Below are 60,948 nucleotides of genomic sequence, written 5' to 3'. Positions count from 1 at the left end.
TGATGGTGTCCCCTGAATAGATATGTGGACACAGTTGACAACGGGCTTTGTTGCAAGGATAGGTTCCTAGGTTAATGGTTCTGTTGTGTGGTGTGTGGTTGCTAGTGAGTATTTGCTTCAGATTGGGGGGCTGTCTGTAAGCAAGGACTGGCCTGTCTCCCAAGATCTGAGAGAGTGATGGGTCGTCCTTCAGGATGGGTTGTAGATCCTTGATGATGCGTTGGAGAGGTTTTAGTTGGGGGCTGAAGGTGATGGCTAGTGGCGTTCTGTTATTTTCTTTGTTGGGCCTGTCCTGTAGTAGGTGACTTCTGGGTACTCTTCTGGCTCTGTCAATCTGTTTCTTCACTTCAGCAGGTGGGTATTGTAGTTGTAGGAATGCATGATAGAGATCTTGTAGGTGTTTGTCTCTGTCTGAGGGGTTGGAGCAAATGCGGTTATATCATAGAGCTTGGCTGTAGACAATGGATCGTGTGGTATGATCTGGATGAAAGCTAGAGGCATGTAGGTAGGAATAGCGGTCAGTAGGTTTCTGATATAGGGTGGTGTTTATGTGAGCATCGCTTATTAGCACTGTAGTGTCCAGGAAGTGGATCTCTTGTGTGGACTGGTCCAGGCTGAGGTTGATGATGGGATGGAAATTGTTGAAATCATGATGGAATTCCTCAAGGGCTTCTTTTCCATGAGTCCAGATGATGAAGATGTCATCAATGTAGCACAAGTAGAGTAGGTGCATTAGGGGACGAGAGCTGAGGAAGCGTTGTTCTAAGTCAGCCATAAAAATGTTGGCATACTGTGGAGCCATGCGGGTACCCATCGCAGTGCCGCTGATTTGAAGGTATACATTGTCCCCAAATGTGAAATAGTTATGGATGAGGACAAAGTCAAAAAGTTCAGCCACGAGGTTTCCAGTGACATTATCGGGGATACTGTTCCTGACGGCTTGTAGTCCATCTTTGTGTGGAATGTTGGTGTAGAGGCTTCTACATCCATAGTGGCTAGGATGGTGTTTTTAGGAAGATCACCAATGGATTGTAGTTTCCTCAGGAAGTCAGTGGTGTCTCGAAGATAGCTGGGAGTGCTGGTAACATAGGTCCTGAGGAGGGAGTCTACATAGACAGACAAATCCTGCTGTCAGGGTGCCAATGCCTGAGATGATGGGGCGTCCAGGATTTCCAACTTTATGGATCTTGGATAGCAGATAGAATACCCCAGGTCGGGGTTCTAGGGGTGTGTCTGTGTGGATTTGTTCTTGTGCTTTTTCAGGGAGTTTCTTGAGCAAATGCTGTAGTTTCTTTTGGTAACTCTTAGTGGGATCAGAGGGTAATGGCTTGTAGAAAGTGGTGTTGGAGAGCTGCCTAGTAGCCTCTTGTTCATACTCCGACCTATTCATGATGATGACAGCACCTCCTTTGTCAGCCTTTTTGATTATGAATAGTGACTGTAATCTCTGAGGGCCAGAAACAGGTTACTCTGCTCTGAGAGCGTAATTCTGCCACCTTGTTTACAATGAGTAGTACTGTACTCTGTGAGTAGTCCCACCTAACGGTATGTCTACACTTAAACCGCTATAGCAGCACAGCTGCACCGCTGTAGCACATCAGTGTAGGCACTCCCTACACTGACAGAATGGGTTCTCCAATCAGCATAGTTAATCCACCTCCCCGAGAGGTGGTAGGTAGGTTGATGGAAGAATTCAGGGGCTGTGGATTTTTCATCCCCTGAGAGACGTAGCTATGCTGAGGTAAGTTTCCAGTGTAGATCAGCCCTTGGTCAATGGGACTAATTGCTCAGAGTAAGGTCTGGTGTACACTACAGACCTATATGGGTATAACCACCTTGCACAGAGGTGTGAAAAATCCATACCCCTGAGTAACATAGTTATACTGACCTAACCTCCCCTCACCCATATAGACAAAGCTATGTCAGCGGGAGAGCTTCTCCCATCGTCATAGCTACCGCCTCTTGGGGAGGTGGATTAACTACACTGACGGGAGAGCTCTCTCTTGTTTGCTTAGATCATGTCTACACTACCACTTATGTCGGCAAAACCTATGTTGCTCAGCGGAGTGACTACCCCCCCAGTGACATAAGTTTCACCGACAGAAGCACCGGTGTGGGTGGGAGAGCTTCTCCCTCCGACGTGGCTACTGCCGCTCCTGGATCTGGTTTTATGATGTCGACAGGAGAGCTCTCTCCTGCCCGCATAGAGCAGCTACACGACAGACCTTACAGCGGCACAGTTGCATCAGAACAGCTGTGCTGCTGTAAGCTCTCTAGTGTAGACCTCACCTTGGAGCATCTTCATTAAAGCACTCTAGCGGCGCTTTAAGTGTAGACTTGCCCCGAGATACTGTAGCCCCACCTAAATCAATGGGACTAATTCAGTGGTGCGCAAACCTTTCCAGTCACGCCCCCCCCTTTACCGTCATGGAATTTGTCCTGCTCACCCGCCCCCATAGCGCTGTCCACACTGGTGTTGTTGTCACTTATGTCTGTTGGGGGGGTGGTTTTTTTACTTGTAATCCAGAGGTTCCCAAACTTTTTTTGCTGAGTCCCACTTCAGAGCTTCATGTCCCAATCACACCCCTCTTTTTGACAGGGTTATGTACTCACAGGGAACAAGGGTGGGGTGCCCAGTACCCCAGAGGGTGGAGGGTACTAATCATGGGGCAGTTGAGGAAACCTTCCACTCCCTGCAGCAGTCAGGCAGTCTTGGGTGCTTGGACCTAGCTCCCTATTCATCTCGCTCCCCATATGAACAGGGCATCACTGAAGGGCCAGGGTCTGCAGGGGAGTGAAAAGATGCACTCTTGAGTATTGGCCTCCTGCTGGACAGGGCCCCCTGTTGATTCCAGCCTTTCAGCATGGTCCCATCAGGGCTATGTGCCCCCCATAACCTTATCACACCTTCCCAGGGGGCTGTGCCCCAGAGTTTGGGAACCTCTGGACTAATTACTCAGAGTAAGGTGCTATTCAGCATGAGTAAGCATGGTCTAAAAGTTTCAATGCTCAGGAATAGAAACCGAAAGAGGAAAAGTATCTTAATAAAAGAAGGCAGCCCCAGATGCTGGAAGTATAACAAGAAGAAGCTATGGCTGATGGCCCAGAGAAAGGTAAACAGACAAGATTAGTTTGTGTATATTTCTATGCACATATTATTATATGTGTGTGTAGCTGTGTATATATGCATGTATCTTTGTGTGGGTATAGCTGTGTGCATTTCTGTGGGGCTTTTCGTTATCTATCAGTTAATATATTTTGAGATTTCCCATATGGTTTTTAACTTATGATATTAAATTAAAAAATGGTAGGTAATGGCTTTCGGGAGGGTGAGGGAGTTTCATTTTGTTAAACATTATTTAGAAATATTCAGGACACATTCAGCTTCCCAAGATCTTCTCAGAGATTTGTATAAAAGCAGAACAAGGATTTGATTTATTTTTGATCCATCAAGAAATCTAAATGTGTTTTATTTAATTTGTTAATTTGAGAGGATGAAGGGGTAGGTGGCTGTCTGGCTGACTTCTGGTGGAACAGCTGATTTCGCAGCTGCTGAAATGTATTTTAATTATATGTATGGTATAATTCATTATGTTAGGATGCCTAGGACCTTGGACAGCCAGTTTTCTAATTTTAATTCTAAATAAATAAATAGAATTTTCCTCTGTGAAGTGAATTGGGGAATGTCAGACAACTCCTGTCTCAACCATAAAGGTTGGCCCCCCAAGTCAGGGTTAAGGCCTATTGATGGAGTAATTTGGGGGGTCTGCCCAATGTGAACCTGTCAGTCATTAAAGGGCCATGAGTCTGGAGCTTTTTGTCAGCACTAAATTGATACCAACAATTTTTAAAAAGTTGTGAATGGTCAAACTCGGTTGAAAAAAAAAACAAAAAATCAATGGAGAAAACAAAAGGCTTGATTCTCAAATCTACTTCTGTCTGTCTCCTTATTACTGCGACCAAGGAAAAGACAGACCAATCCCTAGCTACCATTTGTCTCTTCGACTATAAACAGGGGTTGAAGACCAGATTCTGCTCTCCAATATGCTAGTGTAAATCAGAAATAATGCCACTGAAGTCAATGAAGGTCCATAGATACAAAACTGCTCTTAGATCAAAACCATGTCAATGAGTATAAATAGCTGAGATTAAACTCACACATAGTTAAACTGATAATCAAATTTAAACTCAGCAAGGCATTTCTCCTCCAGGGATTCTAAGTATTAACAGGGACCTGGAAGCTCCATTCTTTCCAAGCCTGAGCAAGGATCATCTGTTAGGACCATGTGGATGATAGATAAATAGATTTGGTGTGATGCGCTCCTGAGATCAAAAGGGTTAAAAATGAGAAATAGGTGGGTTTCTGTCTTGTTCTGAGTTTCTGGCTCCACCAGATGACAGGTGACTATCTCATCTTTTCCCAACAGGTGACTCAGCCAGAGGCACCAACCCAGGGTGAGAATGACGGTTCCATAACCCCGCACTGGCTAACCTCCCAATGATTTCCAGAGACAGCTCCAAAGGAGCTGGGAGGTTTTGAAGCTCCTTTCCCTTTCAGCATTTCTACCCTAGATCTGTCTCTCTCCCTTTCTCTGTTTCCCAGTTTCATTGCTTTAATCAGTACTGACCTCAGCGCCCCAACATGGTGCCGGGGACACTGTGCTACAGAGAGTGGGGTGGGTGACTCAGTGGGAGGGACTCTCTTCTCTGAGTCAGTGCTGACCCCTAATGCCGTAGTGTGGTGCTAGGACAGGGGCGGGAAAACTTTTTGGCCTAAGGGCCACATTGGGTTTCCGAAATTGTATGGAGGGCAGGTTAGGGGAGGCTGTGCCTCCCCAAACAGCCAGGTGTGGCCCGGCCCCCACCCCCTATCCGACCCTCCCCTGCTTCTTGCCCCCTGACGGCCCCTCTGGGGCCCCATCCACCCCTCCCTGTCCCCTGATCCCCCCAGACCTCCCACCCCTGACTGCCCCCTGCCATGCCATCCAACCCATCCTCTCACTCCTGACTGGCCCCCAGGACCTCTGCCCCATCCAACCACCCCTTCTCCCTGTCCCCTGACTGCCCCTGGAACCCCTGCCCCTCATTGCCCCCCGCTGCCCCATCCAACCCCCCTCTCCTTCCTGACTGCCCCCCCAGAACCCCTGCCCCCATTCAACCCCCTGTTCCCCGCCCTCTGACTGCCCTGACCCCTAACCATACCCTGCCCCCTGACCACCACCCTGAACTCCTCTGCCTTCTATCCAACCCCCCCTGCTCCCTGCCCCCTTACTGCGCTGCCTGGAGCACCGGTGGCTGGCAGCACTACAGTTGCACCGCCCAGAGCATTGCACCGGTGGCGCAGTGAGCTGAGGCTGCGGGGGTGGGGGAATAGTGGGGGAGACGGTGGGACCTAGCCTCCCTGGCCAGTAGCTCAGGGGTCGGGCAGGAGGGTCCCGTGGGCCGGATGTGGCCCACGGGCCATAGTTTGCCCACCTCTGTGCTAGGGAATGCTGTGCTGGAGGGATGGGTGACTCATTAAGGAGTGTGGTGTTCAGCAGTCACTGAGCCCAACATACTTGAGGGAGATCCACTGAATTCAGGCTCCTCTGCATGACAGGTCATGGACTTCTGCAACACCCCTCTTCCAGACTACCTGTCTGGGAAGCTAAAACTCTTCTAGGTACAATTCCCAATAGCACGTCTTCTTTTCTCAGACTAATTTAATAATAATACAACAACAACAACACTTAACAAACCACATTGCAATAACACACAACTCCAAAAACTTATAATCAACCTACTAACTGAACTTAAAAAGTGTTCACTCCATTATTTCAGTGCCGTTTTCCACCAACCCATTGGATAAGGCCTGGCTTGACAAAGCCCTGGCTGGGATGATTTAGTTGGGGTTGCTCCTGCTTTGAGCAGGGGGTTGGACTAGATGACCTCCTGATTCTATGATTTGGGATAATAGGAGTTGACGGTTACATGTCTCAACCCAAATCCCACTGCAACCTGCTTAAACTCATGCTTAATAAACTGTGGCCCATTGTCAGACATTACTATGGCAGGTACACCGTGCCTAGCAAAAATAGATTTGATACACACAATCAGCTGTTTAGCAGTAGTATTTTCTAGTAAGGCTATCTCAGGGAAGTTAGAGTACACAGTTTTTTCCAGACAATGTAAACATTGCTCCCCGGGGGGGAGGGGAGGGGGCAATTTTTCCTGTGCCACCAACATGGGCTCTTTTGCTTGACTTGATCTGTATTCTTAAATATGTGTCAAGACTTGACAGCTTCCTCAATATTGTTGTTCATTTGAGGTCAGTATGAAACATGTCTAGACCTTCTCTTAGATTTTTCAATCCCTAAATTACCATCATGTATTCTTTTAAACATATTTTTCTGTAACAGCTTAGGGTTCACCATCCTGGTGCCTTTAAACTAAATCCCATCTACGACTCAGATCTTCCTGCTGAATTGGTATTAGAGGGTGGGAACATGCTGTCCCAGCCACCCTGTGCTAAGAGCCTTCATAGCTTGTTACAGAGTCTCATCCTGAACCCCAACTCTGACGATCACAGTCCCATTTTGACTGAGATTGGACAAGGTTTTTTTAATCAGGTTGACATGTTCAATGCCTAGCTCTGGACTTTGCACCACTGCACGATTGTCAAATGCTCTAAAGGGTGTGTCTTCAACCACCAAATCTCTCCCAGGTTTGGACTTTGCATATCTTACATTTGTACTAGAGCTGTTGATTAATCACAGTTAACTCACGTGATTAACTCAAAAAAATTAATTGCAATTAATCACAGTTTTAATCACACTGTTAAACATTAGCAAACCAATTGAAATGTATTAAATATTTTGGATGTTTTTCTACATTTTCATATATATTGTATTCTGTGTTGTAATTAAAATCAAAGTATATATTATTTTTATTACAAATATTTGCACTGTAAAAATGATAAACAAAAGAAATAGTATTTTTCAATTCACCTCATACAAGTACTGTAGTGCAATCTTTTTGTTGTGAAAGTGCAATGTAAATGTACATTTGTGCAATGTAAATGTACATTACAAATGTAGATTTTTTTTTGTTACATAACTACACTCAAAAACAAAACAATGCAAAACTTCAGCGCCTACACATCCACTCAGGCCTATTCTTGTTCAGTCAATCACTAAGACAAACAAGTTTGTTTACATTTATAGGAGATAATAGGGCCCGCTTCTTATTTAAAAGGTCACCAGAAAGTGAGAACAGGCATTTGCATGGCACTTTTGTAGCCGACATTGCAAGGTATTTACGTGCCAGGTATGCTAAACATTCGTATGCCCCTTCATGCTTTGGCCACCATTCCAAAGGACATGCTTCCATGCTGATGATACTAGTTAAAAAATAATGCATTAATTAAATTTGTGACTGAACTTCTTGAGGGAGAATTGTATGTCTCTGGCTCTGTTTTATTCACATTCTGCCATATATTTCATGTTATAGCAGTCTTGGATGATGACCCAGCACATGCTGTTCATTTTATGAACATTTTTACTGCAGATTTCACAAAACGCAAAGAAGGTACCGATGTGAGATTTCTAAAGTTAGCTACAGCACTCAACCCAAGGTTTAAGAATCTGAAGTGCCTTCCAAAATCTGAGAGGGACAAGGTGTGAAGCATGCTTTCAGAAGTCTTAAAAGAGCAACACTCTGATGAGAAACTACAGAACCCAAATCACCAAAAAAGAAAATCAACCTTCAGCTGGTGGCATCTGACTCAAATAATAAAAAGAACATGTGTCGTTCTGCACTGCTTTGGATTGTTATCAAGCAGAACCCATTATCAGCATAGATGCATGTCTCCTGGAATGGTGGTTGAAGCATGAAGGGACATATGAATCTTTAGAGCATCTGGCATGTAAATATCTTGCAACGCCAACAGGGCCATGAGAACACCTGTTCTCACTTTCAAATGACATTTTGAACAAGAAGCGGGCAGCATTATCTCCTGGAAATGTAAACAAACTTGTTTGTCTGAGCAAGTGGCTGAACAAGAAGTAGGACTGAGTAGACTTGTAGGTGCTAGAGTTTTACATTGTTTTATTTTTGAATGCAGGGGTTTTTTTTAACATAATTCTACATTTGTAAGTTCAACTTTCATGATAAAAAGATTGCATCAAAGTACTTATATTAGGTGAATTGAAAAATATTATTTCTTTTGTTTTTTTGCAGTGCAAATACTTGTAATCAAAAATAAATATAAAGTGAGCACTGTACACTTTGTTTTCTGTGTTGTAATTGAAATCAATATATTTGAAAATGTAGAAAAACCCAAAAATATTTAAATAAATGGTATACTATTATTAACAGTGCAATTAATTGTGCAATTAATATTTTAAATCGTGTGATTAATCACAATTAATTTTTTTAATCGCTTGACAGCCCTAATTTGGAGCTAAAAAAAGTATCTCTGTATTCTCAGATGTGTAGGGTGTGAGGAAGGGCGTTTCCCAGGCCATGCTGGCAGTGATGATGAGTGGTTTATGGTCACTTTCAGCTAACACAGGTCTCCTATAAATAAAGACACAATACTTTTTGCACCTGTGTGCTAAGGCCAAAGCCACCCCCTTTGTTTGGGCATCTTGAAACTCAGATTTTGCAAGTGCCTATGATGTGTAAGCCACTGGTCTCCAGTTTTGACCTTGCTGCTGTAAAATGCCTGCCCCAATACCCTCCTTGGAGGTGTCTCAAGGATAACTTTGTTTTGCGCTTACTGTCTAGTACCTCTGGACTGGGGCCTCTTTAATTAACTTCTCCAGTTTCTCAAACCCTTTATCAAGTGTGGCATCCTGTGTCCATTGGGCATCATTGCAGAGTAGCACGCTCAGGTTGCTGGTTTGGGAAGCTAGATTAGGCACATGTGCTCTGCTTTTCTAAGGGAACCTGCCCTAACGCTGCTGGCACATCCAATGTAGAAAAAGAGTTCACATCCCCATCAGCCCCACAGCCCCACAAATGTCTCCTCTTTTGAGGTTGTGGGAAATGTTCCCTTTTTACATATTGATTTAACTCTTTTGGGTCCATACAGAAGTGAAGGGTTCTCTCCTTTTTTTCCAAAATGATCAGTAAGTGGACCCCTCTGTTGGTTTCTCTATTTGCTCTATGATTCCCAGAGCAAAGTGCCTATCCAGCTCCTCTTTTAGTCTTTTCCTTAAGACGAGGGTAACTTTCCTAGGGGCATGAGCTGTGGGGAGGTTGGGGTCTTTCAGCTTTGTTCTGTATTCTGTTGAGAATTTCCCTATCCCCTGGAAGAAATCCTCAAACTCTTTCTCAATTATTTTGGTCCCCTGCCCTCCAATGAGTGCACCACTTGATGAAACCCAGGACTAGACATGGTTTTGACCCAATAACAGGGGCTCTTTATTACAAAATGTACCTTTCCCCATGTATTATTTACCCGTACATCTAGTTCACATATGCCTTTAGTGGGGATAAGCTCACCATTGTAAGCCATGAATTGCACCTGTTTATTTTTCAGTACTTGTGCTGTTTCTTATTGTGTTAATATCACTGGAGTTTTTTGGCACCGCATTGGCTTATGCACCTATGTCCACTTTAAAAATAACATATGTCCCATTTGCTTGCAGGCTGACAGGCCAATCATCTTCTGCTGCAATGCTGCCCATTGCTCCTATGAAGAAGTCAGCGCAGCTAGTTAGTCTGTGGTCATTCTCTTTGTCTATGCCTGTGGTTCTCAACCCATTTAACATTGTGGGCTGCATAAGCCCATATGTGTTATCTGGGCACAGGTTGAGAAACATAGCTGCCCCCCCACCCCCCAAATCATCCTCACAGACCCCTATGCCCAGCGCCTCCCACCCAGAGACCCCTCCACAGAGTGGGGCCAGGAGTGGAGCTAGCTGGCAGGGAACCTGGACCCTGCTGTGCGGGACCAGGTGGCAGCCCTGACCCTGGACCTGGCTGCATGGGGCTGGGTGGCAGGGCAGCTGGGGGCAGGCTGGACCCCGACCTCACGGGGCTGGCCTGCAGCCCCAACACCAATCCTGGACCCTGACCCAGTGGGGCAGCCCCCGGATCCCATGGGGCCAGCCGGCAGCCCCAGACCCCCACCATGTAGGGCTGTTTGGTGACCCCGAACCCGCCGCGCTGGGCTGGGCAGGCTGCACCTCACTGCACTGGGCAGCCAGGAACCCAGACTGCAGACAGCCCGGTGGTCTTTAGCACACAACTGGGCCGCATGTGGCCTGTGGGCTGCGAGTTGAGAAGTGCTGTGCACATTCTGCTACTGCTTGCAAACTCCTGCAGAGTGATGTAATTCATTACAGTTCCTGCATCTTTTCCCATATGCCAGGCATTGTTCTGCTTTGTGCTGGCTCTCACAGCATGTGCAGCTCCATGTGCTGTTCTTGCTTGACTCTGACTTGATTCTCTATCATGTCTACAATGGCAGAGCACTGTCCACCCTCTGTAAGCTTCATTCTAGACTGGGTGTCTTCTGTTCCTTGGCAACTTCTAACTGTCTTGACAAGGGTTAATTCCGGGTCTCCCAGTAGCTTTTCTGAGTTTTTTTTATTCCGATTCCAATCATAATCTTGCCTCTTACCAGGGGCTCAGTTAGCCCCCCCAAAACTGCAAGGCTGGTTCTTCAGACTTAGATCAATCACAAACTCCCTTCTATAGATTTACTTTCTCTTTGTACCCTTTGTACATCTCACCCTTATGTCTCATTTTTACATGGCATGCAGAACTCCTCAACTTTCTGTACTGCACCTTCATAGCTGGTCCTCTCTGCCTGGGATAAGTGAACATGGTTGAACACATCAAGTGCTTCAGAACTTGCTATCATCAGAAATAAGGCTGCCTTCTGAGGGGATTCCTTTTCATGGTTCTCGCTGCTTGCAGATACAGCATGAGGCACTGTTCAAATCTCTTCCAGTTGTCTTCTGCCTTTCCAGAGACTTTCAGCTCTGGTGGAGCTTTCAGCTGTTCCATTCTTCCACCAGGTTCTTTTCTGTAATTTCTATTTACTCCTGATACCATGTGGTGTTCACTAATCACTCGAGGCCCAAGGTGCTTGAAAGAGATCCTCTTTATTCAGTGACACAGCTCCTCAGCTGTGACTACGTAACAGAGCATTCACTTCTGCCACTCCCACGTCACCCCTGAATTCCTGTCCGGAAAGTTAAACACAATTAAAGGTACAGTTCCCAGTACCACAGTGGGTGCTCTCCGCTCTGAACCAGCACTGACTCCAAAGCCCCAGGTTGATCCTAGGGTGCTATGCTGCAGGAGCGGTGTGGGTGACTCAGTAGGAGGCACTACAGAAGGATCGTAATGGAAGGCTAAACCGTATTATACTATTCAGTCACTAGGTGGCACTGTGTGTGAAAATGCCTTATTTAAATGAACCTCCCTGGCAGAGCATTAAAGGATCCTATGGATGATCACACCTGGTGTGTATAAGCGAGCTCTGCAGCCAGTCCATAGCTGGTACAGAAGTACATGACAAGGATCCCTCAGGTGTCTTTGTTTAATTCCAGATTGAGCTCATTAGATTCCAACTCTGCTAAAATTCCTTCCACAGTTTCAACTGGATTTTGTACCTATTATTTCTTTCCAGAGAGTGATACCTGTATATGCAGCCTGGAGAGTGTTTTGGGTTCCTCTGGGATGAAAAGCACTTGTGAATTGTAAGGGCTTTGCATATGATACACAGGATGAAAAGGGGGAAGTAAAAGGAGTCTGTGCACATCATGACATTTGTGTTTCGGGTGGAAGACACAACCAAATGATTTTAAGCTGAATTACATCCCAGGTATATGTCCAAGAGTGACATACCTGCTCTACGAAATCAGGTGGGGCAGAAGTACCAAGTTCTGGAGGCACTGGTGTCGAAACACCCCAACCCAGCACGCCCGAAATCGCCTGCCTGGAACATGACTTCAAAAAGATAAACTTCAGGCCATCAGTGCGCTGCTCCATCACCTGGTTCCTGTCCTGGAGCCCCTGTGGGAAATGTTGCCAGCGTATAGTGGAATTCCTGAGGGCATACCCCAGTGTGACTCTGAAAATAAAAGCAGCGTGGCTCTTTAGGCATATGGATGAACACATCCGACAAGGCCTCAGGGACCTGATGGAGAATGGAGTAGCCCTATACATCATGAACCTGCTAGGTATCCTAACCACTCTTTGGCCCTGCCTAGGCTAGAATCAAAGGTGTGATGCTAGAATAGGTTAGCTGATGGGTGCTAACACATTTGAAAAGCCTAATGCAGAAAAGACAAGCCTTTAACATGTGCTAATCTGGTCCAGATGAGGTCTAGGAGGGAGCCAAGGCATTAACTTGACTAGTTTTCCATGTGTTAAAGTGTACATTGCTGTGGCTACACTAGATTTTAGAACATGTTACTGAGCACATATTAGCAGAGACATTCCATCGTCATGACTTTTATCCCAGTCTAGACAAGTAGGGTTGCCAGGTGTCCAGTTTTTAACCAGAACACCTGGTCAAAAAGGGACCTGGCAGCAGTGCCAATTGGGCCATTAAAAGTCCAGTTGGCTGCACAGCAGGGGCCTGGGGCTAAGGCAGGCTCCTTACCTGCCCTGGTTCCGCATAGTTCCCAGAAACGGATGCCAGGTCCCTGTCGCTCCTACGTGCATGGGCGGCCAGGGAGGCTCCTTGTGCTGCCCCCGCCCGAGTAGCGGCTCCACAGCTTCTATTGGCTGGGAACCGTGATCAATGGGAGCTGCGCAGGCAGTGCCTGCGGGCACAAGGGCAGCATACCCCACATCCTGAACCCCCTCCTCTATCCCAACCTCCTACCCCAGCCCAGTGAAAGGGTGGGGGTGGGGGAGAGCAAGCGACAGAGGGAGTGGGGATGGAGCAAGTGGGGTTGGGGCCTCGGAGAAGGGGTGGGGCAGGGGTGTTCAGTTTTGTGCGATTAGAAAGTTGGCAACCCTATAGACAAGGCCTTTGCTATAGCTGAGGACTACATGGCTCAGGGGTGTCAGAGAACGGCATATGCAGCCTGTAACTTATAGGGCACGATTTCCAAACTAATTCCAGGCCAGGGAGCCTGGCTGAGTGGAGGGAATCAGGGAATGGAACATGGAGCCTTTAATCTATAGGGCAGCAGTTCCAGTTCAATTCCTGGGCTGTAGTGACCAAAAGTTCAGGTCAGCAAGGAGCCAATCAGAACAGTTCTATGAAATGGGTTGAAAAACCAGCAAGTCAGCAGCAGCCACTTGTTAATAGAACTGAAAACTAACTCATCACAGACACTGCTGAGTTCCTAGTGTTACCAGCAATAGCCACTCTCTGTGGGTGGGTTGTGTGACCTGAGCTGGTGGTTGGGTGTGGACAGGACAAGCACCCAGTGTCACGCCCTTGTTGGCAATCTGAGTGAAGAGGCCTAAGTTTGGCAGGAGCACAGAGAATCTCTCCCCCCTTGCCCAAGATGCCAGATGTAGCAGCATGGCACAGTGCCAGGCTGACAGCCTCTGCAACTTTCTACTGTATCCCCTGCTGCGTCAAGCTGCATAACTGCAGGGGGCAAGCAAGTAAACTGGCCAACACCAGTGTGGTGGATACCTGGCCTACCACATTCCTGAGGGAGGGTGAGGTGTGCAGTGAAGGCCTGGGGAGTGACCATGTTAGACCCACAAGCAACCCCCTCCCTGCAGCAGAAGGGCTCCTTGGCAAGCTGATAGCAGGGAGTGGGGAGGCATTGGGAGGTGCACCAGCAAAGCTCCCCTCTGCCTGCTTTCCTTTCCTCCTGCTAACCGAGCTACAAGAGCAGCACAGCTGCCTATCATCCCAGCTCCTTCTGTCCACTCTGCAGGGCAGTGGGGCAGCATGTGCACAGAGGAGCAACCTCTCTCTAAAGCCGGGCCCCTCCCATCTACATGTAAGTGGGGAAATGGTCCCGCTATTGTGGGGAACTTTCCTGGCTTATACACTACCCTGGTGAAAGGGGCTCATGAAAGGATCTGAGTCCTCGCTCCCACTTCCTTTACCCAGAGGCCTGCCTGACCTCAAGGGCTCCCCTTCCACTCTCCTGTGTGGCAGAGTCCTCATAACCCCGACAAGGCTGGATTCCTGGGGGGCTTGACCCCCCACCCTGCTGTCGTCACCTAGGACAGGGGCTAAGGTGTCCCCACTCTGGGGTGCTCTCTCTGCACTGGATGTTTCCCTGACTCACTGATCATTACATACAGTTCAAAGCAAATACAATTTATTAAACAGCAATCAATTCAAAAAAAAATAAGGGAAAAACAGGAAAGGTTAAAGGAAAATACATCACCCACTCTGTGGCACGGGGACATCACAACCAGCGTCTCTGGACTGTAAGGGAAGTTCAGTCTGTTCCTCACAAGTCCCAGGCCACTTCTCAGGTCCTGGTTGTGCTGTAGGGATGCTGCAGGTTGGCCACTTGCTCTGGAGGTGGCCACACGCTCTCAGGCTTTAGGTGGCAGGACCCATTTTCCCAGTGTCGCCCCCGCCCCGTTGAGGTTACGATCCCCCTCCAACTCTGGCCTGCAACACGTCTTGGCTGGGGATGTTTCCCTGCACTGGGCCTGCTGCCCAGGATCCCCCTCGCTCTCCAGATTGGTCCAGCTCCAGCTCCACCACTCTGCCTCAGCTCCAGCTCCTCTCTGCCTCACACTGCTGCTGCTGCTCTGCCTCCAGCTCCCTGGGCTGCTTCTTTGGCCCCTCTGGCTCTGGTTGCTACAGCTCTGCTCCCAGGACAGGTCTGCTCTGCAGGCTGCTTCTGTGACTCTGCTCCCAGCACTGACCTGCTTCCTGGGCTGCTTTTCTTGCCCCTCTGGCTGGCACAGCTCTGCTCCCCAGCTCAGCTTGGGCCCCTGCTTTCTCCTTAGCTCGCATGGAGGACGGGACCCCGCTGGCCTCCTGACTCCCTGATAAGCCTGCCCATCCTGTCATTCAGGTTGACCTGGAGCATTGGCCTCTCCCCATTGTTCCTGGGGACTGTCAGTCTCAGGGTCCTGATTTATCATCAGACCTTCCCCTTTTAGTACTGGGAACTAGCCAACCAAAACACACCCACTGAGTGTTAATAAGGGGACAATAGTCCCCTTACATACATCCTCTTTGGCTCCAGCAAAAAACCCCAAGCATATCCGTCCTCTCCCCATTCCCTCCCCATCTTGTAAGTGGCAGAATGACGGAGGAGTAAGTGGAACAACCCAAACTGGGCCTTTCCCAGGATGTAACTGCTATTCTCTCAGGCTGATGATGAATGAGGGGCTTGCCCAGTTCTTTGCTGAAACTAGCCTTTCCTTCAGACAGAGTGCAGAACCCTGATGCATCAATTCCACTCTTCTTGTATGGTGGTTGCGCCTTCCAGGAGACATGTGAGCTTAGAAAATATCATAGCTTACATGAACAATGTGACTGATTACTAATGGACAACTTGGACCCTTTGGCCAACACTGAGTTCAGTGTAAAACTCAGACTCTGCCTCGATCTTTACTGACCTCTGACTGAGCAAGGAGGGGCTCATTGATCCCCTGGACGTGTCCCTCAACAGGCATGACGGGATATTTATTTCATCAGATTACAGATACTGCTGGAGAACATTTGTTGCCCATCGAGATGAAGAAGAAGATGACTATTGCCCCTTGTTGTGCTCTCTGTGGATCATTTTCGATTGTCTAGAACTCCAGCGTGTCCTTTGGGTGAGTAGACATTTTGGAGAAAATGTTGGATCCAAGAACAATCCTAAATCATATGAGAGTTAGGTTTCGAGTGACCCAGCTGTGCCATCTCCACTTAGCCTATGGCTACACTACAGAGCTTACAGCAATGCAGCTGCGCCTCTGTGGCACTGCTAGTGCATACAGTTTAAGCTGATGGGAGAGACCTCTCCTGTCAATTTAATTACTCCAGTCCCTGTGAGCGGCAGTAGCTATGTTAGCAGCAGAAACTCTCCCGCAGACTTAACGCTGTCCACAGCGGCACTTAGGTCAATATAATGTCGCGGGGGGTGAGCTATTCATACTCCTGGGTGACATAACTTATACTGACGTAAGCTGTAGTGTGCACATAGCCTGATATTAGCAGCAGTACCAGGCAGGGCTCCAGTCAGGATTGGGCTCCAGTCAGGCTCCATTGTACAAGGTCAGTTCCGAAACAGGAGAGGCAGGGCAGTCCAGTAGAACTGGAATGTCCCACTCTGCTCTGAGCAGTGCAGGGGCAGCCCAGAGAATTAATTGCAGTCCCACCTCACTCTAGGGAGGGGGTAAGTTATTTCATCAGTTCTCATGGAAGAGCTTAGTGCCCCATGTGCCCAGCCTGCCACTCTATCCAATCACCCTGCCTCTGTCTCCTTGCCCCCTGGTCTCTCTCCACCCACTTGCTGGCAGGAGGGAGTATCAGGAGTGAGCTCTCCCCCTATGCCATATAGCTGGAGACACAATCTGAGCAGGGGAGTACAGACTGTGATAATCTACATCCGCTGTGGATGTGGCACATGGTCTGTACACAACCAAAGAACCGAGAAAGTGCAGAGTTAAAGGAGATACTGTCACTTAGCATCCCCTGATCATGCCATAGTCACAGCAAACTTCACCCCATCCCCTAGGTTAAAGTCTCCCTCTAGACCATTCATTCTATTATTATTCTGTTCACTTATTTGCTCCTAGTCGCACCCCCAGCGTGCTAGGCACTGCACAAAATGTAAGAAGGCAGGGTTCTTGTCCCACAGACAAGCAAAAGAGACTAGACAAGCACACCGGTGAAAGGTAGGAGAAAGAAGTACAGTGTAAAAGAGGTCAGGGTGGTGACTGACCATGTCTAGGTAAAACAATAGTTGAGAATGCAACTGGGGATAACGTTTTAGGGTTTCTGTTAAGTAATATAAGTAATATAATTCTGATTTACACCTGAATAACTCTACTGGCTTCAGTGGAACAAAACCAATTTTCAGCAACGTATGTGCATGTGCGTGTGTGTGAGAGAGATGCTTTTGGTTCCTGCTCCCTGAGCTCAGTGTTCCAGTTCCTCTGTGTTTTTGTGTATGTGTGCACAGTGTTGGATGTGCGTAGTTAATCAGGGCCTGCTGCTACATACCTGCCATTTGGACTGTTATGTTTTGTTTGGACTGTTCCTGACTTAATCGTTCCATGGTTATTACATGCTTTGATTGACCACCTATCTGCGTGGCCTGCTTCAGTTTCCTTGTGTTTTGGGACTGCTGTTCCGGGGCGCATCAAAGTATAACAAGGTATCAAGGTAGAGTTGGGTGTTCAGGAGCACACTTAATGCAGAGGAGACAGTGGCATTGTGGAGCAGCTCAGGAAGGGCATTCCTGGCATGGGGGGCAGCCTGGAAGAAGGCACAGCATCTAGGATAGCATCATTGTTGTAGCATGTTCGTATAATTCAAGCTGAATATATTTATGGGCAGTCTCAAATGGGTCAAAGGATAAGCCCCCCAGCCTTATCTTCCAATGATTTATTACAGTCTGTATGGCCACTTATGAATGCGGCACTAAGAAATGGCTGTCCTCTGCACACATTTGAAATCATTACCTGACAAGCCTATCCTGTAGAATGGTGAAACCCAGTAGCTGATTTGTTACCTATTCATTTTTTCCTACTTATTATATCTTTGTCAAGAATATTTGTAACAGTCACTGCTTAACCCCCCAAAACTCAGGGTGCCACTGTGGATAACTTAATAAATATTGAGTGAAATCCTGGTCCGATGGAAGTCAATGGCCAAGTTTTCCCATTGACTTTGATGCGAGCTAGGATTTCACACATTGTAAATCTATTGCTTCTGTTGGTAACGTAAATATTTGTTAGGTAGAAACACTGGGCAAATCATAAGGTATTTATCAAGTCAATGGTAATTTTGCCTGACTAAGGACTGAGTGAAAGCCTCAAGATCTGGCTCAGTTTTGTTATGAATGATCAAGGACAAACTCCATTCGGGCTATTCATATGAACAAAGGTCACAGGATTCAGCTGCATATGTTTTACAGAGTGATGATGACAATGATGACGACCAAAACTTTTGATTTGTGTTTCTGAAATGTTCACAACAATACCGAAAATGTAGGGTCTACAGAAAGTTCATGGATTTTCCCACTTTATTGACTACATTTCATAAAATGCACAAGACCTGGTAAGATCAGGTAGTTTAAATGTACATTTCAATGGATTCATTACGTATATCATGTATATCTATATATTTCACTGCTCTGCTATCCCACTGATATGTTGTAGAGGGTGATACCCACAGAGAATATTTATTTTGTCTAGATAAAGAGATGCCTTTCTAATCACTGAATTGTGCATTTTTTGCCAATCGTACGCTACTCCATAAGATTTTCTAATGGAGTTTCAAAAGAACACTATGGGTAAAATGTAAGCAGAGTAGCTTTTTAATTTCCTTTTGCACAAGAAGTGCTATAAATGGCAATTTACTCCCATCAGGAGTCTGTTCCAATGTTTCCTCTTCTTTCTATGATTTTGTGTTCAGTATACTTTTGGCTGGCTGAATTCTGCTTTATTCCATATCGGTACTTATGCTGTGCTCATCACTGTAACATGTAAGCTGCTCCCAGCTACTTGCAACCAAATGACACTAGCCAATATCTCTGGTCCCACACAACCCTGGGAACCTCCGTCTTGCAGTGTCAAGTTATGCCTGCTGGATGCTGCAAACTTATATAAATTCGTCAATTTAACAAAGAAATTGATATGCACCAGGCTTGCTCTCCGAAGGGGAGTCTCTGACACAGCTTCAAACCAAACACACTGCTTCAGGTAGAATGAACAAACAGATTTAATAACTATAAAGATAGATTTTAAGTGATTATAAGTCAAAACATAACAAGTCAGATTTGGTCAAATGAAATAAAAGTAAAATGCATTGTAAGCTGATCTTAACACTTTCACTGCCCTTACAAACTTAGATGCTTCTCACCACAGGCTGGCTGGTTGCTCTTCAGCCAGGCTCTCTCCTTTGATCAGCACTTCAGTCGCTTGGTGTGGTGTCTATAGATGTAGGTGGAAGAGAGAGGAAGAACCTTTGCCCCCCACCCTTCAGAGTCAGGTGAGCATTACTGAGTCTCTCCAAGCAAAGTTGAGCAATTCCCCTGGTGTGGCCTCATGCAGGTGAGTCATTGCATTGTAGCTCCCTTGCTGGACAATGGCAGTTGATGGGTTGTTTGACATCCCGTGTGGTCGCTGGTTACTTTCCTTGCAGTTGCCTCTGAGGAGCTAATATCTGGCTGATGCCCCCAACTTACAGCATGTTTTAGTGACAACCATACTACACAATTGTCATAACTTCATATGCATTAACGATACACATATGTGAATAGAGAAATGACTTTCAGCCGATCATAACCTTTCCCCTGATACCTTACATGGCATGCTTTATACATAAGATCATGATTATATGAAAATGAGGAATATGGGGGTTACAGCACACTCCCCCAAGACATAGAATATCACACCTCCCCCCTTAGTTTACTGCAAGAGGGTTAGTCACTGATTAGAATCATAGAATCATAGAATCATAGAATATCAGGGTTGGAAGGGACCCCAGAAGGTCATCTAGTCCAACCCCCTGCTCAAAGCAGGACCAAGTCCCAGTTAAATCATCCCAGCCAGGGCTTTGTCAAGCCTGACCTTAAAAACCTCTAAGGAAGGAGATTCTACCACCTCCCTAGGTAACGCATTCCAGTGTTTCACCACCCTCTTAGTGAAAAAGTTTTTCCTAATATCCAATCTAAACCTCCCCCATTGCAACTTGAGACCATTACTCCTCGTTCTGTCATCTGCTACCATTGAGAACAGTCTAGAGCCATCCTCTTTGAAACCCCCTTTCAGGTAGTTGAAAGCATCTATCAAATCCCCCCTCATTCTTCTCTTCTGCAGACTAAACAATCCCAGCTCCCTCAGCCTCTCCTCATAAGTCATGTGCTCTAGACCCCTAATCATTTTCGTTGCCCTTCGTTGTACTCTTTCCAATTTATCCACATCCTTCCTGTAGTGTGGGGCCCAAAACTGGACACAGTACTCCAGATGAGGCCTCACCAGTGTCGAATAGAGGGGAACGATCACGTCCCTCGATTAGCTCGAAGGCAATTTCCGTTATAGTTCTCTTGGCATCCAGCCATTAAGGTCATGAGGCAGCGTGCCTCAGTTTCCCCATCCACACACAGCAAAGCAAGTTTTTATGGTTTCTCTGCTGTGATAAGCTTTAAACCTGTTTACAGGTTTTAATTAAAACATAGCATTATCATAAGGTTTAAAATCCATGTCAAAATTCTTATCCCCAAAACTTCACATTAATACCAAAATTTGTATCACAGATGTGCATTTACAAGTATCTTTATGATACCATGCCCTCTGTTCAGATAGTGTAGTTTGAAGTTAGTTTGTTCATTACCCATGGTGTCCTTTGACTCTATCCCATGTAATCAGTCACTGGCTTTTCTTTCCCTCCAGTGTTGCCTTTTGTGTGGGCTCTTAATTTAATCATGTTTCTGTCAATAAAAGGGTCCAGGGGGATCCTGCACATTGGCTGGCCCTTTTGGGGAGCGGTTTCCCAACCCCAGGACTGTACATTTGTAGAAAATCCAGCTCCCCTTTTGGAATTACCCGGTGTTTCCCACTCCCAGCACTGAGTCCTTCCCTGCTCCCTAGAGAGCTGTGATCTGTGCTCTCTGGGCTACCTGTGTTTACCCTTTAATCAGATGCACCTTTTCCCAGCAGCTTTCCCATACCTGCTCTCTGTGTCTCAGCAGCCTGGGAGAAAACACCCACCTCTCTATCAGCTGGGGCATTTGTATTCTCGCAAACTACCACCTGGCAATTTCCTGCTGTCCCAGGCGTTGGAGCTGCATCTTGATGTAAAGAGAAACAGTTACTTTCCAAAAACTTTTCAGAAGTAGCATCCTGAAAAACCGGGACCTGGATTGTGATACCCTCCACCACCCCCTTCTCTCTCCCTGAGATGTCAGCTGTGTGATGGCTCCCCTGCAGGAGGTCAGTTACACAGTTCCTTCTCAAAATCTGGGTCACAGGCTGAGTGCCTGGGTGCACAGATGCTGACCCAGCCACCCTCCTAGTGTCCTGGGCATCCTGCCCCAAGTGACTAGTGAGGAGACATTCCTGTATACCCACTATTCCTTCACCAGTTTCCTCCTCTGGGCCCCCTCCTAAGCAGTGGTGCAAGTAAAAATAATTTCTTGCCGGTACTGCATTCATGGGAGGGACACAAGGAAGGGCACGTGACCTCCCAACATGACCCTCCATGTGACTCCTCCCTGCCCCGCCCTCAGCCCAGGGCCCCCATGCTCTCCCCATCCCTTCCAACACGCCGCTTACCTGTCTAAAATTTTACAACCACATCTATTAAACAGATGCAGTTGTAAAATGATGCTTTGGACTCCTGGTGCCACCTGTACTTCCAGGTGTCATTGAGGATGCAGCAGCACCCCAAATTGAAAACTTCTTCAATGAAAGAAAGATAGGAAGGACAATCACCCCACTTTCCCTTAACATACTATCAGTGCCTCCCTTATGTCCAAACTAAGCGTTTGCCAGCTTGCCTATATCTAAGTATTGCTCTCCACCAGGCACTAGGAAAGCAAAGATGTTGCACCATCTGGGTTTGATGGAAAAGAGGCATAGAACTGTGTATGCCATGTGCATCTTGATAGAAGTGCAGCACAGATTGCTTTATTATTTTCCTCAGCATGACATACAGGAGGGGCAATCAAAATCAGCCTGGCAGAACATGCATGAGAACTGTCTCTGGACAAATAAGCAATTGATCAAAATCACATTCTCTGATCTCTTGTGGCCAAATCCTGTTCCCATTGAGATCAAAAGGAGTTTTGCTATTGAGTTCAATGGGAACAGGCTTTGGCATTTGGAGAGGGAAGAACAAAACCACTCAAGCAAGGGCTATGTTGCTTATACCACATGTATCAAAGGCTGCTGACTCATGTGAGGAAGTCAGCAGACATCTGATTTTTGTCCATTGCAAGGGAGAAATCAGCAATCAATGAGGCTAGAACAGTCTCTGTACCATATCCAACTCATAAGTCCATCTGCAAAGGATCAAGGAAATATGAAGGCTCCAGATTACCTTAAAGTCCTCAGTCCCTTGGTTAGAATGCTCCCATTAGTATATGTTCATAGTCCAGAGGCTGGAGCAGGAAAGAGGCCAGAGCAGGACAGTGGCAAAATGGAGATGTTTCCAGGCCAGGGCCTTTTAGCTTCTGCCAAGTGCCAAGTAAAGGGAAATCTGTTCTTACTGTGAAAGATGGTGTTTGGAGTCACATGGGCATGTTACATGTCCATCACCCCCACCCGTATTCTAATTAGAACATTCACAAAAAGTCCATTAAGTGTATACAGGTGTTTTCCAGGGTCCATTGTGAACTAAGTGTTCCTTAATGGGCCATTCAACTTGACTTGTCCCTTTATGTGCTGGCTAAATATCATGTGGGTGTTACCACAGGAGCAAATATGTGGTAAACATAGCTAATATGCATAACTTCAGACACCAAGATAAATATACATGTATAGAAATAGCATAATCATAAGTACCAGTTCTTTCACCTACATGACTATTCCAAAAAGAGATTCTGAAAAATCACACTATGTACATGAGACCCTATGTGCCAGCACCATGCCACACTGGCGTTTTGTTATCTGTTATGTAACAACTGAGATGGAGCTAGTGACGTGATTCCGTTTAGCTTAAAAGGGCAAGGTTAATTTTTAGCTGTTCAGGTGTGACTGCACCTTTATTCAGTGAGGACATACTGGCTGGCACACATTCAGGTTAATGGGCTTCAGTGTTGCTTTGCAGTTAACTTTTTAATGTTCATAAACCTGGTATGTGCTGAGGTAGTGTCAGGGTTCCTTCCCCACTCTGAACTCTAGGGTACAGATGTGGGGGCCCGCATGAAAGACCCCATAAGCTTATTCTTACCAGCTGAGGTTAAAAACTTCCCCAAGGTACAAACTTTGCCTTGTCCTTAAACCGTATGCTGCCACCACCAAGCGTTTTAAACAAAGAACAGGGAAAGAGACCACTTGGAGACATCTTCCCCCAATATTCCCCTTACACCCTCTTTCCTGTGGAAGGCTTGATAAGAATCCTCACCAATTTGTATAGGTGAACACAGACCCCCAAACCCTTGGATCTTAAGAACAATGAAAAATCAATTAGGTTCTTAAAAGAAGAATTTTAATTAAAGAAAAGGTAAAAGAATCACCTCTGTAAAATCAGGATGGAAAATACTTTACAGGGTAATCAGATTCAAAACACAGAGGATCCCCCTCTGGGCAAAACCTTAAAGTTTCAGAAAACAGGAATAAACCTCCCTCTTAACACAGGGAAAATTCACATAAAACAAAAGATAAACTAATCCCCCTTGCTTGGCTTACCTATACTGGTTGCAATATTGGAGACTTGGATTAGGATGGGTTGGAGAAGATGGATTTCTGTCTGGCCTCTCTCAGTCCCAAGAGAGAACAAACACGTAAACAAAGAGCACAAACAAAAGCCTCCCCCCCCCCAGATTTGAAAGTATCTTGTCCCCTTATTGGTCCTTTGGGTCAGGTGTCAGCCAGGTTAGCTGAGTTTCTTAACCCTTTACGGGTAACAGGATGTTGCCTCTGGCCAGGAGGGATTTTATAGCACTGTATACAGAAAGGTGGTTACCCTTCCCTTTATATTTATGACAGGTGATTTAAAGCATAACACAGGTTTTTAGCAAAAAGAAAAGGAGTACTTGTGGCACCTTAGAGACTAACAAATTTATTAGAGCATAAGCTTTCGTGAGCTACAGCTCACTTCATCGGATGAGCTGTAGCTCACGAAAGCTTATGCTCTAATAAATTTGTTAGTCTCTAAGGTGCCACAAGTACTCCTTTTCTTTTTGCGAATACAGACTAACACGGCTGCTACTCTGAAACAGGTTTTTAGGTTTGCAAATCTGTGAACCTCTGCCTCTTTTTTTTTTTGCTGGTCATAATGTCGTAGGGTATCCTCTCCATCCTCTGCTCACAAGGTTATGTATGTGTCTTGTAGCACTCTTCTGAACACCAGTTGGAAGGATTTTTTTTTCAATAAGTGTGGATTGATTCTTTTCTCTTAGAAGGCATGTCATTTTTCAGATTCACACTGATTAACACAGAAAACAACTGGGACTGTTAAACTTTCTTCAAATTCCATAGAAAATTAAGTTCAGCTATATTTTCCAGTACAGTGATGAAATGGGTGTTTGTATATACAAACATCAACATGCTTAACTACTCACTTTCCCCAAAAATATGGAGTATTTCAGTCTGTTTATATGGAATATGGGAGTTGGGTGAGGAGCCATTTCAGCATATGTATGACTACATTTCGAGCTCTACCAGTTAATTTTGCAATCAGGGTAGGAACTCTCTTATCATCAGGGATTTCATGTATTACACACAGCCTTTAGAAGGTAGTCAGATATTCAGCAATATCATCTGTCATCTTGTACGCAGTACATAAATGTTCCCATTTGTGGATTTTTGGAGTGATGGGAGTCGTTAAGGTCGGGGACCTCTGGTTCTGCTTCTCTAGCAGGCACAGCTGGTGCTTTCTCTTTCTTTCTCCTTCTTCCCTCTCTTTCTCTTTTCTTCCATAGCCCTTCTGTGTGCAGCCTCCTCTTCTTTGAGCCTCATTTTTGCCTGCCACATCTGAAACTTGCAGTCCCTAGCCTTCTCTTCCGCTTCCAGTCTGGCCAGTTCTAGTTTTGTAGCTGCCTCACTGAGAGTCATTTTTCTGCTTTCTTGTGCTTATTTCCCTCACCTGAAATAAACAAACAGAAAATAACAAAACTGTGACCTCCTCCTGACTGTTCTTAGCCACTGCACTCAAGACGTACTTAAAATCACAAATATCAGTGCTTAAAGTGTGAACTTCACTTGGAGTAACAAGCCGTACATTCACCGTGCTCACTGCAACACTGTGACGTTCCCCTCTGGTGTTATCTGGACCGGTGATCTGCTAGGTCCTCCAATCCTTGACTCTGGGAGCCAGCCTTACCCTGCTCTGCTGTGAGAACCCCCACTCCTGGGCTGTTCACGAACAGCCTCTGGCATGTAAGCTGCTCCCAGCTACTTGCAACCGAATGACATTAGCCAATATCTCCAGTCCCAGACGCAACCCTGGTAACCTCCATTCTGCAATGTCCAGTTATGCCTGCTGGATGCTGCAAACTTATATAACAAACAATTTAACAAAGAAATTGATATGTACCAGGCTTGTTCTCCGAAGGGGAGTCTCTGACACGGCTTCAAACCAAACACACTGCTTCAGGTAGAATAAACAAACAGATTTAATAACTATAAAGATAGATTTTAAGTGATTATAAGTCAAAACATAACAAGTCAGATTTGGTCAAATGAAATAAAAGCAAAATGCATTGTAAGCTGATCTTAACACTTTCACTGCTCTTACAAACTTGATTCTGTGCTTCTTACCACAGGCTGGCTGGTTGCTCTTCAGCCAGGCTCTCCCCTTTGATCAGCACTTCAGTCGCTTGGTGTGGTGGTGTCAGTAGATGTAGGTGGAAGAGAGACAAAGAGCTTGGCAAATGTCTCTCCCTTTTATTGTGTCCTTTCCTCCCTCTTGGCTCCCCCCCCCACACACACACCCTTAAGAGTCAGGTGAGCATTACTGAGTCTCTCCAAGCAAAGTTGAGCAATTCCCCTGGTGTGGCCTCATGCAGATGAGTCATTGCATTGTAGCTCCCTTGCTGGACAATGGCTGTTGATGGGTTGTTTGACACCCTGTCCGGTCTCTGGTTACTTTCCTTGCAGTTGCCTCTGAGGAGCTAATATCTGGCTGATGCCCCCAACTTACAGCATGTTTTAGTGACAACCATACTACACAATTGTCATAACTTCATATGCATTAATGATACACATATATGAATAGAGAAATGACTTTCAGCTGATCATAACCTTTCCCCTGATACTTTACAAGGCATGCTTTATATATAAGATCACAATTATATGAAAATGAGGAATATGGGGATTACAGCGCACTCCCACAAGGTCTAGAATGTCACGGTAGTGGAGATGGGATATTAAATGACTTAACTGCTTATTCCTTTGCTCTTTGGGGTCTGCGCTGGTGGGATGTGCAAACTAGGAACATTAACTGAGTTAACCAAACTTTGTGTGTGGAGACAAACGGCACCTACTGCTTTAACCTGTCTTCTGTGTAATCCTGCTCTTACTCCCTTTTGCTTTAAGGGCCAGATCCTGCAACTCAATCAGCATGGGCAGACCCCTATGCCTGCAGGTAGCCTCTCTTGAAAGGCTGAAAGGGGTGTTTTGCAATTGTGTTAACTCATTCATGGTAGCTTAGCATGACTGACAAGCCCTGTTCAACTGCAGGCTAACATTTATGAAGCTGTATTAATTAGCTCTGGTGTAGCCTGGGAAATACAGCTTCAAGTGTGTTAGACTACAGCTTACTGGGGATTTCCAGTCATATTAAGGTAACTCCACCAAGCTAGCACAATGGAGAAAAGCACCCTTATTGCCCCTCACAACAGGGCCATTGACTTCAGTGGGGCTCTGAGCATTTGGCTAAGTTCAGCTGGGCACATCCAGTTGCACAATCATGCCCTAAGGATACAAGACTCAAAACTTACCTGCCCTAATAATTGATTGTTTCACACATTCTGGGCAAATCACAGTGAGTCTCTTGATGCTCGGTTTTTCTTATTCTATTTGCCCTCGGTAAGTGTAAGGGAGGGTGTAAAGTGAATAGGAGAGCAGAGTGCAACTCAGGAGACCGGTTCCTGACCGGTTTGGTTCCTGACACAGCCAGACTGCATGGGTCACCTTGGACAAGTTTCCTAATCCTTAGCGTGATGCAGCTCCCCATCTGTAAAATGGGGGTAGTGCTTCCCTAACTGACAAGGATGTTCCAAGGATAAAATCCCATTAATGATTATGAAGCTCTTGTGGTTAGATGTTGATAGATGTTTGTCTACGTGTGTGCGCCCTCTGTGTGCTGCCCCAGCCCTGTGCAGAGAGCTGGCACGACAGACCTCGAGCAAGGTGCCCAATGATCACAAGATCTGTTAAGGGATGAAGGCACCCAGCCAGGTTCATTGTCGACAAAGCATGGTACTAGTATCCCACAGACTCTACCGGACCACTAATACATCTATGCCCGTAACAATGTACCAGCTCAGTGAATGGCAGGACTTTCCGCTCCTCCCTAGGCCAGGCAAAAATACTCCCTCTGAGATACATCTTTATACCCTGATACAAACCAGTTAGTACTGCCTCTGACATAATTAGTTACTTCCCCCTGATGTGGCTAGTTATTACCCATCACCTTGTACATGTTGATTTGATCAAAAAATCTCTGTCATCCTGACCTAATCTTTTAGGAGGGGTCAGTGTGTTCCTGTTATCCTTGGGGAATGTTTTTGTACCATCCTTGATATTGGGATGTTCTGGTACCACTTGATATCAGGATGTGTTTGCATAAGCACTCTGTGCCTAGCACTTCTTAGGAATGTGTATTTCTGCAATATCCGCCTTGTTCTTGCCAGATTCTGTGAGCAGGGTCCTGCCTCATACCCGGCCTCTGATGCAAGGGCTTATGTCTCAGGATCTCTTCCTAATACAGCTGTCAGATGCAGTCAGGATGAGGGAGGGCATATATGCACCTAGACAGATAGAAACAATATATAAACAAGGAGAATAAGAGTACATTTGAGGGGACTTTGTAATTGATTTGTTTATTTTCTGATCAACGAACAGGTAAATGCAGGACCTTCCATTTCAGTCCCAGCTACCTCCATGTTTATCTAGTTTGTATGATAGACTCAGAATGGATCTTGAATATAGGATGTCAGGTCTCAAAAACCCAGATTGCTAATTCTATGTGAATGTGAATTCCATGAAGAGAATTGCAGTATCAGTTGTCTAAACCGACCAGTTAATCTAACATACCATTTTGGTTCAACAGTCTCACCTTGCTTTTCGACTAGCTGAGACTTGCTAATGCCTGGTGTTAAATAATGTATTAGATCAATCACTGCAGAATTATATATAGTATTAAAGTCATTGGACAGCTTTAAAAAAGAGTTATTATACACATACACACACACACGTATACATTATGTGTGTATGTATATACAGAGAAAGAGTTGTCTGGGAAAAGATTTTGGGGGGACACACACACATTCACATTTATGCCTTCCCTAGACAACTCTAAAGACTAAGTAAGAACTTCAGGCCTTGGCCCCAAGTGTCCGGCTAATAAGCAAGTGTGAATAATAAATCACCATATTTCAATTCTCCTCCTCCCCATACAATCCTATTCTCCACCATGGAGTGTAAATTGGGACCATGAGGTTTTGCCTACAGTGGGACTACTCACATGCTTAATGTTAAGCATGTACTTAAGTGTTTTGCAGGGTCAGGGACCTAAGAAAATGGAAAATTAACACAGGAGCCAAGATTTCCAAACACGGGCGCCTAAAGTGAGGCTCCAAGATCCTTATTTAGGACTTGAAAGCATCTCAGTTTGAAAATCTTAGTCACCTCATGTCATTCTCAGTGCGGTATGAGTCCACCTGGGTGCATATGAGTTATTAAGGAAGTAGGAAATTCTGAACACATCTGTTGAAAATATGTCCCAGATAAAAGTGCAAAATATGGGGCCGTATCCTGCTTTCCTTGGAGACAACTTGGAGTTTTCCTGCCTTGAAATCACCCCTGCTTCTGAGTGGCCTGTCTGTTTCCACAGCTGAGTTATAATGCACAGTAAGCCCAATGATTGCAGGTAACCACTGATCTCCCTTACAATCTCACAAGGCTGTGAGAGACACTTCCTGCTGAAAGGAGTTAAGAATGATTTCCTGTGAAAGACACTTCATTTTAAACCTCTGATTGATGCCAAAGATAAAACAATTGACTTTTGGCCTTTCATTTTTAACACCCAGCTTTCTCTTTTCCCACCAGGGTCTGCCTTCATTGTTAGCAAGACATGCACACCCATGAGTATCAGCAACACACCTTCAATCTCGTCCTGCAAGACAGCTAGTGCCAAATGCTTTTACAAGAGTACCATGCAGCAGCCAATGACTGGCAGCCTTTACATTAGAATCCCGACGCGCCAGCCCCACACCCACATCTATTGACCTACTAGTCTGAAGCACCAGCCAATCATCGCCAGGCAACAGGGCTGCAAAAGGAGCCACTCAGAAACAGCCAGCAAGAAGTTCTGAAAAAGCAGCCAATCAATATTTAACCCAACCTTGAGTCTCCATACGCAACACACCCTGGGGGATCGAGTCTCCTCACCAGCTCTGCATGCCCTAGGGAAGGAGGGTCTGGAGCAGATCCCTTTGTACCTGCAGCTGGACATGTCTCTGTGCCTTCCACCTTGATGAGCAGCACAATCCAACAGTATTTATGTTTGCAGTGTTGTTGCAGCCATGTTGGTCTCAGGATATGATTGAGACGAGGTGGGTGAGGTAATATCTTTTATTGGACCAATTTATGTTGGTAGAAGGGACAAGCTTTCAGGCTACACAGAGCTCTGTGAGCTGAAGAAGAGCTCTGTGTAGCTCAAAAGCTGGTCTCTCTAACCAACAGAAGTTGGGTTCAATAAAGAAGATTACCTCACCCACCTTGTCTTAATCATATTTATTGCACCTTGAGAAACTACCATTATCAAGTCAAAGCAATGAACTGTTTGCATCAGGAATTCACAAGCAGATCATTTTTATATGGAGTTGTATTTTGGAGAGAATTTTTCCTGCTATTTTATTACTTGAGTTATTTTTCTATCATTGAATTTCTTGGTTTTATTTTCTGTATTATTTCTGACCATTAAAAAAGAACAGAATGAAACAGAAAATGTTCCTTCAAAGGAAGTGCTGCTTTTCATGCTTAGATTTTACCGACATGTTAATGTGTCATTTGTCTCCATCCCAATGTAATCCTGTCCTGTGTAATCCTGTGTCATAAATATAAAGGGAAGGGTAACCACCTTTCTGTATACAGTGCTATAAAATCCCTCCTGGCCAGAGGCAAAACCCTTTCACCTGTAAAGGGTTAAGAAGCTATGGTAACCTCGCTGGCACCTGACCCAAAATGACTAATAAGAGGACAAGATACTTTCAAATCTGGAGGGGGGAACAAAGGGTTGGTCTGTCTGTGTGATGCTTTTGCCGGGAACAGACCAGGAATGCAGCCTCACAACTCCTGTTAAATTAGTAAGTAATCTAGCTAGAAATGCATTAGATTTCCTTTTGTTTAATGGCTGACAAAATAAGCTGTGCTGGATGGAATGTATATTCCTGTTTTTGTGTCTTTTTGTAACAAGGTTTTGCCTAGAGGGATTCTCTGTGTTTTGAATCTGATTACCTTGTAAGGTATTTACCATCCTAATTTTACAGAGGTGATCCTTTTACCTTTTCTTTAATTAAAATTTTTCTTTTAAGAACCTGATTGATTTTTCATTGTTCTTAAGATCCAAGGGTTTGGGTCTGTGTTCACCTGCACAATTTGCTGAGGATTCTTATCAAGCCTTCCCTAGAAAAGGGGGTGTAGGGCTTGGGGGGGATTTGGGGGGAAGACATCTCTAAGTGGGCCCTTTCCCTGTTCTTTGTTTAAAACGCTTGATGGTGGCTGCATACGGCTCAAGGACAAGGCAAAGTTTGTACCTTGGGGAGGTTTCTAACTAACCTCAGCTGGTAAGAATAAGCTTAGGAGGTCTTTCATGCAGGTTCCCACATCTGTACCCTAGAGTTCAGAGTGGGGAAAGACAGCCTGGTTTGTCCTGCGAGAGGCACCACAGCAAACAGTGTAAGAACTGTAAAGATCTCAGTGCTATTGCAATCTCATGCTTTCCCCGGAGGAGGCACAGAAGGGAATATTACAGTAAAAGCGGCGGTGGACCGCTCCTAGCTACCTGCTCCCAGCCTCTCTCAACAGGAAGGGAAGGCAAAGGAGTGCTGGCTGTTGTGGGAGCTTCCAGCTATTCCACTCCCAGCCTCTTGCTGTTGGCAATGGGGAAAGACTGCTGACTGGGAGTCGATGGGAGCACCAACCTACATGATTCCCAGCCATTCTGGGCAAGGAGCCCTGTCTAGCATTGCCATTGTGTAACATGGAAAACTCGCTTGTTCTTCTGGGTCTGCAAACAGCAATAGCAGGAAGTACAAAGCTTTGGCTGAAAAATGAGTGTGTGTGTGTGTGTGGGGGGGTTCCAGTTACTATTCCTTTCTCCCCTTCTCTACCCCAGTGATTTATGGCTGTGGCATTCCTGGTGCTGTGTGGGAGAGGGAGCCACCCCAAGGTCTCCAATCTGCAGACCAAGGTCAATAATGTATCATTGTATGTTGACCAAATGACCCTGGAAACCAGCAAACCCCCCCAGGCAGGAGGAGAGGGCAGATGCAGTGCCCAGAGCTGGGGAGCTCTGGAATATCTAGAGCCAGTGAACGACTGATTTAGAAAGGGTGGGAGAGACTCCCTTCCTTGCCAAATAAATCGCTGTTCTTCTCTCTCAGGGAGTAAAGCCTCCCTACAGCTTTGCTGGAGGAGTTCTCCCCAATGCACAGGCCATAAAGGCACCAAGGCCAGATAGCAGGTACCCTTTGTGTGGCCACAGCAATCTCTGTGTTCAGGAGGGAAGGCAGGTGCTTGTGAATGGACCTTGTCCCAGGCTGCCTTCACTGGAAAGGGGGCAAAGAAAGAGAACAAGCTGACAAATACTTCTCAGCCTGTATAAATAAAGCCTTCTGTGGCCCTGCCCTGTCCTTCATCACTTGGCAAAACTCCCCTCCTTCCAGGACAGCCAAAGAGGTTAGAAATGGGGAAGACTTCTCAGGTCACCTATCCATTCTCTTTTCCCACTCGCTCCTGTGCTCCTCCCACTAGCCCCCAGCCCCTCCACTGCTAAGGAAAGATTGTTCCCTGCAGTCTAGTCTCCAGGGCACTGAGTGGTTACTGTCCCTTCGCTCTGAGCAAGGTCAGCTCTCATGAACAGGAACTGAAAGAGATAAAGGGTCTCAGTTAAGAGAGAAAAAGACCATCCCACAGACCAGGAGGCTAGAAAAAAGGGAGAGGAAGCCATGACTGCTTCCACAGAGACAGGTATGTGTGTAGGTGAAAGAGCGAATGTGTGTGTGTGTCTGTCTATGCGTACCCGTGTTGTGTGATTGTTTGAGGTGAGTGATTGTGTATGTGTGTGCAAGTTGTATGTTTACATGTGTTTGTGAGCACTTGTGATCACGCAGGGATGTGTAGGAGTGGATGTTTGAATGTGGGGTTCTTTGTATAATGCAAACGTTTTATTGGTGTGTATTTTTATCTCTGCATATGTGTTTCTGGGTGCAGGGGCGTATGTATCTATGCTTGCATGCCTAGGTATAAAATGTGTGATAAGATTTGTCCCTAAAGAATGCAAATTATTGAAAACACAAGTCTCAAGGGGAGGGTGGCAGAGTGGCTGACTCAGGGGAACTGAGATTGGAATAGTGCGGAGATCATCTCTGGGGTATGAAATGCAAGCCAGCCCCAGGTAGTAGTGGGGGGTGGCAGGATTACCAGCTGGGGGAGGGATAGTTCAGTGGTTTGAGCATTGGCCTGCTAAAACCTAGGGTTGTGAGTTCAATCCTTGAGGGGGCCATTTAGGGATCTGGGGCAAAAATTGGGGATTGGTCCTGCTTTGAGCAGGGGGTTGGACTAGATGATCTCCTGAGGTCCCTGCCAACCCCGATATTCTATGATTCTATGATTAGAAGAGGGTCAAGGAATGGGATAGGAGGCCTGTCTGGTGCACTGGGCCTGAGCCAGCACCAGGTGAAGAAGATTGGACGGCCCGGAGATTGGGGGCTTGGATACAAAGCCTTTCATTCCTAGGGCATTGCTTCTGATGCAGCCCCAGGCTGGTTATAACAATGTCATGGCTACGTGGCAGCCAGTGTTGAAAGAAAAGTATTTATTTTTGTATTCCTGTACGAGAGCGAACATAGTTCTGTGTCTGTGAATTAGCCGGTCCAGCTCCTAGCAGTCATGTACCCACATCATTGGGAGCACTGCTATTAAGTGTCCCTCTTGCAAGTAAGGTAGGGAAAACTGACTTTGGTCCGGGACAAAAAGAGTTAAAATCAGATACACCAAGAGCTTTCCTAAACTCCCTTTGAACTTTATCTAATCCCCTTGCAAAGGTGCCAAGATGTTTCATCCCAGGCCTGGGAACCAAGGTCACTAGGTCTATATTTTTATTCTTTCAGCTATCGCCTTCAAGATTCCTACGAACCAAACTAGCTGCACAAGAGCAGGATAGCAGCTCCATTCTGGGAGCTCAGGGATGCATGAGAGGTCCTAGAGAAAGGGACTCACAGAAAAATCACAGATAGCAAGGAGAGACTGAGAGCACAGGGAGGAAGAACCGTATCAGCAACGTGGGGCAATTTGGCAGGACCTAATATCACAAAGAACAAACATTTTCCCTAACGTCTTCCAGGCTGAACCCTTCCAAAATGTTTCACAAGCTGATGCAAAGGGCCGGATTCTCCTCTTATACCACTGTAAATGAGGAGGGGCTCCACTGAAATCAACGGAGTTGCACTGATGTACAAACGGTGTCAGAGGAGAACCTCTGGGGTGGAGCATGGCCACTGTTTAGCAGGGCACAGCAATACCACACAGCTGACTGCGAGAGAAGAAAAATCTAGTAGCCAGCTGAAACTACAGAGAGAAGTGTTGGGAGGCAAAGTGCAGTAACACAAATGAGAATTTAGCCAGGACACCAGGGTTAACACTCCTACTCCTACAAAGAGTGTCAAGGGATTCTAAGCACCCCATTCTTGGTTTTATATCTCGTCTAGAGATGTCCCCAGCACCATACTAGAGTTACAGGGTAGTGGTGACTCAGAAGGGAGAGCATCCCCTACTGAACCAGCCACCCCACTCCCTGCAGCACAGTGCCCCCTAATGCTATGCTAGAGTCAGTGCTGAGTCAGAGGGAAGAGCACCCACTACTGACCCACCTACCACACTGCTGATTCTGAGAGAAGAGCACCCCTACAAAGTCACTGCTTCCTGATATATTAAAGCTGCCTGTGGTAGTTTGCCATCCAATTTCCAACCCAGTTAAACTCCTTATCTAGATGTAAGGAGCATATACCCCAGGTGGCACTGTGCATAGCAGCCCTGTGGTAAGAATGATAATACATGGCAGAAAGCTGGTGCAATTAGGAAGGAACAGGGTCACATTTCTCTGGACTTCCACTGTAAGGAATAGGTGGGTGTGAATGGTCACTGATTTCCTAAAATGCTGTCCTGGATCCCTGTGTTGAGAACTGGGATCCAAAAAATCACCTCCACCCCCAACCCAACATGTATTTGTACCAGCTCATAGGTGACTCTCCATTCTCTCTTCCAGTAGGTCATCCATCCAGAAGTGCTAGCCACAGGTAAGAATGACAGCTCTAGTCTGGTACGTGACTGGTGCCACAGAGAATTTCAGAGGGAGTGGGTGGGATTTTCTTCCCCTTAAACTTCTGCTATCTCAAAGGCATCTTGCTATTTTCCTTTCCACTCTCCTCTCTCTCTCTGTCCTTTTCATAATGATGTAGGTCCTGGAGCAGTACGCTGCAGCCATGGTGCCTTGCTTTATTGTAGACAGAATTCTTGCCTTCCTTTACAACAAAGCTGCAGCTCAGACTGAACCCCTGATCCCAGAAGTCCCAGGTACCATATATCCCAGGGGTCATTAGAGACAGGACCTGGGGACACACACTCATACAGGCAGTTTGTCTGACCATCTGCAAAGCGGTGGTACTAAGACCATACATACCGTCCCTCTCCCATCCTCACCACCGTCTGTCTCTTTTGCTATATGTGAGACAAGGGGGAGTCATTAAAGATGTTGGTGCCAGTGATGGAATCTGGGTTTCAGGTGGAAAATACAGCCAAAGGAATTTAGGGCGATCTTTGACCCCAGTGCATTTCCCAAGGTGACCTACCTACTCTATGAAATTAAGTGGGGCAGCAGCACCAAGTTCTGGAGGAAGTGGTGCCCAAACACCCCCACCCAGCATGCCGAAATAAACTGCCTGGAAAATGACTTCAGGGAGATACACCACAGGCCTTCGGTGCACTGCTCCATCATCTGGTTCCTGTCTTGGAGCCCCTGTGGGCTGTGTTGCAGACTGATCATTCACTTCCTACAGGCCCACCCCAAAGTGACCCTGCAAATCTACATAGGGCGGCTCTTCAGGCACAGAGATGAACGGAACCAACAAGGCCTCAGGGACCTGGTGAGCAGTGGAGTGAACATTTATATCATGACCCTGCCAGGTAACACTTCCCAAGGTTACAGGTACCTCAGTTCTGAACACTGGGGAATGGTACATGAAGCCTTTCACTTCTAGGCCACTGGTGCCAGTTAGGTCCCAGGCTAGTAGTCAGTGAAAGTCATTCCGGTTTGATGGCCATGTGAAATGAGCTGGTGAGGGTCAATCCATAATCAAATACTGCCATATTGGCCAAACATTGATTCATTTCTAGGGAAATGCAGTGGGGGGGGGTGTCAATGGGTTAGTTCAAGTATTTCCACATGCTATTCCCTGCTCCCTGAAGAGAGAATGGAGTTTTAGCAACTTCTCTTGCCCCCTGCTTTTTCTTTCTCTCCCCCCATTTCCCCCGCTGGTTCTGCCTGTTCCCTTCCCAGAGGGTGGGAAGCTCTCGGAGAGAAATCTTCCCCCCCAAGGCTATGTGGAGTCAGATAGATCCCTAACCATCACAGGTACAAGAGCCACCCTCATGAGGCACCCTCTTAGGGTACAGCGCTGTAGGCTACATCACTTATGCCTCAAACCAATCCCGTTAGGAGCTTGGTGTCATCTCCACACTGTCCCAGTTTCAGGAAGTCTTTGGTATATAGGCGTCCCCTCCACCTTTGAGCATGTGGGCATGTCTTTCTTTTCTCCTCCCTGGGTCACTGTATCCTGAGCAATAATGAGGACACCCCCTTCAGCCTGAGATTGGAGCTTCATGCAGGGCAGCACAGCACATCAGGCATCTCCAGGTGCCAGTGTAACGCCAACAAACTGTAGTCATCGGCAGGCAGGACCAAACCTGGGGTCTCTGGAGCTTAGTGCACAAGCCTCTACTGCATGAGCTAAAATCCAGCTGGCTGTTAGCTAAGGCTGTGGAGCAGACTCATTTTATCTCTCTCTCTAAGTGGTCTCGGTGCCACCAAATGGGACAGAACACCACACCCAGGAGGTGTGTGGGTTACACCAGCAGTTCAAGTGTCCCTTCTATTAAGGCTTCTCCTCCCTTGCCTTGATCAAACTCAGGGCAGGTGATGATTGGTGTATCAGTCCCCTTGTTGTGTCCTTCACTGCATGACTAGTGATCTTGTTATTCACTTAGCTTACAATTACCGTTGGAGAATATTTGTTGACCACCAAGTCAGAGAAGATGATATTTACTGGTCCTGCTACTTCACTCCATGAATGATATTCTATATGCTTGAATTCCAGTGTATCCTACAGGTTGGTAGGTGCTTAATGGTGGGGTGGGGAGAGAATTGATCCAGCATCACATGTAGGTAAAAGGAGATGGTCCTGTGGTTGAAGCATAGAACTGGTAGTCAAGAGACCAGAGCTCTCTTCCTGGCTCTTTCCAGAGGGAATCAAATTCAGCCATGGAGTAAATGGACAGAACTCTACTGAAGTGAGGTTGCACCAGATTAAACCAGGAGGGTGAACTTTAGCCTAAGGAGGACTATGTCCCATCAGTGGCATTTCATGTCTCTCCTTCAACATCTCCTCTGGCTCTGATGACCCGTTTTCATGGCTCAGCTCTAATATATGGAGAGTGTCATCTGGGTTCATGGGGTCATTGAGTATTTTGTGGGTTTCCTTTCAAATTTCTTCTCAGTAACACGGTTGAAAAGTGGCCAGTGACTGCAGCTGAAGGGAGAGGTTCTTTATTGTTGCTGCTTCCCTTGAAATGCCCAAGTGACCCTATCATGATGCCATTGGACTGTTAGCTTCCAAAGTTCTTTTAATATCATTTTCTCTCTTTGTACCAGGGCCTACCTCCTTGTTTACAGATTTGGCTGAAGAATTACACTGGCTCACCTTTTTTCCGACTCATTTTACAAGAAGCTCATAGAAAAATACTCTGGCAAAGTCTCCATACAGCAAACAGTCACCAGCAGCGACTGATTTTCAGGCCTAGGCCATCAGCTGAGCACTGGTACCCATCAATGTATTTTACTGGACCACCGGGCAATCACAAGCAGTGACCTGTGCTCAAGCCTAGACACAAGTCAATCAACAGGCTACACCAACATATTAGCCTGGAGCACCAACCATTGTTCAAGCCTGAACCATCAACAAGGCAAAGAGTTGGCCCAGTCTTGTACCTTGGTGTGTAGCTATGATTGGATGCTTGTATACAGGTAGGTATTTTTTTGGAATATCTACAGTGCAAGTGAAGATTGTGATTGTAGCAAAGGTAGGCATGCCTGTTTTATCTCTAAACTGGTGAGAACAGGTATCAATAGTAGTGTAGATGTGGTGACATGGGCTTCAGTGCAGGTTAGCAACCACAGCACATACACAGGCTCCCTGGAGCACTTGTACTCTGGTTGCTAGCCCATGCTGAAGCCCATGCCATGACATCTACTCTACTATTGTTACCTGTACTCACTAGATTAAAGCTAACATGGATATGCTTTGCCACGCTACAGTCACACCTTCACTTGCAGTGTAGACATTCCAAAAAATAACCACCTATCTACAAGCATCCAATTACAGCTACACACCAAGGTACAAGACTTGACCATCAACCAATCAACAGAATGACTGGCATCATCGTTATACTGACCTGGACCATGGTCCAGTCTCATGGATAGATGACCCTAATGTCTTCAATTCAGTTAACTGAAATGGGCTAGATTCTGTTTTCATCTGAATTCAGTGGAGTTACTCTAGATTTCTACCAGTGCAAATGAGATCACGGGAGGAGGAAGAGGTGTGTATTTCCTAAGGAGCAATCCTTGTACTAGGTACATTTAGGGAAGAGTGCTTTAGTAAATTACATTACTATAGATACAACTCAGGTGTGCCTAGTGCCTTATCAATGATCCATAATTAGTAATGATTTCAAGCTGGAGATGGAAAGTGGAGATTTTAAAGTGAGTGCATTTGTGAATTGGAGTAACAGCCTCAGCTTTATATCCTGCAGAATTGCAAGTGGCTTTGGGTGACATCTAAATACTAGTCTTTTAGACTACGATGAGTTTTTAACTCCCATCAACATTCAGCCATGCCAGAGAACTGGCTACATGCTCAGTTGACCCCTGAACCAGTCACAATCATTGCTCCAATTTGTAGGGAAGGCCAGAACTTTCATAACCACGTTACAACTCTGACACAGTTAACTTCCCCTCTATAAGTAGGACCCAGAAGCCCAATCCTACATACACAAGTAACTGTTGTTGAATAACTGTTGAAGCCAATGGGATGGTCCATCTGAGTATATTTATTCACATGGTAAGTGGTTGGAAAACTGGGCCCGATGTTAAGGGGCAACCAGGTTAGGGGCAATGGTGTTGCAAACAGAGTCCCCAGGAGGGTTGTAGTTGAAATGTAGGCAGGGCCTTATTAGACCAGATCTTCACTTGCCAGAGATCAAGGACGTGAAGAGCATATGACTAATGGTGATGAGAATGACACATTCCGAAAACATATTTCTCAGAGCTCTGAATGTGTATTTTCAATGTTTAGCTGTAATTCGGCTCATATTGCTTCAATATGATCCCTAATGATATTCCTCAATTGTGATAAATGAAGCGGGGGGGGGGAGAGCTCCCTTTCATGGATCCAGCTAGCCAGTTAGCTATAAAATCCCTCTTGGTAGCTGTTCTCTACTTGCTTTACCTGTAAAGGGTTAAAAAGTCTCACTGTTATACATAAGTAAAAGGAAGTGAATGGGCACCTCGCCAAAAGAACCAATGGGAAGGCTAGAACTTTTTAAAATTGAAACAAGACTCCCCTTTGAAGAGTCTGTGTTGTTCTCCTGGAGAGCAGGGACAGGGCTGAAACTATGCTGTAAAAAGCTTTAAGCCAGGTATGAAAAATCATCAGATCATACCTACAAGCTACCCATTTAAAACCCCAGATATGTAAGTAGATCAGGAAATGTCTAGAAAAACGTGATTAGGTTTATTTCTTTGACTTGTGGACTCCTCTGTGCTAACCCCCAAATGCTTTTGTTTTGCTTGTAACCATTAAGCTGGACCTCAAGAAAACCATTCTTGATGCTTAATTATTATATTTTCTCTTTTTAAATCTAGTAATAGCGTAAATTTCAGATGTATTTTCTTTTTTTGTTTGTTTTTAATAAAATTTACCTTTTTTAAGAACAGGATTGGGTTTTTGTGTCCTAAGAGGTTTGTGCATATGTTGTTTAATTAGCTGGCGGCAACAGCTGATTTCCTTTCTTTTCTTTCTCAGCTCTTCTCCAGAGTGGGGGTGAAAGGGCTTGAGGGTACCCCACAGGGAGGAATTTCCAAGTGTGCCTTCCTGGGTTCAAAGGGTTTTTTTTGAATTTGGGTGGTGGCAGAATCTACCCATCCAAGGTCAGAGAGAAGCTGTAACCTTGGGAGTTTAATACAAGCCTGGAGTGGCCAGTATTACATAGAGTGCTTCCGCCGACGTGCACGGGCTGAAATTGTGGAAAAGCAGCATCACTTGCCCCATAACCTCAGCCATGTAGAACAGAATTCCATCCACAGCCTCAGAAACAACTCTGACATCATAATCAAAAAGGCTGACAAAGGAGGTGCTGTCGTCATCATGAATAGGTCGGAATATGAACAAGAGGCTACTAGGCAGCTCTCCAACACCACTTTCTACAAGCCATTACCCTCTGATCCCACTGAGGGTTACCAAAAGAAACTACAACATTTGCTCAAGAAACTCCCTGAAAAAGGACAAGAACAAATCCGAACAGACACACCCCTGGAACCCCGACCTGGGGTATTCTATCTGCTACCCAAGATCCATAAACCTGGAAATCCTGGACGCCCCATCATCTCAGGCATTGGCAACCTGACAGCAGGATTGACTGGCTATGTAGACTCCCTCCTCAGGCCCTACGCTACCAGCACTCCCGGCTATCTTTGAGACACCACTGACTTCCTGAGGAAACCACAATCCTTCGGTGATCTTCCTAAAAACACCATCCTAGCCACTATGGATGTAGAAGCCCTCTACACCAACATTCCACACAAAGATGGACTACAAGCCGTCAGGAACAGTATCCCCGATAATGTCACGGCTAACCTGGTGGCTGAACTTTGTGACTTTGTCCTCACCCATAACTATTTCACATTTGGGGACAATGTATACCTTCAAATCAGTGGAACTGCGATGGGTACCCACATGGCCCCACAGTATACCAACATTTTTATGGCTGACTTAGAACAACGCTTCCTCAGCTCTCGTCCCCTAATGCCCCTACTCTACTTGCGCTACATTGATGACATCTTCATTATCTGGACCCATGGAAAAGAAGCCCTTGAGGAATTCCACCATGATTTCAACAATTTCCATCCCACCATCAACCTCAGCCTGGACCAGTCCACACAAGAGATCCACTTCCTGGACACTACGGTGCTAATAAGCGATGCTCACATAACCACCACCCTATATCGGAAACCTACTGACCACTATTCCTACCTACATGCCTCTAGCTTTCATCCAGATCACACCACACGATCCGTTGTCTACAGCCAAGCTCTACGATATAACCCCATTTGCTCCAACATCTCAGACAGAGACAAACACCTACAAGATCTCTATCATGTATTCTTACAACTACAGTACCCACCCACCTGCTGAAGTGAAGAAACAGATTGACAGAGCCAGAAGAGTACCCAGAAGTCACCTACTATAGGACAGGCCCAACAAAGAAAATAACAGAACGCTACTAGCCATCACTTTCAGCCCCCAACTAAAACCTCTCCAACGCATCATCAAGAATCTACAACCTATCCTTTTGATTTCAAAAGGGCTGACTTTCAAAAATTAAGGAAATTAGTTAGGGAAGTGGATTGGACTGAAGAACTTATGGATCTAAAGGTAGAGGAGGCCTGGGATTACTTTAAATCAAAACTGCAGAAGCTATCGGAGCCTGTATCCCAAGAAGGGGGAAAAATTCATAGGAAGGAGTTGTAGACCAAGCTGGATGAGCAAGCATCTTAGAGAGGTGATTAAGAAGAAGCAGAAAGCATACAGGGAGTGGAAGATGGGAGGGATCAGCAAGGAAAGCTACCTAATTGAGGTCAGAACATGTAGGGATCAAGTGAGACAGGCTAAAAGTCGAGTAGAGTTGGACCTTGCAAAGGGCATTAAAACCAATAGTAAAAGGTTCTATAGCCATATAAATAAGAAGAAAACTAAGAAAGAAGAAGTGGGGCCGCTTAACACTGAGGATGGAGTGGAGGTTAAAGATAATCTAGGCATGGCCCAATATCTAAACAAATACTTTGCCTCAGTCTTTAATAAGGCTAAAGAGGATCTTGGGGATAATGGTAGCGTGACAAATGGGAAGGAGGATATAGAGGTAGATATTACCATATCAGAGGTAGAAGCGAAACTGAAACAGCTTAATGGGACTAAATCGGGGGGCCCAGATAATCTTCATCCAAGAATATTAAAGGAATTGGCACCTGAAATTGCAAGCCCATTAGCAAGAATTTTTAATGAATCTGTAAACTCAGGAATAGTACCGAATGATTGGAGAATTGTTAATATAGTTCCTATTTTTAAGAAAGGAAAAAAAAGTGATCCGGGTAACTACAGGCCAGTTAGTTTGACATCTGTAGTATGCAAGGTCCTGGAAAAAATTTTGAAGGAGAAATTAGTTAAGGACATTGAAGTCAATGGTAAATGGGACAAAATACAACATGGTTTTACAAAAGGTAGATCGTGCCAAACCAACCTAATCTCCTTTTTTGAAAAAGTAACAGATTTTTTAGATAAAGGAAATGCAGTGGATCTAATTTACCTAGATTTCAGTAAGGCATTTGATACTGTGCCACATGGGGAATTATTAGTTAAATTGGAGAAGATGGGGATCAATATGAACATCAAAAGATGGATAAGGAATTGGTTAAAGGGGAGACTGCAATGGGTCCTACTGAAAGGCGAACTGTCAGGTTGGAGGGAGGTTACCAGTGGAGTTCCTCAGGGATCGGTTTTGGGACCAATCTTATTTAATCTTTTTATTACTGACCTTGGCACAAAAAGTGGGAGTGTGCTAATAAAGTTTGCAGATGATACAAAGCTGGGAGGTATTGCCAATTCGGAGAAGGATCGGGATATTATACAGGAGGATCTGGATTACCTTGTAAACTGGAGTAATAGTAATAGGATGAAATTTAATAGTGAGAAGTGTAAGGTTATGCATTTAGGGATTAATAACAAGAATTTTAGCTATAAGTTGGGGACGCATCAATTAGAAGTAACGGAAGAGGAGAAGGACCTTGGAGTATTGGTTGATCATAGGATGACTATAAGCTGCCAATGTGATATGGCTGTGAAAAAAGCTAATGCGGTTTTGGGATGCATCAGGAGAGGCATTTCCAGTAGGGATAAGGAGGTTTTAGTACCGTTATACAAGGCACTGGTGAGACCTCACCTGGAATACTGTGTGCAGTTCTGGTCTCCCATGTTTAAAAAGGATGAATTCAAACTGGAGCAGGTACAGAGAAGGGCTACTAGGATGATCCGAGGAATGGAAAACTTGTCTTATGAAAGGAGACTTAAAGAGCTTGGCTTGTTTAGCCTAACTAAAAGAAGGTTGAGGGGAGATATGATTGCTCTCTATAAATATATCAGAGGGATAAATACAGGAGAGGGAGAGGAATTATTTCAGCTCAGCACCAATGTGGACACAAGAACAAATGGGTATAAACTGGCCACCAGGAAGTTTAGACTTGAAATCAGACGAAGGTTTTTAACCATCAGAGGAGTGAAGTTTTGGAATAGCCTTCCAAGGGAAGCAGTGGGGGCAAAAGATCTATCTGGCTTTAAGATTCTACTCGATAAGTTTATGGAGGAGATGGTATGATGGGATAATGGGATTTTGGTAAGTAATGGATCTTTAAATATTCAGGATAAATAGGCCAAATCCCCTGAGATGGGATATTAGATGGATGGGATCTGAGTTACTATAGAAAATTCTTTCCTGGGTATCTGGCTGGTGAATCCTGCCCATATGCTCAGGGTTTAGCTGATTGCCATATTTGGGGTCGGGAAGGAATTTTCCTCCAGGGCAGATTGGAGAGGCCCTGGAGGTTTTTCGCCTTCCTCTGTAGCATGGGGCATGGTTGACTTGAGGGAGGCTTCTCTGCTCCTTGAAGTCTTTGAACCATGATTTAAGGACTTCAATAGCTCAGACATGGGTGAGGTTTTTCGTAGGAGTGGGTGGGTGAGATTCTGTGGCCTGCGCTGTGCAGGAGGTCGGACTAGATGATCAGAATGGTCCCTTCTGACCTTAGTATCTATGAATCTAGGCTGACCCATCAGTCTCACAGATCGTGGGAGACAGGCCAGTCCTTGCTTACAGACAGCCACCCAACCTGAAGTAAATACTCACCAGTAACCACACACCACACAACAGAACCACTAACCCAGGAACCTATCCTTGCAACAAAGCCCATTGCCAACTGTGTCCACATATCTATTCAGGGGACACCATCATAGGGCCTAATCACATCAGCCACGCTATCAGAGGTTCGTTCACCTGTGCATCTACCAATGTGATATATGCCATCGTGTGCCAGCCAATGCCCCTCTGCCATGTACATTGGTCAAACTGGACAGTGTCTACAGAAAAAAATAAATGGACACAAATCAGACGTCAAGAATTATAACATTCAAAAACCAGTGGGAGAACACTTCAATCTCTCCGGTCACACGATTACAGACCTGAGAGTGGCTATCCTTCAACAAAAAAACTTCAAAAACAGACTCCAGCGAGAGACTGCTGAATTGGAATTAATTTGCAAACTGGATACAATTAACTTAGGCTTGAATAGAGACTGGGAGCGGATGGGTCATTACATAAAGTAAAACTATTTCTCCATGTTATTTCTCCCCCCACCTCACCCCCTATTGTTCCTCAGACGTTCTTGTTAACTGCTGAAAATGTCCCACCTTGATTATCACCACAAAAGGTTTCCTCCTTTCCCCCCCTCCTTCCTGCTGGTAATACCTCATCTTAAGTGATCACTCTCCTTACAGTGTGTATGATAAAACCCATTGTTTCATGTTCTCTGTGTGTGTATATAAAACTCCCCACTGTATTTTCCACCGAATGCATCCGATGAAGTGAGCTGTAGCTCATGAAAGCTTATGCTCAAATAAATTTGTTAGTCTCTAAGGTGCCACAAGTACTCCTTTTCTTTTTTGTGAATACAGACTAACACGGCTGCTACTCTGAAACCTATTAATTTTTAGAATCCTTGCCGGCTCCCACCTTCTGCACTCGAAGTGCCAGAGTGGGGAATCAGCCTTGACAACAATGACCAGGAATAATATGTGTGCAGCTCTTGAAAAGATGTGAATTCCCTGCTTTTTGATGACTGTACTTTGGTTACTGTTGTCTGACCAGATAGCAAGTGTAAAAAAAACGGGGGGGGGGGGGGGTAATAGGTGCCTATATAAGAAAAAAAACCCAAAATCGGGACTGTCCCTATAAAATTGGGACATCTGGTCACCCTACTGTTGTCTTAAGTCAGGAAGCTATTTGCAGTTAACAGCAACTTTATTTAACCTACAAATGTATGAACAATGCTAGATTTTTTTATGGGCCAGACAGTAGATGGCACTCTTTCTATTAGGTAGCTATACACACATATATACTGCTATGTATATCATTTATATAGCAGTCCCCAAATAGTTGTTCTTTTCCTTTTTCTTTCCTGAGGTGTTTCCTAAACATCCTTTTAGATTTAGTTATTTCTTGGAGGAGTTACATCTCAGTTGGAAATGTAATAAAGCATATGTCAGCTATGAAAATGATGTCAATGTGCCCAAAAGGCCTGATTTGCAAATGTCAGTACCAAAATTGCATGCACAAAAATGCAGGCACACTTGTGTAAGTAACACATAAGTAATTACCATGATTGTGCAGGCAGGCTGGCTAATTATACCTACAAATGACAAGAGATGCATCTAGCCTTTCACATGTGCATTTATGGTAATGGAATATGCAATTTAAGCATGGAAATGTGTGTGAAATTTTGCATACATAATTGTATGACAGATTTTCTGGAAGCCAGGCCCAATAGGAGCACACGTGTATATTTCAGGGTGGCACTGACAGCATACGTGTGCTGGATTTGAAAAAGGACTGGATACTTTATTGACCATGATCGACAATTGTGCCTAAGCCAGCTAAAATGGCAGTATCACTCATCAGCTGTCATGCATAGCAGAGAGTGGGATGAAGGGGTGTCAGGAAGGAATTTTTCTCCTACTTACAGCATTGTAGAGTTTTTCAGGTGCAACATGGGCACTTTTGTGTGATGTTGGCCACTGCACCATGATGGATACCAGACTAGGCGGAATGAGGGCTTGAGCTGACATTACAGGTTCAGTGCTCTGGCTTTCCCCGGGGATCTCCATAGGGACCATACCTCTGGGATTCACCTACACAACACCGGCATCTTCCTTAACTCACAAACAAGGCCTGGGGTAGATCCCCTGGAATTTCCATTGAGAATTAATGCTTGATCCAAGTTATAAATAAGGAAGGAAGCCTAGGATCAATTCCCCACTATCTCCATAGGGAATATCATTGGTGAAGTGACACCCAAATTAGAATCATAGGGTTAGAAGGGATTGCAAGGGTCATCTAGTCTAACCCCCTGCCAAGACACAGGCTTTGTTGTGTATTTACAGTCTATAAAAGAGTTTGGGATCCTTGGGGATTAAATGCAAAGTTATTACATTGTATTCACCTCTGTTTCTACTCTGGATGGGGTCACCCTGTGTAATCCTGCTTGGATGAGCTTATATAGCAAATTTAGTGCAGCCAGTGCCTTTATGATAAATCACCTTACTGATGGATTGTTTGTATGAGACTCAGGTTGTTTGGTGCCTACCTACTGCAGTACATGTTGGAAACGTGTGAACTAGATCAGATAGATTACTATAGCTTGATCAACTAGGTTAGATAAAAGAAAAGGAGTACTTGTGGCACCTTAGAGACTAACAAATTTATTAGAGCATAAGCTTTCGTGCGCTATAGCTCACTTCATCGGATGCATTGGATGAGGTGAGCTGTAGCTCACGAAAGCTTATGCTCTAATAAATTTGTTAGTCTCTAAGGTGCCACAAGTACTCCTTTTCTTTTTGCGAATACAGACTAACACGGCTGCTACTCTGAAACCTGTCATTAGGTTAGATAAATGACCAAAGCTACTGTTAATACTATTGAAAGGAAATGACCTGTGATGGGTTTTGAACATTTGGTGCACATAGAGGAGCCTTTATTGTCTACTTTCAGAGTAGCAGCCGTGTTAGTCTGTATTTGCAAAAAGAAAAAGAGTACTTGTGGCACCTTAGAGACTAACAAATTTATTAGAGCATAAGCTTTCGTGCGCTATAGCTCACTTCATCGGATGCATTGGATGAGGTGAGCTGTAGCTCACGAAAGCTTATGCTCTAATAAATTTGTTAGTCTCTAAGGTGCCACAAGTACTCCTTTTCTTTTTGCGAATACAGACTAACACGGCTGCTACTCTGAAACCTGTCATTAGGTTAGATAAATGACCAAAGCTACTGTTAATACTATTGAAAGGAAATGACCTGTGATGGGTTTTGAACATTTGGTGCACATAGAGGAGCCTTTATTGTCTACTTTCAGAGTAGCAGCCGTGTTAGTCTGTATTTGCAAAAAGAAAAAGAGTACTTGTGGCACCTTAGAGACTAACAAATTTATTAGAGCATAAGCTTTCGTGAGCTACAGCTCACTTCATCCGATGAATGCATCCGATGAAGTGAGCTGTAGCTCACGAAAGCTTATGCTCTAATAAATTTGTTAGTCTCTAAGGTGCCACAAGTACTCCTTTTCTTATTGTCTACTGTGAGATTTCCTCTCTTTTCATTCCTCCCGGATTACTAGTGAATGCTACTTGGAATAAAATCCAGTGTCCCAACTTTTAGAAAGTGTTGCTTTAGTAATACTTCTATAGCTCATCACTCTACAGAGGAGTCCATCTTCCAAAAAGGGTAGTGGCATTATGCGAGGCAGTGCTTTAAACCACGAGTTGAGGGCTTCAATAGCTCAGACATAGGTCAGGGGTTTATTACAGGAGTGGGTGGGTGAGATTCCGTGGCCTGCGTTGTGCAGGAGGTCAGACTAGATGATTATAATGGTCCCTTCTGACCTTAAAGTCTCTGAGTCTATGAGAGAGTGCTCTCTGCTGACCAAGGCCCTGAGCTATGCTCAAAATAGGAGACCGGGTTTGCTTCCCAGCTCTGCTACTTCCTTGTTTTGTGACCTTGTGCAAATCAGCATCTCAGTTTCCTCCTCTGTAAATTGTGGACAGTGAGGTTTACCTCCTTGTATGGGGAAGGGTTGTGGTCTATTTATTATAAGCCTTGCCTGCATGTTAAGTATCATCACTTTGCCTCTTTCCACTGATATTTCCAAAGTGTAAGTTGCCTGACCACTCTAACGATCTGTGTTTGATGTGTGACGCTGTAATGATTTAAAGGGCAAATTTGAGGGGTTGCCACTGGTTTACCCCTAAAATAACCAGCACGTATAGGATTCAGCTTCAACATCTGGATTATGCTCCAAGCCTTTCTTCCATCTTCATATCCTTTATATGGCTCATCTCTGGAACAGACTAACCAAAAGCTAAGGCTCATACGTAGGTTTGGAAGGATTCGCTTTTTATCAGTAAATATTGATTTCACTGTACACACACAAACCCCACGAGAAAATATTTCCGGTGATAATAATAAAAATTTGAAGCTAAGCAAAGTAAGGGAAATGCTGCTTGAGAACTCATTAGACTTTTATTTAAGGCTATTCACTTTGAATATTTTGACATGTGATGAGGATCCTTCCCCATAATTTTGTGCAACTGTGACAATTTCAATCAATACAACTTTAAAAAGTGCTTCAAAATAAACATCAACTATATCCATTGAAATTATTTAAAAAAAAACATATTCTGTCAAGCTTACTCATACACAAGAACTTTATTTATTGATATATATGTATTTATTTTTATATATATATATATATATATATATGTACAAACATTAACAAGCATCACATCAAGCACTTCTACAGCACCATGCATTGAAATTAATGCTTTGCAGAGAATTTTCACAGCTATTCCAGTTCCAGTTTCTCCAAGCAGGAGGTGCCATAGGAAACAGTGCAGGAGACTTGGGTGTGGAAAGCACATAATTAGTCCTCTTCCTACCTCTCCCCTCAGGAGGCACTGTAGGGAACAGGGTGGGCAATGTAACGGTAGGGCAGCTCTCAACCACTCTAGTTCGAGCTTCTCCCAAAAGGAAGCACTACTGGGAATTGTGCAGGACCTCTAACTGCTTAAGGAGATCTCAGGTAGCGCAGTGTCAGCCCTTCCCAGAAGGAGGTGTTGTATGGCATCGTGCAGGGGACACTGGTTGTGGGGCACGTACAGCTGCTAATTGGCTATGGAATAGTCCCTCCCAAAAAGGAAATAATGGAAGCGCCATTGCTTAGGAATGTTATATTTGATGAAGGCCTGGAGGTTAGACCACAGGGGACAATCCTGCCCTGACTGAGGGAGCTGTGTGAAGAAGATGAAATAGATTTAGGCCAGCATTTTCAAAAGTCTCCACTAAATCTGGACGTCTGGTTTTCACTGCCCAGTTTGAGAAGTCAAGGACCAATGAAGTCAATGAGAGCTATGGGTGCTCAGCACTTCTGCAAATTGGGTCCAAAGTATCTTGAGGTGGACACCCTTGAAACTTTCAACCAGAGTGGCTCCACCTCAAATTTCTAGGATTCTGTCTCCCAGTCTCAACCTCTCCAACTGGGAGGCAGTTCAGAGAGCTGGACAAAAGGGCTGGCAATGGGAGTCTCTCAGCTACTACAGCCCCCACCTTTTCATAGCAGGGGGCACAATGGGGATCAATGCAGACAGCTGGCTTCATGACAGTCTTACATGAACTCCAGTTGATGCCTCTCCCAGCAGGAGGCAGCATAAGGAGACAGGATGGGTGACTTACAATTAATCCAGTCCTGTCCTCTCTCAGCAGCAAATGTTAAAGGTCTGTCTTCACTGCAGAGTTAATTCAGGCTCTTATTCATGTATTGCCCCTAACCCAGCTCCTAGCCACGCACAAAACCCTCTCAAGGTTGGTGCTGCTTTACACCTGACCTGGCTGGCACAGAGATAGGCTAAAGGCTATAGGCTAAAGGCTGAGAGAGGCTTGTGCTTGATTGATAACACTCCCACTCTGCAGTGAGGGCACAGATTAAATCACTCTTCATCCTCCAACGCCTTCCCACAATTCCCCCCATGTGCCCAGAAGGACAGACCAATTGTCCCACAATTCACTGGCTAAGAATCAGGAGGCGGTTCAGCTCACTGCAGCACAAAGAACCCTGGGTTTTGCCCCAGGAGTCCTAGAGGCACACATGGGTGAGTGCAGCACCAGTGAGCATACAATAGCACAGATGAGGCTTTGTAGTGTGGCCACCCACACCTGGGCTAGGCCAACCTGGATGCTCAGACCTGGGTATTGATCACTCGAATTAACTTTGTAGTGAAGACACACCCTACAGGCGTCAATGCAGGGCAGTGAAGGACTTTCACTCCAGTCCTGGCTTCCCCAAGCAAGGCAGTAGTGCTGGATGGAGTGGGAGTGGGAGAGCAGGGGAATTCTGTCTTTAGTGGGTCATCCTAATTTTCCTTGGAAGGGAAGTAAGAAAGGGGAGAGGACATGAGAATTTAAGGCTGGAGGGAGGGAGGGAGGGAGGGAGGGAAAGAAGGAAGGGGAGAAAGTGTGAGTGGGAGAGAAAGAGAGACATTGTTGAACCAATGTGTTTCCAGAGTCTTCTGATTGTCTGTGATCGTCACTCCTGCCCATCTCAAAGTCCCAGGATTTTGAAGGCATCTCGTAAGTCTTCCACCTCATCCAGTGGCTGTGCAGAGCAGAAGAGATAAGATGAGTTAGTTGTGCAATGAGCGGAAATGCTGAGAGGGGAGGAGAAGAGGAAGGGAATAAGAAGAGAGGAGTGTTGGTGAAGGGGGGAACAGAAGAAGTATGGGGTGAAAATGAAAGGGAGATGGAATGGAGGAGAGCAGAGGTGAGGAAAGTGGGCAGAGGACAGTCAAGAAGGCAAGATAGAGGGGAGAGAAGGGACACACAGGAGCAGAGGAGAAGTGCAGCAGTGGAGGGAGAGGAGGCACTGGATTGACAGGGGGAGAAGAAATGTCCCTCACCAAGAGGATCCGCCGGAGTCTCCTGGACAGACGGACAGAGTTTTCATGCAGCCCCTCCCAGGCTTTAAAGGTCCTCTCCCGGTTCTCCACGAAGGTGTTCCAGCAGTAGAAGTAATCTGCCAAGGAGCAGGAGACAGGATGAAGACATGGAGCAGAGTCAGGGTTTCCCAGAACAGGACTCAACTGTCCCCAAAAATCATTAGAGCTCCATATCCCTCTATATGTCTCCCCCATGACTCCGTCACCATCTCTCCCCCATCCCCTCTCTCCAGGCCTCTGTATCCCCATGTCTGAGATACTGTCTCCCTCTCCTTATCTCACCTTTGAAAGTCATGATGGCGATCTGAACCCCAGCCCGGTGCAGGCGTCTCAGCCCCTCAGGCTCAGCATTGCGGTCCTCACAGAAGTACAGCCGGGCAGCGAAGATGCGCAGTGTCAGGTTGGGGTAGGCACGCAGGAAGTCAGCCACATGCCTGGCACAGTCATAGCAGGGGCTCCATGAGGTGAACCAGGTGACTCGGTAGCAGCGTCCAGGGTCCAGGTCCCAGGCGGAGATGTAACGCAGGAAGAGCATCTCCACATGGCAACCCGACTGAGCAAGAGAGAGACAGAGAGGGAGACAATGGGAGAGAGGATGGAGACATGCATGGATGGATATGCGGGGGAATGGATGGGTGTATGGGCAGATATAGGGTTGAACTGATGGATGGGTGGTTGGATGGACGAATGGATATGGGGGTGAGCTGATGGATGCATGGATAGGTAGGGGATGAACTGGTGGGTGCATGGATGCATAGTAGGGTGAGTAGCTGGGTACACAGATGGCCTGATAGTTGGGTAAGTGAGCTGATAGGTGCTTGGCTGTATTGATAGGTGCCAAGTCATGCCCATACTTTGTTGCGTAGGTATCCGAAGTCCAAGGAGCAGGAGGTGGCGCTGTCCCGACGTTTCACCACATAGCAGAGGTAGGTCTCATGGCGGCCCCGGGCCCAGCGAAGGTTCTTGAAGTTGTAGAGGAATTTCTTCTGCTTCATCAGGAGGCTGCAGGGGAACATTTGAGAGGAAGATTAAACTATAATAGCACATCCCAGAGCAGGGAAGCAATAGCGTCTCTGTACAAGGCTCTGGTGTTTCTGCACTTAGAACATCCTCTTCATTCCTAGGCCCATCCGTACCAGAACTGCACAGTGTTCAGAAAAGGGACACAGACAGGACAACGGGGCTGCAGGACGGGACTCTACAAGTGGAAATGGAAAGAACTTAATCTACAGAGTTTGGTTAAACGACAACTAAGGTGGCAGAGGATGAAACTGTGGGAAGGGCATAAAAGCAAGGAGACAGAGCAATTGGTTGGGAGTCTGAAGGAGGAGACCTGGGGTGTGATTGAGAAGATGGGACATTTCAGGCTGGGCAATCAAGGAATGTTTCCTCACAGTGTGAGACTGTGGCAGAGTCTCCAAGGGAAGGGGTGGCAGCCCCATCACTAGGGAGATTTAAAACTAGGATTGGACAAAGCTCTGGAGAGCAGGCTGTATGGAAGAACTTTGCCTTGGCCTCCAAGAGATAATCATGGTGGAATTACAAACATCAGTGGAATGCTGAAATAAACCACACAGGGAGGACAGAATGGGAGAGGAGAGAGACCAGCAATCTAGCTAAAAGATTCTATTCAGTGTAATGGAAGGACGTTTCTGGTTGGAGACCTTTATGGATACAAGCCCTAAATCAAACGAATTCACACCTAGGGGCCCATTACTCTGCATAGGATCCTACTCTGGCCCAGGGGGATGCAGAAGTCATGGACCTTTTTCTAACGGGCTTCACCTCAATGCGGGGTTGCAGCAGCTGTGCTCACTGAGGTGAGACGCTAGCCACCTCCACAGCAAAGCAAAACAGAAGTGAATGGGTTAAAAATAATCCTGGCATGTCACCTCCTCGCTCTGAAGGGCTGATGTGTGATGGAGGGACTCATAGCAGGTCAGTTGATATAGGGTCTGGGTCTATAGGGGGATGAGAGTGGAATAAAGGTTGGGAGAGGGGAGCTTGTGTCTGTTGATTTATTGCAGCAGGTTTGTCTGATTTCAGTCTGAGATCTGAGAGTTTCAGGCAAACACACATCTCTTCAACACACACTTACACACACACACCCTCTGTGTGACACACATACATTGCTCCCTCACACATCTAGCTACCTATCACCATAGTATCTGAGTAACTCGGTATTTAAGATGGAAATTACAATCACATTCTCGCTACACACACATACACTCCTCCCTGTCACACAGCTTCGTACACGTACATACTTTACACAACCTTAATTTGCACATACACATGCACTCATTCAGACACATTCACACACATGCTTACACCCCACCCCCCCATTCATAGACACCTCCAGCTGTCACCCACATCTGCACATTCACATTCACATATCCGTCTGTCACATACGTTTATATACCCACAGCACACCCGCTTTCACATATGTAAAGCTTCCTACCATACACACATATGCCTCCCTCATGCACATTCACACAGAGATACAGAGACACAACTCTCATTCTCACACAAGATACACACATCCCTCACTCACACACATCCTTTGTTCCAAACCCACAACTTAAATGTACCTAAAGAACATTATATGCATATCATATTTCCTCCCAATGTCTACATTATAAACTTAAACTCATAGACATGTAACATCTGACTAAGTTGTGTCATGTCTTCTCCTTGCGGATGGTCCACATAAGGGTCAAGAGCCTACTGCTGCTACAAGTTAATGGAGTTATTCCTTTAGCTCAAATGGCAGTCCTCTGCTTTCGATGCCACAGCATTCCTTCCCATGCTGGAGCATTAGTGTTGACACAGAGGGCAGACCACCCTTACTGAATAACCTACACTTCTCCCCTCAACATAGCATCCATTGTAGCATTGGACTCAGTACTGACTCAGAAGGGAGAGAGCTCCCCGACTGAGCTACTCCGGCCACTCCCTGCAGCATCTGGGGATTTCTTGGAGGTCTCCCACCTAAGCACGGCTGCAGTCAAACCCTGCTTAGCATACAAGGTTGGCCAGAAGTACCATACAAATGAGCTGACAACACACATTTCCCCGTTTCGATTTCTCTGTTTGTCTCACTCCACTTCTTAATGTGTCTTTCTGACTTTCCATTTCTCTCTCTCCTCATCTATCCTTCCTTATCACGCTTGCTTTTTTTCACACTTGTACCTTGTGCACTCGGAACAGTCACGTCCAGAGCCGGCGCTGGGCATAACCAGACTAAACAATTGCTTAGGGCCCCAAACTGCTCAAGGGGTCCCCCTATTCGGTTTTTATTATGTGTTGGGGGGCAAAAATAGTCCTGCTTAGGGCCCCCAATGGGTTAGTACCGCTTTATTCCAACTCCAACCCGCCCTTGAACCACCCCACCCGTCCACTGACCCACAGAAGCGGCTCTGGCTCTAGTCCACAAAGCACGTACCTCCTGGCCAATGGTCCACTCTCACTTTCAAATGTGGCTTACCGCTGCAGGGGGCGGGGGGGCGGGGGGCGGGGAGAGAGGTGTGGCATTATCCCCCTTGAAAAGGGGACAGAAAGGGGGCGCCCCTTTTGCTCTTGCCTTCAGTAGACTGACCTCAGGATGCTACAGTAGCACTACATGCCCTGTTATGGGCTAAGGAGCAAGTATAAAATTTAGGGCCAAATACTGAGATCTTAGCTGGAGAAACAGGAGGGAAAAATCATGACAGATGTGACCATTTCGAAGCGATTTCATTCCAAGGGATTGGAACAGGGAGAATTTTTCGTTTATTTGGAAATTGTTGTGAACATTTTCACCTTCAAATCCTTCATTTTTCATTTTTTCTCCCTCCTTCCCCTCTTTTTAAAATTCTTTTTTAACAATTTTGCCACTGGAAAAGGGCAGTGCATTGGGAGAAAAGGAACAACCATAAACCCAACAAGCAAAATGATGCTCAAATTAGCATTTTCCAATGTCATCAGAAAAAAAACGTAAAATACAGAAAAAAACAAACAAAGCCATTTTCATGCAAACTTACGAAGTCAAAAACAGGTCATTTTTTGACTGAGAATCTGTCACTCAAAACATTTCAACCCGCTCTAATGCTAGTTCCACTTCTGGCTGGGTGCTTTCTCTGGCTTTGACTCTGCTGGGAGTTCTGCTATAGTAAGGACTTCAAAACATGTTTGGTAGGTGGGTATCAACAAGTCAACCCCGGGCAGATACGAGGAGGTTAAAACGACTGAGCAGGTTCACACTGTATAGCTAGTTACAAATGACTGGGTGTTTGCACCCCATATAGCTCCTGCATAATTTGAGGGGATGCTGTCTGAGTCATGATTATGTTCAGTCATTAAAGAAAGTGGTTAGGTGTGGAGCATCTCCTCTAATATAGATACACTCCCCAAATGTTCAAATCACAGGGCAGGTCCTTGCATGGGAGAATGGCATAGAATTGCATAAGAGTGATTAGGTGATCATTTGGACACCGTGTAACTGCAGTGCAAGTAGAGCTACTGTAATCTGGAATGATCTGTACCTAGGAGCAATTATATGAACACCAGAGAGAGAATGAGAGACAGAAATCTATAGATAGATAGATAGATAGATAGATAGATCACAGAAGCACTTGAATGTTTACCCCTCAGCTCTCTGTACCTATCCTAGTTCAAGAAAGAAAGAAAGAAAGAAAGAAAGAAAGAAAGAAAGAAAGAAAGAAAGAAAGAAAGAAAGAAAGAAAGATTTGAACAGAATGGGTTAGACAGAGATGGGGGAAATGACAGAAAGAGATAGAGAGAGAAAAATCTGTAGTGAGGGACAGTCAGAGAGAGAACGAGATGGGAGGGAGAGTTGGGGAACTGAGTCAGATGGAGAAATGGAGAAGGACGGCAAGCAGCTGTGCAGAACAGATTCATACCAAGAGAGAAGCCCTGAGTTCTGGTAGGAGGGAGAGGGGTACCTGTCCATGGCCATGCCGGGGTCTCCTTTGAGGTGACGGGGATTACAGGGAGGTCCTCTGAGTCACCCTGCTCACTTGCTCCGTATGAATGGTCTTCTGATTCGATGTACAGAAATGAGAACTGCCCTGTACTCCCCTCCCCCATTTGTCACCTCCACCCATCATCTCCCTCCAGGTTTCAGTCTGGTTTAGGTAGGGGAGGAGTTAGAGAGCTCTTTGGGGCCACAGGCACCAGCGAGGAAAGGGTTAAAATGTAAAGGGACTTCAATTCTAAAAGATGCTTAGCCCTGATTGGCTACTCCCCTTTAGCCCCTTCACCTTTCATTGGTCCCCTCTTAGCTCTAAGATATATTTCTAAATATCAATAATAAAATTCAACTAGACAGGAAATGTTGCCTATGGTTAGAGCAGGGAACTGTGAGCTAGGACTCCTGGGTTCTTTTCCTAGCTTTGCCACTGATTCATTGTTTGACCTTGGGCAAAGTCACTTAGGCCCATGTCCTCAAAGGTATTTAGGCACCTAACTTATTGATTTCAGTGGGCATTAGGTACCCAAATACCCAGATTTGATAATCTGGACCTTAATCTCTCTGTATCTCGGTTTCTCCATCTGTACAATGGGAATAATAATGCTGACCAACTTCACAGGTGGATTGTAAAGCTTTTTTCATCCATGTCTGTAAAGTATCTGGAATCCTTGGATAGAAGGAACATGGAAAACATCAGATTATTACTGTCATCTACATTGCTGTTGTCAGTTTCATCCTGCAGGGCTTTGCAGACTGTGTACAAAGTAGTTGCATCACTCACTGCAGAACAGCAGCCACCTCTGGGGTGGGACACAGCAGCTGTTTAAAAGCACACTGCAACACTACACAACAGCTCAGTATAAGAAATGGAGAAGAAAACTGTCTTCAGCTGAAAATGCAAGGAGAATTTAGAGTGGCAAATTGTAATGCTCAGTGATGGAATTTAGTCTCCAACTTGACACCTAAATATTATGGTGACAGGTGCTGAGCAAATATGAGAGAGATATAATGAGACTGAGAATCAGGCAGCCTCTTGCAGAAAGCCACATGGGATCTTTAATGATTCTCCTGTTTACAACGTGTGGGTGCAGTTGCTGCAGCGGTAGCAGTCTGCCTGCAGGTTGTAAATTGCCGGATCAGAGCCAAAGAGCCCCAGGTTTATGTCTTATGCAGAAGATGTATTAAGCCATTCATTATGATAAGCCAGAATCAGCTCAGGATGGGTGCCAAAGGGGTGATGGGGAGATTTTCCACAACATCTCTCCCTCTTTCTTCTCTCCCTGGCAACCATATTCCTGTACGAACAGCCACACGAACATGGACTGTGCATTATCAGCTCTAGGGCAAGACGAGATAGGGAGGGGCTGCTGGGACAAGGCTGTGGTTGTTTTTATAGTATTGGAGGAAGTGCTCCACTTTTCTGTACTTGATTGATTTTCTGTATTTATTTAGCTGACTTTCAGAATGACTGATAGAGTCATATGAAACCAGTACATGCAAAAATATAAGGAACGTAGGAATTGCTGTACTGGAACAGACCTGAGGTCCATCTAGTCCAGTGCCCTGTTTCTGATAGTGACTAATACCAGATGCTTCAGAGGAAGGTGCAAGAAACCCCATACTGGGGACCTGTCTTCCTGATTGCAAGTGAATAGGGGCAGATCCAGAGCTAGTGTAAATTGTCATACATTCCATTGATTTCAGGAGTTATAACAATTCACACCAGCTCCCCTATTCCCTAGTGTTTGATTGCTATCCCAAAGCATGAGGGTTTATATGCCTTATAAATATGTACCCTAGCTAATAGAATTGCAGAGGACATTCTTATTATTTATATATATGACCATTTTGAATCTTTCTAAACTCTTGGCCCCTATAGTATCTTGTGTTAGTGAATTCAACGGGTGCATTAAAATACTTTTTTCCCATTTCAATTTGGTGCCTTTTAACTGGGAAGACAAGAAAATCATTTCAGAGGACGTTAAAAAAGACCATATACCCCACAGAAATTGCTACTTCTCAAGAACACACCTGCCAGTATTTCATCAGCTAAATTAAGGAAGCTGCAGTTCCATTCCTTTTCTGGTTCTTAATTTCCATAGCCAAGTGCTTACATCAAATTTTCCATACTGAAAGAAGTCCAAGAACTTTATCTGTTAGCCTAGCCATCTGTTTAAACAAAGGCTCAGTGCACGTATTTGCCTGAACGTTTAACAAATATCACATTTCATATGATATTTAACCAGATCCTTCACCTACACCCCCTCACCCCCAAAGGGGATATGTTCTCAGAGATTTAACACATTATCCCTACTACCTAAAAGCACGGCAGATTCGACCCGCTCTATATGGAACTAGGGAGACAGAGAGAAGCACAGTGGGAGAAAGAAAGAACAAAAGAAAGAAAGAAAGAATATTTCTATAGCATATTCCATTGGAGAATCTAAAGCCCTTTATAAACATTTAATTATTTTTCACCACTTCTTCTCATTATGGGCAGTATCTTCTCCATTTTATAGATGGGGATACTGAGTCACAAGGAGATGACAAGGCTTGTTCAAGGTCACAGGGTGAGGCAACAGCAGAACCAGGACTCGCAGACCTGTGCTCTAACCGCTATAATCCCCTCTGTAATCTGTGGAGTGTTTATCACACTTGGGATCCTTTTGGGTGGAAGATGCTCGAGAAATGTAAGAGATTATTTCTACTATCAATTATTTAATATCTCTAATGCATCTCTTCCCTGTGTTCCAATCATAATTATTTAATTAAAATGGGAAGGGGCTAGCAATGGGTCATTTCCAGAGAAGGCTCCTCCACGTCTGTTTCTTTCTCCAGCACAGCTTGTTGACCATCAGGGCTCATTGCAAGACCCCTCCATTCCCCCCAGACCTAGTGAAGAGGAAGCCGGGAGCATTTTGGTGGGTCAGGCTGTGTTTGGAGAGTATTTATTAACAAAGGGCACTGTTACAATCTGTAATGGGATCTTGTATATAAACCTGCACCTGTGCTTGAATTCAGAGCTTGGCACGTTCAAAATATAAAATGAGACAAGCAGAGAAGAGAAGGAGTCACAGAGAAAAATACCAAACTTACATTTGTTTTTAAAGATTCAGACAGCAAAAGTCTGAGAAATGAGAGACAACATTTAGTAAATATTTTAAAGCAATTATCCAGCCCAAAGCAGAGAGCAGGCTGCCTGTATAGTCAACAGGAAGTCGTGTGATCTGTGTGTATAGATATAAATATCTATTTGTTTTTTCCATTCACCCCTTGCTCAGAAATCTCATTTTAAATCAAGCGCCGGTGGCTCTAGTTGGCTAATTTTGTTGGCTGAGAGCTACGAACGCCACCACCTGCTTCCCCTCCCCTCAAGTGAAAACCTCAGAGATGCAGAAAAACTTTCTCTGCTCAGTGGGAGCAGAAGCTGAAACCACCAAGGCGATGTCTGTGCACTGAGACCTCAAGCCAAGAACAGCAGAGAAAAGAGTTCTCTTCACTACTAAACCTGATGAGTACATAAATACACTGATAATCTTGCTAACTGCATTGAGTGTATTTCTTCAGTACTCATAGTGCCTTGCTAGAATTAGAAATAGGACAGTAAGACAATGTACAGATTTTCCCCACACAGCTCTGCCAGTGCCCCCAGCCCCGCCCTGCAGCCCCCCTGCTATTCCAGTGCTGGGCTCCCCACCCAGCCCTGCCAATGACCCCCAGCCCCACCCTGCAGCCCCCCTGCTATTCCAGTCCTGGGCTCCCCACACAGCTCTGCCAATGCCCCTCAGTCCTGCCCTGCAACCCCCCTACTATTTCAGTCCTGGGCTCCCCACCCAGCCTTGGCAATGCCCCAGTCCTTCTTCTCCTGCACCTGCCTGTTTCTCTCTCTGGGTCTCTTCAGACAATAAGGGTTTTGGCCCTTGAAATCTGATAGCTGACACATTATCTGTCATTGAGGAATTCCAAGCTCACATGCCAGGCTGGAGGGAAGAAGAAGGGGAGGGGGGAATTGAGGGCTGAAGAGTTACTTGTCCACCATGGACAGGTGTGGAGGATGTGGTTAGAGCCCAAGCAGCGTGCAGCGACTACCCTGCGTGTCTTCACCAGCACGTGGCTGCAGCATGTGGTTGACAGCACGTCTCATTTACAGTAAGAAAAATGCAGAGTCAGCAATCAAAGCTAAAACAGCGTCCCTGCACTGAGATGATTGATGGGGGAGCTGAAATGCTGCAATTCATTCCGTGCTGTTTCTACAGTGTTACTTTCAAGGGCTATGCACAGGACCTCAGTCTCCAGCACTGTTCACCCATCCCCTTCCCACAGAGCCTCTGCAACCCTGTCCTGGACATATACAGAGAACTTTGGTCCCAGCACTCTCCACCTTTGCCCTTTCTCTGCTCAGACTCACACCTTCCCCATACACATCGGGCTTCAGTCTGCATTCCCATGCCACCCACTCCTTCCAGAGCTCAAGCCCAGCCACCCAATCACCACAGAGTGGACAAGCAGAGGCCTTCAATCTCCAGCATGGGATGTCATTCCTCTCCCCAGTGCTGTCCTGCAACGGGGGCTACACAGCAGGCTTAATCTCCAGCTCTACCCATCCTTCCTATTCTGCTGGCCTTGCTCCCACCTCCATAGTCCCCAACCCAGGGATACTGTGACACTCAGTACCTCAAAGCATCACCTTGGAATCCCCACAATTCACCACTGTTATATAATTATGATATGTTCTGTACAAAGTATGCCTTGTGAGGTATCATTTTAAAAGTCTTGATCTGTTGAACATTGATATCCTGTTGGATTGTATGTGCTATCATTATAGGGGAACTTATGAAGTTTTCCTTTGTATGTGTTACTGAAACATGTTGTGAGCTTGGGAACACCCCACAACCACCCTTTCAGGTACAACAGTGGAGTAGCCAGACAACTCATCAACACCCATCAAGGAAAGAATCCACCATCCCAGAGACTACTCAGAGGGAGCACGTATAAAGTGGAGACTGCTTGACCAATGGGAACTCACTGATCCCCATGTCACAGCAAAAGAGCTTTCCAGAAAGCTGGAAAAACATATAAAAGAGGAAAAAAGAAAAGGAGTACTTGTGGCACCTTAGAGACTAAGAAATTTATTTGAGCATAAGCTTTCGTGAGCTACAGCTCACTTCATCAGATGCATTCGATGGAAAATACAGTGGGAAGATTTATATACACACACAGAGAACATGAAACAATGGGTTTTATCACACATTGTAAGGAGAGTGATCACTTAAGATGAGCTATTACCAGCAGGAAGGAGGGGGGGAAAGGAGGAAAACCTTTTGTGGTGATAATCAAGGTGGGCCATTTCAAGCAG

General features: G+C 45.5%; 3 protein-coding genes and 1 long non-coding RNA gene across 4 annotated transcripts; 3 read left to right on the top strand and 1 right to left on the bottom strand.

Moving 5' to 3' along the window:
• Positions 1–11,842: 11,842 nt before the first annotated feature.
• Positions 11,843–29,596, top strand: LOC119845090 (C->U-editing enzyme APOBEC-1-like; the record flags this gene model as incomplete). The annotated part of the gene is made up of 3 exons (XM_038376888.2): positions 11,843–12,179; positions 15,584–15,705; positions 29,038–29,596. Coding segments are annotated over 3 exons (498 nt in total), but the record flags the coding sequence as incomplete, so codon positions are not given.
• Positions 22,772–24,016, top strand: LOC122460135. The gene is made up of 3 exons (XR_006281227.1): positions 22,772–22,908; positions 23,752–23,772; positions 23,985–24,016. It is a non-coding gene; the product is annotated as an uncharacterized LOC122460135 (long non-coding RNA).
• Positions 29,597–32,002: 2,406 nt separating the features above from the next.
• LOC119849529 (C->U-editing enzyme APOBEC-1-like) lies at positions 32,003–39,256 on the top strand. Its single transcript, XM_038386549.2, is given in 5 exon segments — positions 32,003–32,181; positions 34,478–34,508; positions 34,994–35,394; positions 36,475–36,596; positions 37,139–39,256. Coding segments are annotated over 5 exon segments (792 nt in total). The 5' UTR covers positions 32,003–32,159; the 3' UTR covers positions 37,355–39,256.
• Positions 39,257–48,186: 8,930 nt separating this feature from the next.
• AICDA (activation induced cytidine deaminase) lies at positions 48,187–55,577 on the bottom strand. The gene is made up of 5 exons (XM_038369856.2): positions 55,564–55,577; positions 51,478–51,625; positions 50,906–51,176; positions 50,585–50,700; positions 48,187–50,283 (listed from the first exon to the last, which is right to left on the bottom strand). Exons 1-5 carry the CDS (start codon positions 55,575–55,577, stop codon positions 50,230–50,232), a joined length of 603 nt encoding a protein of 200 aa, XP_038225784.1. The 3' UTR covers positions 48,187–50,229.
• Positions 55,578–60,948: the final 5,371 nt, after the last annotated feature.

This window comes from Dermochelys coriacea, chromosome 1, assembly GCF_009764565.3.
Source record: "Dermochelys coriacea isolate rDerCor1 chromosome 1, rDerCor1.pri.v4, whole genome shotgun sequence".
In the NCBI taxonomy this organism is placed as follows: Eukaryota; Metazoa; Chordata; order Testudines; family Dermochelyidae; genus Dermochelys; species Dermochelys coriacea.
This window is presented reverse-complemented; position numbering and strand designations above follow the sequence as displayed.

Excerpts from the sequence above, each read along its gene's own strand:
- AICDA (XM_038369856.2), bottom strand. Across the intron at positions 51,177-51,477 it reads TCGGATACCTACGCAACAAA|TCGGGTTGCCATGTGGAGAT; the intron begins GTATGGGCATGA and ends TCTCTTGCTCAG. Across the intron at positions 50,284-50,584 it reads GACTCCGGCGGATCCTCTTG|CCACTGGATGAGGTGGAAGA; the intron begins GTGAGGGACATT and ends TGCTCTGCACAG.